The sequence below is a fragment of the Triticum aestivum genome, chromosome 6A (assembly GCF_018294505.1).
Source record: "Triticum aestivum cultivar Chinese Spring chromosome 6A, IWGSC CS RefSeq v2.1, whole genome shotgun sequence".
In the NCBI taxonomy this organism is placed as follows: domain Eukaryota; kingdom Viridiplantae; phylum Streptophyta; class Magnoliopsida; order Poales; family Poaceae; genus Triticum; species Triticum aestivum.
The window spans coordinates 595534235-595606323 of NC_057809.1; the positions used below are offsets into that span (position 1 = coordinate 595534235).

Here is a 72089-nt window from a genome sequence, read left to right on the forward strand (position 1 = left end):
TTTGAGTTATGCACGGTGAAACTTTATTTGTGATGTAATTAAACCATCCTCCTCCTCGACTAGCAAAAATCACTCTAGTTAGGGCATTTTGGGATACGATGAACTTTGTTATTTATGCTTATGATATGTTGTTTTTATTTTTGCCAAGTCTGTCTCTTTCTGTTGCTCAACTATATATGTTGCATATCATCGACTCATGTGATGATGCAGGTGCATAGATCATAGATGGCGAAGAAGTGCTATGCCAGGAGTATATATACGACAAGGAGCCAGAGTGTCAGGCCCTTCCGGTTTCCGAGCGACAGGCAGTAGTTAGTTTAGAGGTTCACGCTAATGCGAAAGAGGGATACGAACTCATGTTCTCAAAGTGATAGCTCTTCTCGCGTATATCATTGTTTAGATGGATGACGATGTATTTGCATATCATTCGAGACTTGTATCACTATTTTCGAGATGATGACGAGAGACCACTTTGTGTTGGATGATGATTATGATGATGACATGATTTGATGAGACTAATTGTATGTATATGCTATGATTACATTTGTATGGTTATGATATGCTAAAGATTATTGTATAAAGCCTATTCAAATACAAAACAAATACAAAACAAATATGCAGGAAAAAAACTAATAAATAAACTAGTAGTAGTGAGGGGGGAAATTTAGCAGTAGCGCCGCATTGTCAGTAGCGTGCCCCAACAAACAGCGCTGTAGATAATATCAGTAGCGCCCTTTCCCAAAGAGCGCTATAGCTATTCATGTATTGCAGTAGCGTGGGACAACCGGCGCTACTGCTATACGTTAGCTGTAGCGCCCTATTAGTAGCGCCGGTGCCCGCGCTACTGAGAGGCCCAAAACCCTCGCTGCTAGTAGGCTTTTCCCTAGTAGTGGAAGGGGATCGAAAAAATTGCAACTTCTCCAATAAGTCGCTAAGACACCTGCCCCACGGTGGGCGCCAACTGTCGTGGATCTAAGACTAACATTAGAATATGGGGTAAGTATGATGCGGCAAGATCCTAGCTATGGAGGAGTTGTACACACGAGTTTTACGAGTTCAGACCCTTCTCGGAGGAAGTAACAGCCCTACGTCTCGGTGCCCTGAGGCGGTCGATTGGATTATATGTGTGTGCGTTTACAAAAGTGTGAACCCTTGTCCCAGAGGAGGAGGGTGGCTTATATAGAGTGCGCCAGGACCCCAGCTCCCCTCCGTTACACAGGGTTCAATGTTCATAAAGGAGGGGCATTACTGGTAATGTCTGCAGTAAAGTGTTATAAATGCCCATAAAGCTATGGTTTAAGTCTTGACCATTGCAGAGTGGAGAGCTTCTCATCTTCTGGTGGTCGAGTGTCTTCAAGGTGGTCGAGTGAGCGCATCTTCATGGTCGAGTGGACGATGGTTTCTCTTCGACTGCTTATGATTCTTTGCAGAGATGTCCTTGGGGAGGGTATGTCGGACAGGTCCATGATCCTACCCTAGGTACATAGCTTCATCAGCTGGTGGGTGGCCCCCCTCTGTTACTTCTTGCGCTCGGTATTTTTTATATATTTTGGAAATAAGTTCCGTGAAGTTTCAGGACTTTTGGAGCTGTGCAGAATAGGTCTCTATTATTTGCTCCTTTTCCAGCCCAGAATTTCAGCTGCCGGCATTCTCCCTCTTTATGTAAACCTTGTAAAATAAGAGAGAATAGGCATAAGTATTGTGACATAATGTGTAATAACAGCCCATAATGCAATAAATATTGATATAAAAGCATGATGCAAAATGGACGTATCAAAGACGCATGACTACATCAACCGCGTTGTCATAATGCTTCCGCTTACGGTCTACGAGGGTACGTAGACAACACTCTATCCCCTCTCATTGCTATACATCACCTAGATGGATCTTGCGTGTGCGTAGGAAAATTTTGAAATTACTATGTTCCCCAACACGTTCATCCTCATCCATTCGGGGATTTTTGTTTCTTCGCACCGAACGTTATTCAGGAGATTTGTTAGCATTGAAACGACACCGTCTGCAACAGCGCATCTCCCACTGAAGCTTGTGTCCCTAGCCGAGTGCTCGAGGAGGGCAATGCTCGATGCACGGTGGGCATGTTACATATGCGGTGATCCGCGGGGCTTCTTTTGAGGAGTTGTTTGTTTGGAGGGTTGTCGGCTGCTTTTAGTCCCGTGCACGGTTGGTGGCAGTGTTTTGTAATGTGATGTTGTTGTGTGGATGGCTTACATACCATTCTTTCGCTTTGATGCACGATGCACATGTTGAACAGCACCCACGAAAGGATTACGACTCCACCATGCTCATCCTCATCCATTCAGGGATTTTTGTTTCTTCGCATCGAACATTATTTGGGACATTTGGAAGCATTGAAACGACACCGTCTACAACAATGCATCTCGTCTTGAAGCCCACGTCCCCAGTCGAGCGATGAGGAAGGCAATGCCTCATGCACGGCAGGCATGTTATGCGGTGATCTACGAGGCTACATTACAACGTTGTTTCCGTGGAGGGTTTGTCGAGTAGCTACTTTTAGTCCGGTGGGCGCTTGGTGGCAGCGTTCGTAATGAGGTGATGTATCGTGGATGGCTCACATACCATTCTTTCGCTTTGATACATGATACACATGCTTATACATATTTTAGAAGTATGCTTTTTTCTACAAGAATCTAGATATAGTTAGTTCTCACATCATGGACGGCACCCCGCGAAAGGATTACGACTCCACCACACTCATCCTCATCCATTCAGGGAATTTTGTTTCTTCGCACCGAACGTTATTTGGAAGCATCGAAACGACACCTTTTGCAACAATGCATCTCCTCTTGAAGGGTTTGTCGACTAGCTACTTTTAGTCTGGTGATCCGCGGGGCTTCTTTACAGCGTTGTTTGTTGGAGAGTTTGTCGAGTAGCTACTTTTAGTCCGGTGGGCGCTTGGTGGTAGCGTTCGTAATGAGGTGATGTATCATGGACGGTTTACATACCATTCATTCGCTTTGATACACGATACACATGCTTATACATATTTTAGAAGTATGCCTTTTTCTACAAGAATCTAGATATAGTTCTCACATCCTTGACGGCACCCGCGAAAGGATTACGACTCCACCACACTCATCCTCATCCATTCATGGATTTTTGTTTCTTCGCACCGAACGTTATTTGGAAGCATCGAAACGACATCGTCTGCAACAATGCATCTACCCTTGAAGCCCACGTCCCCCAGTCGAGTGCTGAGGAAGGCAATGCCTCATGCACGGCGGGCATGTTATGCGGTGATCCGCGGGGCTTCTTTACAACGTTGTTTGTTGGAGGGCATGTCGAGTAGCTACTTTTAGTCCAGTGGACGCTTGTCGGTAGCGTTCGTAATGCGACGATGTAGCGTGGGCGGCTTTTATACTCTTTTGCTTTTCATCTTTAATATACATTTACAGTATTATGTATGACACGCATATGCAAATATATCTTTTTTCAAGTATGATAATTCTCATCCAGGTGAGAAGTAAGCAAGTTTAATCTAGTCTTCACTTTACAAGAAACCCATGGATAGTTCTACCCACGAAAACCCTGCGCTCTACATATTGGATGTAATAAGATCTTAATCATCTTCTCGAGGTAAAAATAAAGGAGCATGGTAAACATGTTTTCTTCCTCTTTTGGCAGCATTGGCGTGGCCAGCATTTTTCTCTCGCAAAAGATCCCCTCCGGGTGAAAAACGAGCTCCACAGGATAATAGTAATAATAACAAACCATCTGCCAAGAAAAGAAAGAAAAAGAAAAAACGCATGGCCCACCGGGGGCTCAAACCAGCACGTGTTCCCCCCGGCCTCTCGTCCCTCGACTCGGATAAATACCTCCTCTCCCCTCTCTCCCCCCGTCTCCGTAAACAGAGAGAAGAGAGAAGAGAAAGAAACCAGCAGCAAATCCCACATCCGCCTCCGCCTTCCCTTCCTTTTCCTGCCCCCGATCGAAACAGAGAGCTAGCTAGAGATATTCCCGCGAATCTTCTGCTCCGATTCCAAGCCCGTCCCGGTCTCGGTCGCGCCCCACTCCTCCTTCAATCCTTCTTCACCGGAACCTGCGGCGGCAGTTCGAGTCGAATCGCTCCTCCTCCTTCGTCGTCGTCTTGGCGAGGCAGAGCAACAGAGGCCGGGAGGAAGAAGAAGTCGTCGGCGGCGGCGAACCGGACATGTGCGTGGAGGGATTCGAGGACGCGCAGATCGAGAGGCCGGCGGATTTCGCGGTGGGCAACCCCCCTCCCCTCCCCTCCCCTCCCCTGTTCTACGCCCATTCGATTTGACTCTGTTTTCTTTCCTTTTCTTGCGATGTTCTTGCCCCTGTGTGGATTCCGCTCGCTGAATTCGGTGGTTTCTCTGTCCGCCGCGAGAACATGAGGCCAAAATAGATGTCTTTCTTTCTCCTTTCGTCCATGATTCGTGCGTGTTAGTTGTTGCTCCGGTCTGGACGGTCGATTAGTCGAGGAGGAGAAGAAGAAGAAGAAGAAAAAACCCACCAGTGAGTTGGTTGCTTCGTGCACACACTTTGCGTGCTGCGCGAATGCTTCCGTTTCTCCCCTTCCCTTTCCCTGAAAAATCCAGAGCCAAGTAGGAGTAGCAGAGACTATTTGGCACTAGTTTACTTATTGCAGCTGGAATTAATGAACTACTCCCATTATCTCATCTTTTACAAGAACATACTACTAGTAGTAATATTATCCTGTTATTATTCTTATTTTTTATTAGCAAGAATTACTAGTAAGCAATATTTTCCCATTATTATTATTATTATTATTATTATTATTATTATTATTATTATTATTATTATTATATCTCCCTTGTGCGTAAGGTGTGAAGAATTGTTTGTTCGGCGGCCCAGAAGTTTCTAGCTGGGATTAAGCCAGCCGGGGCGGCGTGCCGCAAAAGCGAAATCTTTTTTGTTGTCCTGGCTCGGCGGATGTCATGCCCCATGTCTGCTTCTGCATGTGCATTGTTGTTCACTTGTTCTTATGCGGTGCTTCTGATCCTGTGATCAAAATCCTCGTGTGGGATTTCCAGTTGACGTGGTTGCTCTGCCATCCATTCGTCCGCCGTCACAGGATATTTGCACAGAGAAAGATATTTGCATCTGAAAGTTAGGACAAACTGAACTGTTCACAAAAATCAACGTCTGCAAAGTTCACACTTGGTAGTAGTGCTTGGTTCCTTTCTTCTTCTCCCACTAATTGAGGTTAAATACTACTAACACCAAAGAGGGTGTCCTTTACATGTTTTTAACAAGTGTTGGGGAAAGATTTATGGTTCAACAAATGGTAATCATCCATCATCATCATCTGTGTTCTTTAGTCTTTACATGTAGAACAGTCAGCGCTGGTAAAGTTCAGATAGTGCTGTGCCCCTTTCTGCATTGAGGCTAAGGAAAAGCTGGCCTTTCCCGTGCTGTGAAGCCTCCTAGGACGACACGTCCTTGGCAATTTCCTGGTGATGTACGTGCCTTTCTAGGTCTGAATTACATAATCATGGGGCCGCTTTGTCCCTTTAGCTTGCAATTATGGGTTGCAATGCCGGCAGGCAGGTAGTGGGCTGTGGGGTGGTGCTCAAGAATGTACACCTGGAAGCTTGACATTCCTCGGCTAGTCAGTACTCAGTAGCACCTTCTGGGGCTTGTGGTTTGCGGTTTTGTCAGTGCGTTCCTGTGCATTTTGGGGGGTTTTGTTTATGATTGCCCACACTCGAAATGGCTACTCGTGGCATTCTTTGTCGAATAAGGGATTGCCGTCTGTCGCCGACTTGACCGAGTTGGGCTTCTGTTTGTACGTCCCTTTCAGCTAGGTGGATTAGTGTTGCTGCAAGCTTGCAAGTCATCCACTTTCTATGTGATGGATGGTGGCGACGTTACTTAAGCTGTTGCATAGTTGTTGATAGGGTTGAAAACTTGGGAAGATAGATTCTTTTAACCTGAGTACACCCTTTGTATCATTGTCCTAAATGTACTCTGCTATCCCTTACTGCTATCTTTTTTTCAAAGCTGATGCAGTACCTTGTTTCTTCATCAGAAGACTGCCGTGATCTAATCTTCTGTTAATTTGCTAATGTGCAGATGGAGAGAGTCTGTGAAAACACAGTGTCCATTGATTTCAAGCAAGCCAAGATGGTGGCTGGGATTGAAGAGAGCTGGCACAATTTTGTCCCAGCTATCCGATCAGGGGATTGGTCTGACATTGGTGGCCGTGATTACATGGAAGATGCGCATGTCTGCATCCCCAACCTAGCCAAGAACTTTGGGTACAACATGGTGGATGATGAAGTTATTTCCTTCTATGGGGTAATTGCTTATTCACTTCTCAAATCTGGTTGTTCAGTTTCACAGTAAATGTTCCTTTTTCTGACATAATCATGTCCTTACGATTCTCAGGTGTTTGATGGACATGGTGGAAAAGATGCCGCACAGTATGTTCGCGACAACTTGCCACGGGTCATCGTGGAAGATGCTGCTTTTCCTCTTGAGCTCGAGAAGGCAGTCAGGAGGTCGTTTGTGCAAACTGACAGTCAGTTTGCAGAGAAGTGCTCTCTACAGGATGGGCTTTCTTCTGGAACAACTGCACTTACAGCAATGATTTTTGGGAGGTACTGTTCCTGTGACCTGCAATCCTGGCTCTTACTTTAGTATTTTCATTTTATTGGTGACCAGAAAATCATAATGCAATAGAGTACTGGAGTTGACTCTAGGTTAACTTGTTCCTGAAGCTGCTTTTAAACTAATGCATCATAATTCAAAAAATCTCAACATGCTTTAGACTAAGGTTAAATTTCTCTAAACTGCTGCACTTGCACTAGGACCTCTTGTGATACTGCTACCATGCACATTGTGTTGTATGCCAATGCCAGTATGGCTCATCAGAGTTAGCATCAGTACTCCCTAGCTGCAGGTTGCTCTGTTATTGAGTGACCAGCAATGCTGATTGTTTGCATGTCTTGTGCAGGTCTCTTCTGGTCGCAAATGCTGGTGATTGCCGAGCGGTCCTCTCCCGGCGCGGCGCCGCAATCGAAATGTCCAAGGACCACAGGACCTGCTGCCTGAATGAAAGAAAGCGGGTCGAATCCCTAGGCGGCTACGTCGACGACGGCTATCTGAACGGCCAGCTAGCGGTCACCAGAGCGCTGGGTGACTGGCACCTCGACGGCCTGAAGGAGATAGGCGAGCCGGGAGGCCCGCTGAGCGCAGAACCGGAGCTCAAGATGATCACGCTGACCAAGGACGATGAGTTCCTCATCATCGGCAGCGACGGCATCTGGGACTACTTCTCCAACCAGAACTCGGTGGACTTTGCGCGGCGGAGGCTCCAGGAGCACAACGACCTCCGGCGGTGCTGCAAGGAGATCGTGGAGGAGGCGATCCGGCGGGGCGCCACTGACAACCTGACGGCGGTCATGGTCTCCTTCCACCAGGAGGCCCCTCCCCAGATCAGGGTGAACAGGGCGGGCAGGGTCGAGCGGAGCATCTCGGCCGAGGGGCTCCATAGCCTCAGGGTGCTCCTGGAAGGCCAGTGATCGATCTCCGACGGCGCGCCATTGTCGCCGCCTTCTTCCTCTGCATTGTTGAGTGTCAACTGTAAGTACCGATCCGCCGTCGTCGACATGCCAGTTGTGGCTCCATTGTTACCTGGGAATAAAACCAACGAACCTGAAGAAGATCTCACCCGCCATTGTGAATTGTTTGTGAGGCACCTGTAAATATAAGTTGGGAGCTTAATTAGGGTGGTATAAAAGGGAGTCAGTAGCGTGCATCCAGGGGGCTTTGAGGCTCATTATGAGATGATGAGATGTGTTGTTCCCCCTGTTTAAGTTTTGTCTGTCAAAGAAACCATTCTCTGGTTATTGCTATTGTATCAGTGTAACTTGAGTTGTCTCATGTGTTGATCACTGATAAGATGAGATCTGTTCTTCCCCCCTGTTTAAGTCTTGTTATATTTGATCATTTGTTTAATTGCTATGTTGTTATCTACCATCCTCTATTTGGAATACAACAAGAAACTACTCCCTCCACTTGAAAGTAAGTGTTATGGTTTTAGTACAATAATAATGTTGTATAAAAAAACAAGCAAGTAAAATTAACAGAAACTGTAATGCAATATAAAAAGACACAAGCAAGTAAAATTAACGGAAACTATAATGCAGTATACTATAGAAAAACAAGCAAGTAAAATTAACGGAAACTATAATACAGTATAAAAAAGCAAGTCAAATTAAAGGAATCTATAATGCAGTATCAAAAAATAAGCAAGTCAAATTAAAGGAATCTATAATGCAGTATCAAACAAAAAACGAGCCAGTAAAATAACAGAAACTATAATGCAGTATAAAAAAAGATCAAGTAAATTGAACAAAGATCAGAGTGATGGACGTGGCCATGATTTGACATGAGTGTTAAACAAATTTGTTCAATCACAAGCATTGCACATTTGCCAACAGTTTTCTTGCATAGTTTCGAAAACTAGCCTGGACGAAAAGGTTGAGACTAGCCCAGACAAAAAGGACGTAGATCATCATCCAACTCGGAAGGAAAAGAATCTTCAGGATAACTTGAAGATCGACGTCGAAAATGACGGCAAAGGGAAGAAGACAGCGGTACGTGGTCGATCGGACTTGAAAAAAAGAACAGTCATGCGACAATTGTGAGATTTGCTTTTCAAATGAATGCAAGGGTTTAATTTAGGACGTGCATGCTGGGTGGACATGGCAGTTTTTTTTTCAATATAGTACAAACGCAAGCGCTTATATGCACACGCATACACTCATCCCTATGAGTACACACATGCACACCCTATCTGTATGAGCACCTCCAAGAGACAGAGCCCACCGGAATTTGAATCCCGATGAATTGAGGATACCGCTGTTCATCTACCCATGCAACCACAGGTTGGTTCGCAACATGGCAGTTTTTACTGTGTTTAGGGGGGAATTTCAAGGCAGGTGTGGCAGTTTTCATTACGTGGTTCGTTGGAATTTCATCCTCAGAAAATATTCCTCGGATAGCATTTTCGTTTATTTGTGTGCATATGAAGTGGCAACTCAGACATATACCAAGGAATCAGAAGTTACTTAAACATATTCCTTCCGTCCGCGAGTAAGTGTATTTTGCCCATTTGTCTTAAGTCAAAGTTACTTAAACATATTCCTTCCGTCCGCCAGCAAGTGTAATCCATTTGCCGTCGCGTCTGCGAGGACACGCTTGCTTGTTTTAGCTGCCTGTCATAATTCTTTCTGGCGGCGACACGTCCGCTTGTGTTTATCTGCTTGTGATTTGTTCCGGCGGCGGCGACACGTTTGCTTCCTGCTCACTCCTGGCGTCCAGCCCAGTGCAGTGCATTTGTGCGTAAGTGCACAACGGCTCGATCGCCAGTCCAAACATTTTTTTATTCGCCCATCACCTGGCCATTCTTTGCAGCGAAAGCATCCATCCCCCCGCGTGCGTGCTTACTCGTTTTCTCGAGTTCGCAAGGATGTTCTTCCGGAGATGAGTTCAGAAATTTAGCATATCGATCAGCAGTATAAATAAATACTGTCAAGAGTAGAACCGTTGGTCGGTCCGCGTCACATCACACGCATCGCGATCATGCATGGTGATGATGGCTCGTGAGACAAAGAGGACGGCCACCATCCAACTCCAGAGGAGTAAAGCTTCAAACCAAAAGCAACTTCCTTGAAGCAGCAGCCGCACGTACGTTTGGGTTTTAGTATAATCGTAGCGTATCATGAGCAGATTCCCAGGTTACCGCCGGTTCACACTTCACGCCTCACCCCCTGGCACCCGCGATCACCACAGAAACCCCAGCCATCCTGATACGTTCTCTCGGCTCATTTCATGGCTGGAACGACCGAGAAAAATCGGGCTGATATTTTCTTGTCCTCTTCTCTTTTGTCAGGGCGCAACACAGGGTATATGCGGTGGGCGCGCGATCCGCCCGCACTACGTAGCGCCTACGCAGCCGCCGCCGACGGGGATTTCCGGTGGTGGTGGTGCCGTGCGGGCCCCGGCGACGGCACCGCGAAAAGTTAAAGACGGCGACGGGCGGGATGGGACGGGGGATGGCGTGAAGTTGATCAACGCCAACCAGATAGATATATCATCGGAGACGGAGATAGAGATCGTTTCTTGAGAGGAAAATTCAGCTCGTTGGAACATACTACGTATACTGTAATTTTCGTCGCCCCTAGCTTTGCTTCATCCATGATAAGAATAATGCTGCGTCGTGGATTCTGATTCACCGTCCACCGGGTAGCAGTGAGACCGGGGCGATGATTTGTTCACCGCCCCTGTTCTTATAAGCGAGTCGCCACCCAGGGGTTATGCAGGATACATTATGTGGCTGATTTGTTCAATGCCAATGGCTCATGGAAGATGTGATTGCTTGGGGGCCAGGCAAGTTTGGGCTTTTTTCAGTTAAAAGTGCTTATGATTTTGCGTTTGATGAGACTCAGGGTTCTGTGGCTGCTTCTAGCTCTGCTCCTGATGGTCGAAGGAAAGGCTGGAAGATGATATGGTCCTGCGATATACCACCTACTGTACGTAATTTTGCTTGGAAAGTGGTTGTGAACTCACTGCCCACATGACAAAATAAACATTCTCGTGGCTCGAAAATAGATGGCATTTGCCCTACCGAAGTTGAAGACAATTACCATCCATTCCTCCGGTGTCCGCAGGCTTGTGGACTACGGTACACCATGGCAGAAATGGTCTTTTTCAGAGTTAAACGAGATTAAGAACACAGGTAAAGAGTGGTTACTGCATGTTCTTGAACCGATTTCTGACATTGAAATGTCCATGTTATTGATGACTATATGGCGTAGTTGGCACGTCCGCAACGAGATCATTCATCATAAACCACACCACCTGCTGAATCGTCGTAGAGGTGTTTGATTAGCTACCTAGATTGTCTCATTGGACTAAAAACTGACTTCTGCGATGATCCTACCGAAGGTATGTCAATTATATCTTTTGATAAACCAGTCAGACCCGTAGTACCGGTGCAGTATGCTTGTTGGATGCCGCCTGCCTCTGGTTGGGTGAAACTGAGTTCAGACGGAGCTTTCGCCGACGATGGTTCTGCCGGTGCCGGCATGGTCTTGAGAGACGACAAAGGTGCAATCATTTTCTTTTCATGCAGATCACTTTTTTCTTGCCGAGAAGCGTTGGAAGCTGAGCTTTGTGCATGTATGGAAGTGTTGGAAGCTGAGATGGTTGTCATTTTGAAATGCTAGTCGAGAAGCGTTGGAAGCTGAGTTTTTTTTTTTGTGAGATGTGTCTTTTTTTTTGGGCGGGAGTTGAAGGTAGGACAACGACTTGGTTCGGGTCAGGTCCTTCAGCTTCTTTAGAGCTAGCACTTGCAGATTGTAATGGTAATGATTGTTGAGTAATACAAGTTTCTAACCGCAAAAAAGAGATTGTGAGCCCTTTTATTTGTCTCTCTACCTTCAAAAACGAAATTACAATTAAACTAGTAGCACGAAGCTTGATCTCACTAATGATACTACCATATCTCAAAGGGAAATATAGATGCAGAGTAAGATTGATTTTGGGGGCGTGACTATGTCTCACTACCAGCGAGACAGAGTAAGCTCTCGTTGAAGGCGCCAGCCTAAATGAGCCGGCCCAGCTCACGCGAGGCCGCTGCCTCTTTTGTTTGTTTGTTTGACCCTTTGTTTTCTTTTCTTTTTTACTTGTGTTTACACTTCCAAAAATTCTAAACATATATATTAGAAAATATATTTTCGTAATATTTTTAATCATGCATTAAAAATGTTAAATGTGTATAGAAAAAATATTGACCACATATACAAAAAATGTACACAAAAATAAAAAATTTGTGTGAAAAGGTTGATCATGTATTTCAAATATGTTAATCAAGAATTTGAAAAAATATTAAATAAGTATTAGAAAAAGTTGAATGTGTATAGAAAAAATGTTGACCCTGTATGCGAAAATATTAATCAAGCATTGAAAAAAAATGTTGAACAAGTATTTAAAAAATGTTATTCAAGCATTCAGAAAAATGTAAAATGTGTATAGAAAAATGTTGATCATGTATTAAAAAAAAATCTTAATATTGCATTTTAAAATGTTGATAAAGCATTTGAAAAATGTTTAAATGTGCATAGAAAAAATGTTGATCATGTATTAGAAACATCTGAATCTTGCATTTGAAAAATGTTGATAAAGCCTTTGAAATTTGTTAAAATGTGCATAGAAAAAATGTTAACCATATATTAGAAAAAGTTATTCATGTATTTAAAAAATGTTAACCAAGCATTTGAAAATTTTAATGTGTGTATAGGAAAAATGTTGACCATGTATTAAAAGAATGTTAGTCTTGTATCTCAAAAATGTTATCAAGCATTTGAAATCTTATATTTAAAAAATGTTAACCAAGCATTTGAAAAATTTAATGTGTGTATAGGAAAAATGTTGACCATGTATTAAAAGAATGTTAGTCTTGTATCTCAAAAATGTTATCAAGCATTTGAAATCTTATATTTAAAAAATGTTAACCAAGCATTTGAGAATTTTAATGTGTGTATAGGAAAAATGTTGACCTTTTTATTAAAAGAATGTTAATCTTGTATCTCAAAAATGTTATCAAGCATATGAAAAATGTTAAATGTGTATAGAAATAATGTGCACCCCCTTCCATCACTTCCTCGGCCTCTTCATTCTTTGGCGTAGGATCCTTTGTGTTCGCTTCTTTCTTGAGGCATCAAATAATGTATATCGTTGGACAAGAATTACAAGATGTTTAACACAAAGTGTTTGTTCATAATTGGCTTAGCAACAATTAAAAAACACTACATCTTCAATAAATGGTAAAATGCTTAAGAAGCAAGACATTTATAAGTAACTTTACCATCTCCTTCAACTGTCCTTTCTTCAGGAGCTCAGGGGCTCACTATCTGGGCGGTAAGCAGGCTGCCACGCAAAGATTCTGGATGCAAAAAGAAAGTAACAACATTTAGTAATTCAGCCATATTCCTAGTATCTACATATTAGTTTGTGTTAAAAAACAATGCACAAATCTTATCACTGCCGTTGTACCATTCCATCATGGTTGCAAGCTCCTTGTATTCAATGTTTTTGTCAATGTTCTCCTTTGACAAAAATATCCCTAAAATCATCTCTCCCCTCTTAGCATTAAGGAGTGATCTTGCAAATACAAAAGGTTTAGGGTATGAGCACCAAATATAAAATGGTGACACGTAGCAATGATTTTCATAAAAAAGGTCACTGAATATAATAAATATAGGGCTATGCTATGCACTTATAATTAACAGTTTTTTGACTGGTACTTATAATGAACAGCAGATAATAAAAAAACAGTATGTAAAGTTAAAATATGGAAAATAGTACTGAACTGGATGTATTAATATTTCAAAGAACTTATGGGGTATGAACATATTATTCGGAGGCATAAGGCCATGTCCAACGCTCAGCTGCCTGTTCAGACGCCTAACGAATAATAATAATTAATTAAATCAATTAGCATAGGTCTAGGTTTCCCCGCCTCCAGCGTGGCAAATTTAGTAGGTGTCGTGTGTTAACATAGTAGCAACCAACCTGATTCACTTCCATGACCAAGTTGGCCATACTGAGGAAGTCCTGATGTACTGAATAGCACAGAAGAACTAAATACATCTTAAAAGAAATGACGAAGGAAAAACCCCACTAATTACAGCCAAAGCAGATAATAATCTAAAGTTGTTATCATGAGAAGATGATCAAAGCTTGCTTTATCTGAAAGAGAGAAAAAACGTGCTAATCTTTAAGTTTAATAGTTTCAGGAAGGCCTTACAGTACGGAAGATCCCTCAACCGATGACAATTAGATAGTGAAGTCGGCACCACAAACAACATTAGTTGCTTTAGTAACAAGGCAGGGGAGTGGCGACACCTTAGTCCCTGCACCAAATTTGGAACAACACGGAGTCAGGGACAACACAAAAATAACAGCAGTGTAAGAACACAGTGGGAAAATGAGTTTCCCATATGGTCAAATTCCCATAAATTGTCAGAACTGCCCCATCGTCCTAAACAATATAAGTTATGTATGCTCATGTCATAAATATTTTTATTGGTTTCATTATCACCCAAACAGGTAGATTCTAAGAACAGGTGACAATATAAGTTGTATTTGCTGCACTTCTAGTTGTGTCATCTATCAACCATAAAAAAAGCAACAGGAGAGGGAGTCAACCACTCCTTAGTGAACTCGTCCCCAGCAGTCACCAAATACAAAGCACTTCCTTCGGTCACTCACGACCATCGGATGATTTCTTTCAACACCCGCTGCAATCATAGTGTATCTGCAGAACTGAGAACTGCTAATTAGCATTTAGAAACATGCCTATGAAACATGTAATGCCGTTGGTCTATTCAATTCATGTATGTTGAATGCTAGAAATAACAGTGGTGAGTATGAAACGTGACAAAAATTAAGCATTGACTCATACTTGATACCTGCAAGTCTGCAGCCAAGAGTCTTGACACGCAAGAACAACAAGAACGGCGAACCTGCTCGAGTAGCCAGACGGAATTATGCAAGTTGCACTTGGAGATCCTCTCAGCGCTAACGAGCTGCTGGGCCGGCAAGTGCAAGGTGCCCCTGCTCCTCTTGGCCCATCTGCGCCACAGCCTCCTGCGACATCTTGGGGACGAACTCCCTAGCCGTGACCTCCAGGACGACCTGCGATCGGCGTGCTCCCCGGGCAGCGGCGGCGGACGCGAGGAGATCGGCGAAGGAGAAGAGGTCAGCCGTGGCCGAGGCGCCCAGGAGGAGGTCGCAGCAGAGGAGGACCGGGAGCGCGACTGGGGCACACTGTCTGAAGGACTCGAAGCAGCCAACGCCGAGGAGGGAGAGACGGGCAGGGGCGAGCGACAAGCGCTCGGCGGCGGCACGTCTAGGATCTCGGCGCCGGCAAAGGGATCCGTGATGGCGGCCAGGGCGTGGTTTCCGTCGATATAGCGAATAGATCAGCGGCGGCGAAAGGACCTGCGATAGGCGGCTGGAGCGTGGTTCTAGTCGTTGTATCGAATAGATCAAGGGCAAATCCCATAGATCACAAATAGGAGAGCATGAAACCTGCACAAAACACATTTAGTAATAACACCACCAGTTACTGAAGCTGCAAGTTGGGCTGCATTATTCAGTATAAATAGCTTTGCACAACGACCCTGGGACTTCTTTACCAATGCTACAATCTAGTCAAAACTTACAAGTTGAAGTGTAACAGGGGACAAAATAAAATTTCATCTCCTCAACCTAAGCTAATATTTCTGTGTCACATTTTTTTCTAGTATTCAGTGCAGTAGTTACAATGACTAAACGAAGCAACATTTCAATTTTACAGTACTTCTCCAAACTAATGCCAAGTAAAAGTGTAAAACACAAATATTCTCTGGGAATATATATCAGAATATATATAACATGAAGAAAATTTGATGTTATGCCTTAGTATCATTTCATATTGACATCTCATCCAGATATGCTAATATGTTTGGACCTTCATTAATAAACCTCTCAGAAATTAAAGCTGAATGCAAACCTCTCTCCAGGTCAAGTGAATGACGGGTAGAGGAAGCATTACTGTAATAGGCCATTGCCAATTCCTGCAAGCAAAACCAATCCTAAGTTGATAGATTTTCTTATTCAACTATACAAACGACAAAATTTACAAACACTTATGCACTTGCAATCTACCCAGATCAATTCTTCGATAAGGTGTAAAATAGTTGGTTCCCACTAAATGATGAGTCACCTTGACAGTTAATGTCCTAAATAAAAGTTACTTCTGAAAGCACTGCCAATTAGCAACATAACATATGTTCTAGAATGGCAGTCCGTCCTTCATATAATCTTGAGAGGAGTTATTTTATTAGAACACCTTTTATTTCAAAGTAGTTGTTAACATCCCGCAAAAAAGTAGTTATGAACAGAAGTTTCTTCTAAAACAAGTAGATTCTCAGCATAAAGCTCTTTTCTCTATATTCCAAACAGAGGAATATACTGGAACATGTGTAACACATTTTTTTAAATAGAAGGCTCTTTTACTGAGTGTAGCCCAGCTCAAAGGCAAAAACCTGATTATCTACTTACTTAACGATGTCACTCATGCTTATGACCTTCCTGCACGAAATTAAATATTTCAATTACCTGATTCCGAAATCTGCAGGAGCTGAACAAAACCTGCGAATCTTCATACAAGAGATCCTTTTGGTTCCCTATTGTTGCTTGCTGCCCCTATCACCTCACTCCAGATCTAACCTGGAGCTGCCCATTGAAGATTGTAATATATATATATATATATCTTAAATAGAAAAGGTTAAAAATTTAACAACAAACTATCGTGTCTCATAAAGATTCATAATGTGACAGCCACGAACACTGAACCCAATGCGGATGGACAGTGTTGCAAAAAATTAGTACAGAAGGAGACCATTATTAATCCGATCTCTATACACAGATGTCATTATTTTTCCAGCTCATAGCAGTAGTAAACAATATACAGTACAACTCAAAGAGCAGGAGGGGAAAGTCCATGAAAGTAGTGTTGTGCCCGAGCCTCCGAGGCAGCCGAGAAGAACCCCCTGCCACACATGTTCTTTAGAATGAAAATCCTATGGCAAGATTAATACAGATGACATTTACTACTTCTTCCAGTGGACACAAAAGATGTATGAAGATTAACTCCTTCGGCAACATCTAGAAATTCAATTAGCTCACTGCAAATCCATATAGCTTGTCCGACCAAATAAGCACAGGCCTCCAAATAGCCCATGATTTTGCTTCGAATTAAGATCTACTTTTCTGAAATTAGCCTGGGAGAAAACAATATAACCAGACAGGGAGATTGGGAAAAGAGAGAACCGAGTAGGTGGGGTGGGGAGGGGATGCGGACCATGGTGGGCTTGAGGAAGGGTGGCGGACGTCCCTGTCCAGCGCCACCACAAAGCGTACGTCCTGACGGCGGCGCGGCGCACGGTGAGGGCCTTGGCGGCCTCCCACAGCTCTCACACCACCCACTCCTTCAGGTCGTGGAGCTCCCACACTGTCCATCCGCCTAACCTGCCCAGCCCCATAGCCCTTACTGTAGAAACCGGCCTGGGGTGGGTGATGGAGACCGAGGGTCCCCTCTTGTCGGCCATGGATTGCCATGGCGGCCATGGCACACAAGCCGCGTGAACGCAGATTCGATCGGGAGCCCCTTCCTTGACGACCACGAGCGCGTCGCAGACGTGGAGATCTGCCGCCTAACCTTGGTGCGCGAGGACGCGAGGAGTGCATGCGTCGGGAGGATCGTGTCCAGGGCTTGCGTGAACGGCTTGGTCTTCGGCGGCCACCTCGAGCCCTTTCCGTCATGGCCGCGCGATCTCAGATCCGGGAGCCGCTTCCTTGACGAGCACGTGCCCTTCGCGGACGTGGAGCTTCGCCACGTAACCTTGACGAGCAAGCGGATCCGATAATGGGAAAAAGGGTGGGAGCGGTGGAGGTGGCTGAGCGGGAGGGAAGCAGGGGCGACGGCGGCGGCGGAGCGAGAGATGGGGGCAGCACCAGGGGTGGATCGAGAGGAGGGTTTTTTTTCGTGCGAGGGAGGCTAGGACGTCGTCCGATTTTTTGTTCGCTAGTCATAGTTGTCCCTGATTAACCTACGAAATTTCATAGATTTTTGTAGGACGAAAAAAACCAACAGAGATGGGACGAAAATTGACCGACGGAGACTACCAACTGCTCCATTAGGAGTAGAGATCATTTTCAGAATTGTCTGCTGATGGCAGTTGGGCTCAGATGTTTTGTTGCAATGAAAATAACTCGGGCCAGGCCCGTCTGCATTAGAGGGAAACATTTTTTTGAAACGGAGGCAAAAACTTTGCCTCAATTTTTTTATTAAGAAGAGTTTGGAAATAATTACAAGAAACAGACCGAGCTGTCCAAAGTTCCTACTCTCGCGGTAAAGTTGAGCTCAAATGTTTCGCTCCCTCAACAACCCATTGGGAGGACACATCTTTGATCTTACACACAATTACACTAGGCATGAAGCAACATTCCTAAAACCCAAGCATTTCGCTCATTCCAAAGCTCCCATGAAGCAAACAATAAAAGCGATGCCATCCCCTTCCTCGTGTTACCATTAGCAATGGCAGAGAGCTCCACCATTCCAAGCCGGTATTGGAAGTATGGCAATGTTCCATATGAATGTCAGTAGGGCCAAGCCATGCCGGAGGTCCTCTCAAATGCTCCGAGAAAATTTGCACTTGAAAAGGATGTGCGCGGCAATCTTCGATTCTCTTTTACACAATTGACAAAGATTACAGTTCGGCCATCCCCTCCAGTGCAACCGGTCGGCCATCCACACATGACCATGGAGGGTTAACCATGCAAAGAATTCATTCTTTGGTGATGCCCAAGTACTCCAAACAGCCTTTTTCAGATTTGAGTTGTTGGTGTACCCAAGCTGTACAGGGTACACTGACAATATCGAGTACGATCCCGAGGAGGTGAAATTCCAAGAGTAGTCATCTTCAACGTCTTCCCTAAGTTGCACCCCTGGAATTCGGTGATGTGTTGCACTATAATGCCCGAAGAAAAGTCATGCTAGAGATCCAGAGTACATGATCAATGGCCGTCTCAGACAGAAATATCCTTCTTGGCATTTGAGATCTCACAGATGGACGACGTGATGTCTTTCGGCTTGCCCCACCCAACCATGGAGCCACCCATCAAACAAAACAAGCAAGCAAAATGGACAGAGACTATAATGCAACATCAAACAAAATAAGCAGAAACTATAATGCAACATCAAACAAAATAAGCGAGTAAACTGAACAAAGTTCTGAGTGATGGACCTGGCCATGATTTGACATGAGTGCTAAATCCATTCATGAAGGGGTTCAAACTCAGGATGGGAATGGGCCGGCCCGCTTTGGCCAGGACCTGGTCCCTGATGACCCCTCTATTCTGTTCACGGACATGGAGCCGGCCCAATGGTCAAATGCTGAGTGGTCTCATGTCCCATTGAGAAACATGGTCCGACCCAATTTAATACTAAATTGTACAAGAACAACAATCATTTACAAATAACATGATTTCAACTAGTATCATTTAGCTGTAGGGATGTTTAGTAAGTTAAGATATTTATAATTTATTTTTTCAAAGAAAAAATAAACATATGCAGCTCCCTTACTATTTCTACCATGAATCGTTTGCATCATAAGGTGTCTATTTGTAACTCTGAAACAAAAGCAGTTTTGAGTCAAAAGTATGCAAATTTACATAAGTACAATGATAACAAACAACCTTGCAAAGGCATGTGCACTGTAACGGCAGATTACAGCCTCGAGCAACTAAGGCCTCATTTGATTCAAAGGATTTTTATAGGAATTTTGGAGGATTATATAGAATCCTTAGGAATTTTTTCTCTGTTGGTTATTTGATTCATAGGATTGAATCCTATAGAATTTTTTTCTAAGAATTTCTTTGTACTACTTCTCATAGGATTTTTAGCATCCACTCAGATCTTTTTGAAAGAATTCTTTGTTTTTCCTAGAGGCAATCAAAAAAATTAAAATAGGATTGAGATGAGCATTACATTGCAATCATATATTTTCCTATCCCTGTGTTTTTAGAATCCTGCGAATCAAAGAAGCCCTAAATTTTGGTCGACCCGCTTGTCCCGATGGGTCGATGGTGACTGGCTCACCTGGCCTAATTTTCCTATGAAGCCAACCCCGAAGATCCATCGGCGAAATCACTAATTAAGGAGTACTCGTTGCAAAGAACACTTCACTTTTCCAGGTCGCGACAAGTGGCGCACATGCAGCGCGCCACTTGTCGCAACCTGGGAGTTTTCCCTTTTTTCGTAGATCCGTTTATTCAAAACGTTTTATCTCTTAAACCGTGCGTCCAAATCTCGAACTGTTTTCATCATTGGATTCCTCGCGTCGAGATCTTCAAAACTAGATCTCATGTTGATAGATTTTGACAAACTTTTTTTTTCATGAAAAAAATCAGACGGAAAAAAACCGGGTAAAAAAACCGAACCGAGGGCACGGTTTTTTTCCCTTTCCGGAAGAGGCACGCCCGTGCCTCTCGCAAATCACAACCGTGCCTCTCGTGGAAGCAAAACCGTGACTCTCGTGAAAGGAAAAAAAACAGAAAACACGTTTTTTTCTGTTTTCGAGAGACACGACGGTGACTCTTGCGAAAGCACAACCGTGCCTCTCGCGGAAGCAAAACCGTGACTCTCGTGAAAAAAAAATAGAAAACGCGTATTTTTTTTCCCTTTCCGAGAGGCACGGCCGTGACTTTCCCGTAAGCACAACCATGCCTCTCGCGGAAGCAAAACCGTGACTCTCACGAAAGAAAAAAAACAGAAAATATGTTTTGTTTTTCCCTTTCCGAGAGGCATGGCCGTGACTCTCGCAAAAGCACAACCGTGCCTCTCGCGGAAGAAAAACCGTAACTCTCGCAAAAGAAAAAAAACAGAAAACACATTTTTTTTCATTTCCGAAAGGCACGGCCGTGACTCTCGATAAAGCACAACCGTGCCTCTCGCGAAAGAAAAACCGTGACTTTTGCGAAAGGAAAAAAAAACGCGTTTTTTCGCGCAAAATTTTTCTTTTGAATTTTTTTGGTCGAAAAGCTAAGAAAGACAGGAGGAAAACCAAAACATCGAAAAAACCCTGGAAAAAAACCATTTAAAAAGCCGAAAACGCGTGTGGAAAAATTAAAAAAAAACAAAATCCGAAGAAAGCGTCCAGAGCGCGACATGTGGCGAATGGCTGAGAGCGCGCCAAGTGGCGCTGATTGTTGCGAGGCTTCCGAAGGAGCGCTCGTTAACTAGTTGCTCCCATCCATCGGCCTTGAAATTGTGGGCCAGATCAATGTCCCAATGGGTAACATCGGCTCATTCTCATCGTGGGTTCAAACGTCCGTGGATCAGTATCATGTGGTAGTGTGATGCAAATGTATAAATGAATATTATTAAATTGTCAGCCTGGACACAATCATGTCTATCCAAATATAGCTTAGCTGGTAAACATATACATTATCAAATTGCTAGTCTGGTCAATTATGTTTATCCAAATATAGCTCGTAAACGTATTTAGACAGACCAGCAGCCTGGCTACCTAATTGCTGACTACTAAAAATGGATCATCTGGTTTGGGTATATGTATGGACCGATCATGGTTCCAGTATATGCCCAGTAGTCATACACGAACAATCTGAACAGGAAGAGATCTATCTATATTCTTCAAAGATGAAGGGGTACCCGGTTATCATGCTTACGATGATTAGCCTCGCATGTGCCGCAGTACTTTCAGAGTGTAAGTACCTACCTAGAAGTAGTCATTCATATGAGTTCTGATATATTTTCAGTTGTTTCGAAAACTATTTTTATCACCGCCCGGTTTCGAAGAACTACAATTAATGGGAATCCAAGAATTCTCGAAAAGTGTTTTGGTTGTTTTGGAAGTTATCTCGTCACCTACAAACAGCCTGGTCTAATCGACCTTTGCTTGCGTACAGGTCGAACAGCCGGTCAGATGGATGGCAGCAAGCTCGAAATGTGCATATGCGGGCAGAGCCCTTCACCCTGCCCGAACAATCTGTGCTACTGCTTTTTTTTTTTGAGGGAAATCTGTGCTACTGCTGTTCGGATGTAGCGGGAGAGCCTTGCTTTGCGACGAGACCGCAGTGCGTGGTGGGCTGTGGGGCGGAGCTACAGGGTGGGCTGCGGCCCACCCTGGAATTTTGGTCCAGCCTGTATACATATACAATAAGAGATGGGCCACAGAAAAAAAAGCCCGATAACACTTGACCCAACTAGCAGAACGCACGCATATGATGGGTGCAGCCACCTCTGTACCAGATCGAGCCTCCACACGGTTTCCGTCCACCACGCCCGGCCGCCTCCATCCCCGCCTGGCTCGCCGCTCCCCGCGACCCCGGAAGCACAGGAGCCTCCTCGTATCTCCTGCTCCTTCGTCTAGCCAGCCGCGCCCCATGCGGGCTGCGTCCTTGCCCCCGGCGCCCGGAGCTCCGAGCAAGAAACCGCCCGCCACCCAGACACCTAGTGCGCACCCAGGTTCTCCAGCACTCCGGGTGGTCGCCTGATTTGAGGTACCAGCTCGGAGCTCACCCACTGCCCAATCCCCAATTGATTTAGGGTTTGTTCTTTGTTGTGCTATATCCACTGTCCAATACACGATCCGATAAACACATACAAATATTTTTGCACATCCTTTGTGTTCAGTTCAGTTATGTCATTATGATTGATAAAAGGAAGTTATTGTTGCAAAATTATTGAAAAATGAAGAGGACTGTGGACATTGCTTCTTCTTTTTAGACATGCTATATGAAGATATGGAAGAAGACTATGCCGGATGTGGCCGAAGAGTTTACCGGAGAACTTGTGTGTATGCCGACAGGTTTCTTTATGCAAAACTGGCCCCATCGGAGGACCACCCTGACTTCAAATCCTAGCTCCACCACTGGCTGTGGGTGCGTGCCCCCGACTGCTGCACTCCCCTGACGCCTTAGCGTGGCCATGAGAGCCCATGAACATGTGTGGGTTTACGGTAGGAAATGATGCATGTGACCATATTCTTCTTTGAAATAAAAATGATCAGATGCTACATCTTATGCGGTTGCTTCCAATTCATTTACAATTTTTTTTCTTCTAGTTATCATTTTTGGGAGGGTTTTGCCAAGGGCAATTACACTCCAAATTTATTTCTCACAGAGGCACGGATTTGCTTCCGCGAGAGGCACTTAGAAAAGAAAACGAAAGACATGTTTTTTTTGCTTCCGCGAGAGGCATAGTTTTACTTCACGTGGAGGTACGGATTTGCTTCCGCGAACTGTGTCTCTCGGAAAAGGAAAAAAATGTGTTTCCTTTTTTCCTTCAACGAGAGGCACATATTTACTTCTCGTGGAGGCACGAATTTGCTTTCACGAGAAGCAAAACGATTTATTTTCACGAAAGGCATAGATTTGCTACCCGTGGAGGCACAGATTTGATCTCGGGGTAGATAAAGTTGTGTCTCTTCCGAAAAGGAAAAAAAAGTGAAAAAGAAACCATGCTTCCTGTTTGAGTTTTTTCGTAAAAAAAAGTTTGTCGAATCCTATCAAAATGGATCTAGTTTTAAAGTTTTCGATGCGAAATCCAACGATGAAAATGGTTCAAAATTTAGACACATGGTTAAATAGATAAAATTTCTTAAATAAACGAATCTAAAAAAAAGATAAAACTTCTTAATTGCGACAAATGACGCACAACCTAAGAAGGTGGGAGTAGGTTGGAGTGACCTTTGCAAGAGTATTTTTTAATTAATGATTTCGACTACTCTACGTTGGCTAAAGCCGTATCCAGCTGATTGATCTAATTCTCGTCAGACGACGAATCAACTTCCAAGCTCATGACCCTTTTTTCAATAAAGAAGGAAAAAAAGAAAGCTTAAGACCTTTACCAAAAAAAAACTTTTAAGCTTATGTACACAAATATTGCATTCTTCACTTTGCAGCAAATGACAAGACGGCCCTGTTTGATAGCAAAGTATTTTCTAAGTATTTTGAGAATACTATAGTTTTTAAGATTACCATAGCTTTATTTACAATGAGCTGTTTGGTTGCCCCTAACAACTGTGCTTTTAATATTGTAGTATTGGGCAAACTGCAGTTTTTTTCTGCATAAAAAGAAGAACCCCAAACCTCTTTTTTTTAAACAGAGTTGTTGAGTGCTTAAACACAACGACTAAACAGCAAAATTTACAGGGTTATGCAGCAACAGCCAAACATGTTCTATGTATTGTGAATACTGCAAAATACTCTGTTTTGATAAAACTATGGTATCTTACATCTACAAGCAAAATTATTGTAGTTTTTGATAGTTTGGTTTATATAATAATTTGCTATCAAACACAGCCCTGGGTTCTAATTAATAAGGGTCGATTCTTTCCGAGAATCCACTACCAACCATCATCGATCCTATTGGGCCCCGTCTCCTCCCTAAACTCTGTACATTATGCACTATGCATGGGGAATCATCACTAGAGCATGCACGCTTCTGTCTGACTGCATATCCCTCCATCGCCAGTATCGTTGGCCCTTTGAGTATCACGGCTTGCTGCGACCTTGGGGCAATTGCTCACCGCTTGTACATGACTTTGACTCTGCGATGAATCATTCACCTCATGAATCCTGCGTTGCCAATCAATTCAAAATGGCTTCATCAGAGACGTAATTAGGAGTAAGTAGGCCAGTAGCTTCCATCCGACGGATCAACATAATTCGCATCTCACATTAAGGTACGTAGTAGTAGCATCTGGTCCTTCAAAAAAAAAGTAGCATCTGGCGGCGGGGGCTGATCGTGATTAGCCGCGTGTTGCAGCAGGAGATGCGCGTTGATGAAGAGCAGAAGCACGCAGTACGAGTGTACGAGTCGACGACGTCCTGCATGTCGCGGAGCCGGATCGTCATGCCCCTGCTGCTCCGGGCGCGGCGCCAGAGCGTGCTCCGGTGGTAGAAGTCGACGAGCGCCTGCACCACGGGGCCTCCCAGCTCCGAGCAGAGCAGCGCGGCGCCGCAGCCCGTCGGCCACTTGAGCAGCGCGTGGAGCCTGCGGCAGCACCGCTCGAGCTTGGCGCACTCCCGCCTGCTCTGCGGGATGCGCATGAGGCTCGCGCCCGCGGCGACGAGCATCTCGGTGTGCAGGCCGGACATCTGCGCCAGGTTGGCCGCCTTCGCCAGGACGTCCCACAGCGCCGCCGCCATCACCATCCTCCTCCCTGATCAGCATTCACACGGCCGTATGTCGCGCGCGTCTGTCTGGCCGGTCCAGTGAAAGAGTGGTACCAATTTATACCATTCTATATACGATTCGCATCCGACAATGTAACACTATTCCATCAACGGTGTCATACAGATGTTGTATAAAAATTGTGACATGTAGCAGTGCCCAGACGACCGGTCAAGACATGGCATGGGATGGAACAGTCGACAAACGCGGTTAGAAGGTTATATTGATTAGGACATCACACTTTTAGAGATTAATTTGATTGCAGAAATATGCGAACTTTTTTGTACGAAAAGGGAATTGTGAGTGCGCAGAGGGGGCCGAGTGCAACGGAAACAGTGTCCCTCCCAGCACAGGGCTCAGGGCGATGTTGGCTTCGTCTTGGATTGGAATCTGTTGCCCGGTTATGGTACACTAACAAGAAAAACGTTACTATATGATCTCCACTGCTGTTATGTGGCCTATGATGCACGTTAGATAATTTCGGCATCGGGTGAAGAACAGGCAACTCCTTTTCTTTTTGCATCCTGGACGTCCTTGCTCACTGGTGGATTTGCAGATGGATTGGGAGCAACTCCAGCGCCAAAGCATGACATCTGCGGCGACGTTGCATGCCACAACGGCTGGGGGCGTGTGCTGGTCACGATTCACGAAACGCCTTGGCGTTCTTGCTCTTCCAGATGTTCTCAAGAAGAGGTAATATCACCGGGAGTCATATAACTTGCTCTGTATGTTCACTTTGGTACTAAAACTTCAAAAATACGGATTTGTGGTCATCCAACTTGCATTCTGATGCAAATACGATCACAAAGCATGTACGCAGGCGTTTTCGCCGCTTGCGTGGCGTGCCACATATGCATGGCCCCACTGTCAATGACTGTTGGTGGCGGAGCCATTAGGTGTGCATGTGTGACATCCTTTTTGCAGAAACAACCCCAACTTTTTTATGATGCGGTTGTATAATTCATACCCACGTAATAATTATGGCTGTATAATTCATTCGCACATAGGTCTCACTTGACAGTCAGCCTACTCTTTCTACCTTTATGTGGGACCCACCTGCTAGTGGATGTGAGAAAGATTTGTAGATTTAAAAATTAATCAGGCCATGTGGATTTGAACCAGCAACTCATCACTCCAGTCTCACGTGCTAACTAGCACACTGGACATGCTTTGCTGTCTTGTACCAAGGTACATATGCTGTTGTATTGTTCAACCCGACACATAAATTCTTTTTTGGCCGGGACAACCATATATTCAAGCATATAAAAAGACAAATGATATTAGCAATAAGCTTGCTCTAATATCAAGTTATCTAAACGGATTTAGAGGGTGCGCAATTTTTGTTTTCATTCCCCTCAATATTTTTATGGTTAATTTGAACTCGTATGTCAAAATGGACTTGGATCACTTAAAATTAAAATTCCAGTTTTGTACCATGGCAGGTTAGTTTTCTTCACACCTCTAGGTCTAGAATTCAAATCATGAGACACAAACATTTTGATTATTTTTGTACCGAATATGTTTTTTTGGCAAAAATATAACCTACAGAAGATTCAAACCTTGGCCAATTGCTAGCTAATTAATGGACTAACATCAGGATAAAAATGATATATTCATTATGTGTTATATTTTATTTTATCTAGGCTTTTTAATTTTAAATCATTTGAATTCAAACAAAAAATTGTTGATTTGTCTCAAAGATTTTGTGGCCATATCGAGGATGAGCGAAATTTTTGCCATTTTGAAATTCGTACTAGTTCATGTGCCTAAGGAGAAACATATAATTTTATATATTGGCAACGACAACTACTCGAGGATCAGCGGATTTTTTTGCCAGAATTTATTCAAATGGATTTTGAGTTCAAAAGTTTTTGGCATTAATATATATAAATTGAAACTAGAAAAAAAACAAAGCTTGGGAACGTTACAGTAATTAGTAGTGCACATCCAGTAGGTGGCCCCAGCTTGCAAGTTTGTGAAAATATGAGCTAAACCCTGCTTTTCACTATAAAGTGAAGTAAGGTATATTTGTTTAAACACGTGCTTGGTGCAGTGGTTGGCACATGCATTTGCATGCATGGCGTAGCGAATTCGAGCCCTGCGCGGCCTTTTTGTTTCTCATATCTCTGTCAAGTGTTACGTGCGCATGAACTTTTTGTTTATCATTTCTCTCTCAAGTGGGAACACGCATGCTGATGAGGAGGTTTCTGTGCAGTTAAATACAAAACAGGGGCGTTTCTGCAAAAAAGAATTGGTTCCTGTCACTGACAGTGGGCCATAGCCATGTTGGCATGTCATGTAAGCACGGGATAACGTCTGATACGGATAAAGTGACCGTATTTGCACGAAAACGCAAGTTGGGTGACCACAAATCTGTATTTTCTAAGTTCTAGCACCAAACTGAACATCCAGCGCAAGTTCTATGACCTCTGTTGATATTACCTCTCTCAAGAACGACCGCCGTCCGCAAGCAGTGTCTTGATTTTTGATATAATAAAGGCACGGATTGCTGATGTAATGGATCATAATGCTTGTTGTCAATGGAACGAAGTCAGCTGAGGGGCCTTTTAATCTACAAATATAGTATTCCCTCTGTAAACTAATATAAAAGCATTTAGATCATTATTTTAATATTCTAAATGCTTTTAAATTAGTTTACAGAGGTAGTAGTATTTAGCAGATTGAGCATTATTGAAGATATGTAGTGCAGCCGGCCATCTCAAGGCGAGCCTAGTCACGTGCTTTGGCTGGGGTTAGTGGAGTTGGAGTCGATCCAAGTCAGCACATACAAAAGGGTGGTGACGTGGTGTGTCAGTGTCATCCCCGCGAAAACCACGGATGCGTTTGGTTGAAGGTGTCGTATGAATGGGTTGGGACCGTTCATTTTTTTTGGGATTGAACCATTCAATTCATGTGTTTGGCTGAATATAAGTGGTGAGCTAATTATTTAGGACGGGACCACCAGTCATGCTCACATAGTCATGCATGCAAAGGGTGGCCATTTGATTCGACCGATTTGGTTGGGTGGAACGGTTCAGCATCTTCATGGCATATTCTTTTTTTTTGGCTCGAACCATTCATGTGCTTTATAACCAAACATGTCTATTTTCTGAACGATCCCAACCCATTCATGACCGCCCTTGCAACCAAACGCACCCCACGTGAATAGGTTGGCTCAGGTGTTTACCTCTTTTTGAGGCTCGCCAACTAGCTTTGTGTTTAATTTGTTATTCTATGGAAGCCACGGCCTGGGCGACAGTAATCTTGATCGTATCCTGGAATTTCGAAGACCCAAGTTTCTATACTGGATGGTCTGAGCGAGTGCAAAAGTGCAGAGTGTCACCGGTTGTTTTGCTCAGAAATCGCATTAATTAGACCTGCCGGTGCTTTTAACACTGTGCACAAACGCAGGCAGGCTGAACAACCCGTGAACTGCCGTAACCATCTGACGACGACTATAGAAGAACTTTACGATGGAAGAATAGAAAAATATTTATGGATTGTTAGATTAGATATGGGTAGCACAAATGCAAATTTCGAAAATTGCACCGACAAGCTTTAAAACTTAAGTCGGCAAGTTTCAACACTTACACCGACAAGTTATAAAACTTGAAGACCATTTTTGGGCGTGTATCTTCAATCTGATGGACCGTTAGGGTTAGCCTTTGGTTTGCTGCTAGTAGCAGTCGATAGGGAAATGATACATGTTACTTATGTTCTCATTTGCATGACTAGCTTCAACAATCTGTTGCTTGTTTTGATAATGCTCACTTATTCAAAATAAAAGGGAGTATGTTCTATTGTGTCACTTTGGTAGTGCTAGCCTGCTTACATTAAGTTACATGTTTGAATTTTTATTTTTTATTATATTTTTCATTCACTTTTTTGTTCTTCTTTCCATTTGGTTTTTATTATTTTTTCCTTTATTATTCTATTTGCTATTTTCACATTTTTTTGACAAACTGAACATTTTTCTATATTCACAAACATATTTTGGCATGGGTGAACATTTATTTTTAACATTCTAAACATTCTCTACTAAAGTGTGAACACTTAAAAATACATTAAAATTTTTTAAGTCATGGAAAATTTAAATTATACAAGAAAATACATGAACTCCGTTTTAACTATATATAATTATAACTCTAAATTATGTGGACACTTTTTTATGTATGAGAACATTTTAGTATGTATACATGAACACTGTTTGGGACACGTGAAAAATTCTTCAAAGGCATGAACACTTTTAAAACTTACATGGACATTTTTTCATTAGATTGAACAATTCATAAACCTATATGAACAATTTTATAAAATGTGTGAATACTTTTAATGAATACACAAACTCAAAATAGGTTCAATATTTTTCGTAATGAATGAATTTTTTTATTACATGAACAATTTTTTCAAAATAACTAAATATTTCTAATAGCATTAAAACTAAACGATTTTTTTAAGTATGGGAACAAATTTGGGAAACACGTGAGTAATTTGTATAAATTATGTGATCGTTTTTGAAAAATGTGTTAACACTTTTTGTAGTACATGAATATTTTCAAATACACTAAATCATTTCTTAATACATGATAAAACATTTTTTTCATTACACGGTTTACATTTCATACATGATGAATATTTTTGAAGTACAGTATTAATACTTTCTTTAATGCACGATACCCATTTTCTGAAATACACGTTGAACACATGTTAATACGCAATGAGTTTTTTGGTAATACAAGTTGAACATTTCTAATGCATGATGAGCATTTTTTTAATATGCATACACAAACATATATCAAAATACACATTTTGTATATGCGAACATTTTTTTATGTAAGTGAAGATTTTTTTTAAACACGCAAGTTTTACCCGAAAGAGTAGAGAAAACCAAATGTATTTTTAAAAAATCCAGAAGAGAAAATAAAATATAACAATTGAATGGTTTACTTCTCTCTGTTTTAGTGAAGTGCGTTGCTATTTTTTTTCTTTTTAAGGAAGTGCATTGCTAGTTTTTTTAAAGGCAAACTTGCAAAACTTTATTCAGCCAGAAAATATGTTTACAGGAAGAAGAATAGGATCATATGGCTGGCTAAACCTGGCCAAGCCCTAGAACTAGAGCATGTTTTGCGAGGTTCTTAGCTTTAAAATTGAAGTTTCGAAGCTCATGGATGAAGCTACAGGAAAAAAAAGACGGGGAATGTTCCTTGATTTCATGGATGGTGTTGCATCGTAGCACTTCTGCAGACTAATGCAATGTTGGTGGGCCTGGCAATGAAGAGCCCAAATCCAGTGAAGAGCTTCCCTCCCCCTCTGGCCCATTTGTCGGAGCGCTGAGATTTTCGGAAGGTCGAGAACCCTAAATCCCCAAATCCCCTTGTTGCATTTCAACCATGCCACCGCCAATGGCGCCGCCGGGCGACATCCAAGCCGCACCGTCGGAGCAGCCGGCGCTCCAGGACGAGCTCCTCGAGGAGATCCTCCTTCGCCTGACGGCGGCCGCTGACCTCGCCCGCGCCTCGACGGTGTGCCCCACCCCGCGCCGCGTCATCACCGACCACTCCTTCCTCCGCCGCTTACGCACCCTCCACCCGCCGCCTCTCCTCGACATAATTTCCGCCACCTTGTCACACCCTTGCCGGTGAACGGGTCAGTTCGCCGGATTTGGGGTGGATTCGCCGGCGATCTCTCGATCTGAAATGGAGAATTGACGAGAGAGAGAAGGTGGGAGACGACAGGCAGAGGAAGAGGATAATAGAGACAGAATGAATTTAAATTCAACTCGATAACTTGCTACAGACTCCACTGCGAGCTTATAACTGCGCTCAGTCGACTTGCACACAGCCCACGGGCCACACCACTAGATACACCAGGCCCATGGCCCAACTACACTTAACTCACACTTACCCCGCTCTACCTTGTGCCTGTATCAAACGGTTTGCTTGCTTCACGCCAAGCGATAGCAGCTGCATACTGACAGTACCCTCCCCTTGAGAACCAACTGGTCCCCAGGCTGGTGCATCTGGAAAACGCTTCTTGATCACTTCATAATGTTCCCATGTAGCGCTCTCGTTGGACAGAGTAGACCATCTGACTAGCACCTGCAAATACGCTGCATTCCCTTTCTTGACTAACCGTCTGTCAATAATTTCTTCTGGCACAACCCCAGGCAGTGACAAGTCCAACGGCTTCGGCAACACTATAAAAACTGTTGTATGATCTGGAATGTGAGATTTGAGCTGCGAGACATGGAATACCGGGTGCACCTGACTGCCTTTGGGCAACTCCAGCCGATATGCAGCCTATCCAATCTTTTACAGAATCTTAAAAGGACCAAAAAACTTGAGCGCCAGCTTCGGGCAGGGACGATTGACAACTGATGATTGTGTGTATGGTTGAAGCTTCAAGTATACTTGCTCCCCTACTGCAAAGTCCCGTGGTGATCTGTTCTTGTCTGCATAATGTTTATAATTGGCCTAAGCTCTGCGCAGATGCACCTTCAGATTCGCTGTATGCTCTGTCTGAGCAGATATCCAACTCTGCACATATGTATTGAGAGAAGTAACAGGTGCAGCTAACTGACCGATATTAGGCTCACGTCCATAGAGTGCTTTGTATGGAGAACACCCTAAAGCAGAATGAAACGAAGAGTTGTACCAAAACTCTGCTTGTGGCAGCCAACTGTTCCACTTTGCCGGGCAATCGTGGACTGCACATCGAAGATACATCTCAAGACATTGATTTACACGCTTTGTTTGGCCATCTGTCTGAGGGTGGTAAGCCGTACTCATTTGCAACTCTGTTCCCCATACTCTGAACAATTCCTTCCAGAAAGCACTAGTAAACACCTTGTCCCTGTTTGAAACTATTGATAGAGGAAGACCATGCAATCGCACTACCGAATTCATGAAAGCCTTAGCTACCACAGCAACAGTGAAAGGGTGTTTCAATGGTATGAAATGGCTGACTTTAGAAAAACGATCCACCACCACTAAAATAGAGCTGTATCCATCAGACTTAGGCAGCCCCTCAATAAAATCCATACTGATCGACTGCCAAGGTCCATCAGGAACAGGCAAAGGTTGCAACAGACCTGGATATTTGCACAGTTCGTGCTTAGCTTGCTGACAGATAGCACATTGTTTGACTACATTTTCCACATCAGTTTTCATCCCTGGCCAACTGAATAACTGCTTGACTTTGAAATAAGTAGGCAACACCCCAGAGTGTCCCCCCACTGGAGATGCATGAAAGGCCCTAATAAGTTTAGTATGTAACCCTGCATTAGCTCCAATCCACACTCTGTCATTATTCTTTAACAACCCATTTTGAAGCTTGAACCCTGGACATGCATTTTCATCAACTGCCAGTTTTTGCAACATTTTTTGAGCTACTGAGTCCACTGAATAAGAGTTGAGCACCTCCTGTAACCACACTGGTTGTGAGGTAGAAACATCTTGAATGGGAAACAAGTGGGCTACCCTGGACAGAGCATCTGCCACTATGTTTTCCACCCCTTTTTTATACTGAATAGTAAACTGCATCCCTATCAACTTGGTCATGGCTTTTCTTTGTAAATCAGAAGTGAGTACTTGATCTCCTAGATGGCATAGGCTTTGATGATTTGTCTTGATCACAAATGGCCCCCTGGACAAGTAAGTTCTCCACTTATCAACTGCCATTATAATAGCCAAAAATTCCTTCTCATATATAGACAGCTTCTGATTTTTCACTCCTAGAGCATTGCTGTAAAAAGTAATTGGATGTCCTTCCTGAGTTAAAATAGCTCCAACCCTAGAGTCACAAGCATCTGTTTCCACACAAAAAGGCTTGTCAAAATTAGGGAGAGCTAGGACTGGAGTGGATGCCATAGCTTGCTTTAATTGCTCAAAAGCAACTTGAGCTTCTGCAGACCAAAGAAAAGCTTGTTTCTTAAGGAGCATTGTCAAAGGTTTTGCAATAATCCCATAATTTTGCACAAACTTTCTATAATATCCTGATAAACCCAAGAAACCCCTTAATTTAGTTACACTTGTGGGCACAGGCCATTCCACCATAGCTGTTGTTTTACTAGGATTAGTGGCCACACCTTCCACTGAAATAATGTGACCCAAATATTCAAGAGACTGTTGTGCAAAAGAACACTTGCTCTCTTTGACATAAAACTGATTTTCTCTGAGCACTTGAAGCACTTCTTTCAAATGTTTAATGTGATCTGCCAGAGTTTTGCTAAACACCAGAATGTCATCCATAAAGGTCAGCACACACTTTCTTCCAGGAAACAAATAGTTCATTACACATTGGAATGTACCAGGAGTAGTGGCCAGCCCCATAGGAACAACTCTGAACTGAAACTGACCATGGTGAGTCTTAAAAGCAGTTTTATGTTCATCTTCAAGTAACATCCTGATTTGATGATATCCTGCCCTGAGATCCAGTTTAGAGAACCATTTAGTGCCAGCCAATTCATCCAACAACTCTTCCACCACTGGCATAGGAAATCTGCTCTTTATAGTTTGAGCATTGAGCTTTCTATAATCCACACAGAAACACCAAGATCCATATTTCTTTTTAACTAGCAGCACTGGAGAAGCAAATGGGCTGATACTGGGTGTGATCAAACCAGCCTTGAGCATTTCGTCCACTTGTCTTTCAATCTCATCTTTCTGCAAAGGGGAATACCTGTAAGGTCCGTTGTTAACAGGTACTGATCTAGGAATCAAATTCATAGCATGATCAAACACTCTAGCAGGTGGCAGAGACTTGGGTTCACTGAACACATCCTGATACTGTTGCAGAACCTCCTGAATTTCTTCTGGCATGGCCTGCTGTTTAGATTTGTCAAACACTGGCTGGATTAGGGCCACATCCCATATATTATTTCCTTTATCCCACTTGACTAGTTGTTCCACAGACATTTCTTGTAGCTGAGTAGTTGGTTTAGAGATGACACCTTGTAACTTCACAGATTTTCCTTTATCCTCAAACTGAATCCACTTTTCAGCCCAATGGCACTGCATTACTCCCCACTTTTCCAACCAATCCATACCTAAAATAATATCATATCCACCCAGCTGCAACACTTTCATAGGACTAGTGAAACTATGGCCTTGCAACCACCAGGTGAGGTTAGGTACTGTTTCAGTACACTGTAGCTGATCACCATTTGCCACCTTAACTGAAATTGGAACAGGTAAAGTTTCAGGAGTAACTTTGATCCTTTCCAATAAGGCTTGTTCCACAAATGTATGGGTACTGCCAGAATCCAAGAGAAGTAACAACACTTGATTTCCAATCAGAGCTCTGAACTGAACAGTTTTTGGATGAGGTGCACCTGACAGAGCTTGCACTGAAATTGTTGCACATTCCTCTTGATGTTCCTCTAGCAAGGCATCCAACAGAGCATCTGAAATGATTTCATGAGGATTCACACATTCAACAGCTTTCAATTGAGCATTAGTACCTCATGTTGTAGCACAAACATGCCCTGGCACAAAATTTTCTCCACAACTGTAACACAGGCCATTGGCCCTCCTGTATTCTTTGAGTTGTCTTGCTTTCCACAATTCACCTGGGGCAAAAGAATTCCTGCTGTCCTGTTTATTGTGCTGCCCCTTTTGGTAACCAGACTTGCCTCCTTTTGGTTGCAACAACAGTCGCTCCTGCACCACAGCATACAGAGCGGCCTTTTGTACATTAACAGGCAATTGCATTTCCACTGCTGCATGCAACTTCTCTTTCAAACCCAAAATGAACTGTGTGACCAACAAAGTATCACTAAGAGCAGGCTCATATAACCTGATGTTATACACCAGTTGGTAGAACTGATTCTTGTACTCCTCTACTGTACCCACTTGTTTCAGCTTCATCAAATCCTGCAATAGCTCTCTGTGGACATTGATGTCAAACTTCTCTATCACTACTTCGCAGAATTGCTGCCAGTTAGGCCATATTCCCATTTGTTTGTATGACTGAAACCAATGCGTTGCATTGCCCACCAAATTCAGAGATGCAAACATGACGCGGAAATTTTCAGGAATACTGTATAGCAGGAAGAACGACTTGCATTGATCGAGCCATATGCGCACCCTCGTCCCATCAAACTTAGGAAAATCCATCTTAGGCATCCAATTCCGCTTTCCCGTCGCATCATCACACAACACATGTTCACCCTGTTCTCCACTGGGATATGGATTTGTGACAGGTACCTGGTTGTGGCGCATCTGGCTGCGTGATGTGGATCCTGGAGCCACACCAAGAACCCCATCGGCCAGATTGGATGGTGGAGACGAACGGAATGTTGGCCGTGCCGCCTCTGATGTCGCCACGCTCTGTTTACCAGCTTGCACCTGCTCCTGCTGGACCTTGCCGAGGGTGTCGCAGGAGAGATTGACCTTCACCTGAACCTGGTCCAGGCGCTGCGACTGCTCCTCCAGCTTCGCGTCAAGCGCCTCCAGACGCTGGCAAATCTCAGCCGCTCCAGCGAGCTTGCTCTGCTCCGCCCACATCGCGGCGAACTCCTTCAACATGCGCTCCTGGAACGCCTCCATCTCCACGGTGATATGACGCGTCTACGCGCTGGGCTTGAACTTGGCCGTGGTGCCTCCCTCTGAAGCAACCCACCTCAGGTCAGGAATTACACCAGTCGAACCCTAGGGTGACCGGAGACCGTCGCCTCGGAATTTGCTGGGTACGATCTCGAGGTTGCGGAAGCGAGCCACGGATCGGAAGCTCTGATACCAGATTGTCACACCCTTGCCGGTGAACGGGTCAGTTCGCCGGATTTGGGGTCTCGATCTGAAATGGGGAATTGACGAGAGAGAGAAGGTGGGAGACGACAGGCAGAGGAAGAGGATAACAGAGATAGATGAATTTAAATTCAACTCGATAACTTGCTACAAACTCCAGCGCGAGCTTATAACTACGCTCGATCGACTTGCACACAGCCCACGGGCCACACCACTAGATACACCAGGCCCATGGCCAAACTACACTTAACTCACACTTACCCCGCTCTACCTTGTGCCTGTATCGAACGGTTCGCTTGCTTCACGCCAAGCGATAGCAGCTGCATACTGACACACCTTCCGTCCGGCCCAGCACCCCCATCCCTTCGCCGCCGCCGCCCGCGCCTTGGACGCCGTGGAGGTCGATTTATGGTGCTCCTTCCTCCCCTCTACCAAGCGATGACACCACCTCGACTTCCGTGATGGACGCGCCCTCTTCTCTGGCATTCCTGAGGGAAGCAGCTACGGTCCCGACGATTACAAGCGCAGCAAATTCGCCAGGGAGTTCGCTGTCTGTGACCCCCTGTACCGGTGCTACCGTATGCTGCCTACCATTCTCGACGAACTAGCCGTGCTAGTTCATCAACCGGACATCCTGAACTTTGAGTCCTTCCTTGCTCCTCCTGGCGATGATGAAGACACCTCTTCATTCAGAGTAATGTGCCTAGCGCAGTGCACAACCAAGCTGGTCCTCTTCGTCTTCTCTTCCGGTGCCGGCGAATGGGGTGCTGTTACCTTTGACGGCTGGATCGCTTTGGTGACAAGTCCTGACAACCAGCCTCGAGCCTCTCACTTGACATGGGCCTCAGGGCGCTACTACGTGCACAAATGCTTCTGTTGGGCTGTTTATCCATCCAACAGGTTGCTCATGCTTGACACGCGCACCATGGAGTTCTTTGCTGTCGACCTCCCACGTCAACGTGTCCCTGGCCAAATGATCCCAATAATGGCTTGTCAACGTGTCCCTGGCTAAATGATCCCAATAATGGCTTTTGTAGAGGCAGGGGAAGGAATGCTTGGGATGTTTACTCTTGTGAGTCGAATTGATAATGACAGGCATTACCTCCACTATACCAAGTTGCAGAAAGATGGAGATGGTGCAAACAAGTGGCAATCTGTGGCGGTAATCTCCTTGCCCTTGCATTATCGATATACAATCATGGGTGTAGCTGGGGGATACTTACTCCTGCAAGGGATTCCAGAAGACATGCTTTCGACCCCTTTGCCGCTGATGTCTACTACACAACCTTCTTCTTGTAGACTTTGTTGGGCCTCCAAGTGCAGAGGTTTGTAGGGCAGTAGCAAATTTCCCTCAAGTGGATGACCTAATGTTTATAAATCCGTAGGAGGCGTAGGATGAAGATGGTCTCTCTCAAGCAACCCTGCAACCAAATAACAAAGAGTCTCTTGTGTCCCCAACACACCCAATGAAGGAAATATGCCCTAGAGGCAATAATAAAGTTATTATTTATTTCCTTATTTCATGATAAATGTTTATTATTCATGCTAGAATTGTATTAACCGGAAACATAATACATGTGTGAATACATAGACAAACAGAGTGTCACTTGTATGCCTCTACTTGACTAGCTCGTTGATCAAAGATGGTTAAGTTTCCTAACCATAGACATGAGTTGTCATTTGATTAACGGGATCACATCATTAGGAGAATGATGTGATTGACTTGACCCATTCCGTTAGCTTAGCACTTGATCGTTTAGTTTGTTGCTATTGCCTTCTTCATGACTTATACATGTTCCTATGACTATGAGATTATGCAACTTCCGTTTACCGGAGGAACACTTTGTGTGCCACCAAACGTCACAACGTAACTGGGTGATTATAAAGGTGCTCTACAGGTGTCTCCAAAGGTACTTGTTGGGTTGGCGTATTTCGAGATTAGGATTTGTCACTCCGATTGTCAGAGAGGTATCTCTGGGCCCACTCGGTAATGCACATCACTATAATCCTTGCAAGCATTGCAACTAATGAGTTAGTTGTGGGATGATGTATTACGGAACAAGTAAAGAGACTTGCCGGTAACGAGATTGAACTAGGTATTTGTTGGGGAACGTTGCAGAAAACAAAAAATTTCTCTACGTTTCACCAAGATCAATCTATGGAGTCAACTAGCAACGAGAGGAGAGTGCATCTACATACCTTGTAGATCGCGAGCGGAAGCGTTCAAGAGAACGGGGATGATGGAGTCATACTCGCCGTGATCCAAATCACTGATGACCAAGTGCCGAACGGACAGCACCTCCGCGTTCAACACACGTACGGAGCGGATGACGTCTCCTCCTTCTTGATCCAGCAAGGGGGAAGGAGAGGTTGATGAAGATCCAGCAGCACGATGGCGTGGTGGTGGATGCAGCAATGATCGCAGCAGGGCTTCGCCGAGCTTCTGCGAGAGGGAGAGGTGTAGCAAGGGAGAGGGAGGCGCCAAGACTTGAGGTGTTCCTGCCCTCCCTCCCCCCTTTATATAGGCCCCCTAGGGGGGTGCACCGGCCCTAGGAGATGGGATCTCCTAGGGGGGCGGCGGCCAAGGGGGTGGAGTACCCCCCAAGGCAAGTGGAGGCGCCCCCTCCCCTAGGGATCCCAACCCTAGGCGCATGGGGGGCCCAAGGGGGGGGGCGCACCAGCCCACTATTGGCTGGTTCCCCTCCCCACTTCAGCCCATGGGGCCCTCCGGGATGGGTGGCCCCACCCGGTGGACCCCCGGGACCCTTCCGGTGGTCCCGGTACAATACCGGTGACCCCGAAACTCTCCCGATGGCCGAAACTGCACTTCCTATATATAATCCTTCACCTCCGGACCATTCCGGAACTCCTCGTGACGTCCGGGATCTCATCCGAGACTCCGAACAACTTTTGGGTTACTGCATACTCATATCTCTACAACCCTAGCGTCACCGAACCTTAAGTGTGTAGACCCTACGGGTTCGGGAGACACGTAGACATGACCGAGACGGCTCTCCGGTCAATAACCAACAGCGGGATCTGGATACCCATGTTGGCTCCCACATGCTCCTTGATGATCTCATCGGATGAACCACGATGTCGAGGACTTAATCAATCCGTATACAATTCCCTTTGTGTCAATCGGTACGTTAATCGCCCGAGACTCGATCGTCGGTATCCCAATACCTCGTTCAGTCTCGTTACCGGCAAGTCTCTTTACTCGTACCGTAATGCATGATCCCGTGATCAACCACTTGATCACATTGAGCTCATTATGATGATGCATTACCGAGTGGGCCCAGAGATACCTCTCCATCATACGGAGTGACAAATCCCAGTCTCGATTCGTACCAACCCAACAGACACTTTCGGAGATACCTGTAATGTGTACCTTTATAGTCACCCAGTTACGTTGTGACGTTTGGCACACCCAAGGCACTCCTACGGTATCCGGGAGTTGCACAATCTCATGGTCTAAGGAAATGATACTTGACATTCAGAAAAGCTACAACAAACGAACTACACGATCTTTGAGCTAAGCTTAGGATTGGGTCTTGTCCATCACATCATTCTCCTAATGATGTGATCCCGTTATCAATGACATCCAATGTCCATAGTCAGGAAACCATGACTATCTTTTGATCAACGAGCTAGTCAACTAGAGGCTCACTAGGGACGTGTTGTGGTCTATGTGTTCACACATGTATTACGATTTCCGGATAACACAATTATAGCATGAACAATAGACAATTATCATGAACAAAGAAATATAATAATAACCATTTTATTATTGCCTCTAGGGCATATTTCCAACAGTCTCCCACTTGCACTAGAGTCAATATTCTAGTTACATTGTGATGAATCGAACACCCATGGAATTCTGGTGTTGATCATGTTTTGCTCTAGGGAGAGGTTTAGTCAACAGATCCGCTACATTCAGGTCCGTATGTACTTTACAAATCTCTATGTCTCCATTTTGAACACTTTCACGAATGGAGTTGAAGCGACGCTTGATATGCCTGGTCTTTCTGTGAAACCTGGGCTCCTTGGCAAGGGCAATAGCTCCAGTGTTGTCACAGAAGAGAGTCATCGGGCCCGACGCATTGGGTATGACTCCTAGGTCGGTAATGAACTCCTTCACCCAGACTGCTTCTTGTGCTGCCTCCGAGGCTGCCATGTACTCCGCTTCACATGTAGATCCCGCCACAATGCTTTGCTTGCAACTGCACCAGCTTACTGCCCCACCATTCAAAATATACACGTATCCGGTTTGTGACTTAGAGTCATCCAGATCTGTGTCGAAGCTAGCATCGACGTAACCCTTTACGACGAGCTCTTCATCACCTCCATAAACGAGAAACATGTACTTAGTCCTTTTCAGGTACTTCAGGATATTCTTGACCGCTGTCTAGTGTTCCATGCCGGGATTACTTTGGTACCTACCTACCAAACTCACGACAAGGTTTACATCAGGTCTGGTACACAGCATAGCATACATGATAGACCCTATGGCTGAGGCATAGGGGACGACACTCATCTTTTCTCTATCTTCTGCCGTGGTCGGGCTTTGAGCCGTGCTCAATCTCGTACCTTGCAATACAGGCAAGAACCCCTTCTTTGACTGATCCATTTTGAACTTCTTCAATATCTTGTCAAGGTACGTACTTTGTGAAAGACCAATGAGGCGTCTCGATCTATCTCTATAGATCTTGATGCCTAATATATAAGCAGCTTCTCCAAGGTCCTTCATTGAAAAACACTTGTTCAAGTAGGCCTTTATGCTTTCCAAGAATTCTATATCATTTCCCATCAACAGTATGTCATCCACATACAATATGAGAAATGCTACAGAGCTCCCACTCACTTTCTTGTAAATGCAGGCTTCTCCATAAGTCTGCATAAACCCAAACGCTTTGATCATCCCATCAAAACGAATGTTCCAACTCCGAGATGCTTGCACCAGCCCATAAATCGAGCGTTGGAGCTTGCACACCTTTTCAACATTCTTAGGATCGACAAAACCTTCCGGCTGCATCATATACAATTCTTCCTTAAGGAAACCATTAAGGAATGACGTTTTGACGTCCATTTGCCATATCTCATAATCATAGAATGCGGCAATTGCTAACATGATTCGGACAGACTTCAGCTTCGCTACGGGTGAGAAAGTCTCATCGTAGTCAACCCCTTGAACTTGTCGATAACCCTTAGCGACAAGCCGAGCTTTATAGATGGTCACATTACCATCCGCGTCTGTCTTCTTCTTAAAGATCCATTTATTTTCTATGGCTCGCCGATCAACAAGCAAGTCAGTCAAAGTCCATACTTCGTTTTCATACATGGATCCTATCTCGGATTTCATGGCTTCCAGCCATTTGTCGGAATCCGGGTCCGCCATCGCTTCTTCATAGTTCGTAGGTTCACCGTTGTCTAACAACATGATTTCCAAGGCAGGGTTGCCGTACCACTCTGGTGCGGAATGTGTCCTTGTGGACCTACGAAGTTCAGTAGCAACTTGATCTGAAGTTTCATGATCATCATCATTAACTTCCTCTCTAGTCGGTGCAGGCACCTTAGGAACATTTTCCTGTGTTGCGCCACTTTCCGGTTCAAGAGGTAATACTTCATCGAGTTCTACTTTCCTCCCACTTACTTCCTTCGAGAGAAACTCTTTCTCTAGAAAGGATCCATTCTTGGCAACAAAGATCTTGCCTTCGGATCTGAGGTAGAAGGTATACCCAACAGTTTCTTTAGGGTATCCTATGAAGACGCATTTTTCCGATTTGGGTTCGAGCTTTTCAGGTTGAAGTTTCTTGACATAAGCATCGCATCCCCAAACTTTTAGAAACGACAGCTTAGGTTTCTTCCCAAACCATAATTCATACGGTTTCGTCTCAACGGATTTTGACGGAGCCCTATTTAAAGTGAATGCGGCAGTCTCTAAAGCATAGCCCCAAAATGATAGCGGTAAATCGGTAAGAGACATCATAGATCGCACCATATCTAATAGAGTGCGATTACGACGTTCGGACACACCATTACACTGAGGTGTTCCAGGCGGTGTGAGTTGTGAAACTATTCCACATTTTCTTAAGTCTGTGCCAAATTCATGACTCAAGTATTCTCCCCCACGATCTGATCGCAAGAACTTGATTTTCCTATCACGTTGATTCTCAACCTCACTCTGAAATTCCTTGAACTTTTCAAAGGTCTCAGACTTGTGTTTCATTAAGTAGACATACCCATATCTACTCAAGTCATCAGTGAGGGTGAGAACATAACGATAGCCACCGCGAGCCTCAACACTCATTAGACCGCACACATCAGTATGTATGATTTCCAATAAGTTGGTTGCTCGCTCCATTGTTCCTGAGAACGGAGTCTTGGTCATTTTACCCATGAGGCATGGTTTGCACGTGTCAAATGATTCATAATCAAGAGACTCCAAAAGTCCATCTGCATGGAGCTTCTTCATGCGTTTGACACCTATGTGACCAAGTGCCACAAGTATGTGGGACTATCATTATCAACTTTACATCTTTTGGTATTCACACTATGAATATGTGTAACATTACGCTTGAGATTCATTAAGAATAAACCATTCACCATCGGAGCATGACCATAAAACATATCTCTCATATAAATAGAACAACCATTATTCTCGAATTTAAATGAGTAGCCATCTCGAATTAAACGAGATCCTGATACAATGTTCATGCTCAAAGCTGGCACTAAATAACAATTATTGAGGTTTAAAACTAATCCCGTAGGTAAATGTAGAGGTAGTGTGCCAACAGTGATCACATCGACCTTGGAACCATTCCCGACGCGCATCATCACCTCGTCCTTCGCCAATCTCCACTTATTCCGCAGCTCCTGCTTTGAGTTACAAATATGAGCAACCGCACTGGTATCAAATACCCAGGAGCTACTACGAGTACTGGTAAGTTACACATCAATTACATGTATATCACATATACCTTTCGTGATGCCGGCCTTCTTGTCCGCTAAGTATTTGGGGCAGTTCCGCTTCCAGTGACCACTTCCCTTGCAATAAAAACACTCAGTCTCGGGCTTGGGTCCATTCTTTGGCTTCTTCCCGGTAGCTTGCTTACCGGGCGCGGCAACTCCCTTGCCGTCCTTCTTGAAGTTCTTCTTACCCTTGCCTTTCTTGAACTTAGTGGTTTTATTCACCATCAACACTTGATGTTCCTTTTTGACTTCTACCTCCGCTGATTTCAGCATTGCAAATACTTCAGGAATGGTTTTTTCCATCCCTTGCATATTGAAGTTCATCACAAAGCTCTTGTAGCTCGGTGGAAGCGACTGAAGGATTCTGTCAATGACCTCGTCATCCGGGAGATTGACTCCCAGCTGAGTCAAGCGGTTATGCAACCCAGACATTTTGAGTATGTGCTCACTGACAGAACTATTTTCCTCCATCTTACAGCTGAAGAACTTTTTGGAGACCTCATATCTCTCGACCCGGGCATGAGCTTGAAAAACCATTTTCAGCTCTTCGAACATCTCATATGCTGCGTGTCGCTCAAAACGCTTTTGGAGCCCCGGTTTTAAGCTGTAAAGCATGCCGCACTGAACGAGGGAGTAATCATCAGCACGTGTCTGCCAAGCGTTCATAATGTCTTGTTCTGCAGGGAAAGCAGGTGCTTCACCTAGCGGTGCTCGTAGGACATAATCTTTCTTGGCAGCTATGAGGATGATCCTCAGGTTCCGGACCCAGTCCGTATAGTTGCTGCCATCGTCTTTCAGCTTGGTTTTCTCTAGGAACGCGTTGAAGTTGAGGACAACGTTGGCCATTTGATCTACAAGACATATTGTAAAGATTTTAGACTAAGTTCATGATAATTAAGTTCATCTAATCAAATTATTCAATGAACTCCCACTCAGATAGACATCCCTCTAGTCATCTAAGTATAACATGATCCGAGTCAACTAGGCCGTGTCCGATCCTCACGTGAGACGGACTAGTCAACATCGGTGAACATCTTCATGTTGATCGTATCTTCTATACGACTCATGCTCGACCTTTCGGTCTTCTATGTTCCGAGGCCATGTCTGTACATGCTAGGCTCGTCAAGTCAACCTAAGTGTTTGCATGTGTAAATCTGTCTTACACCCGTTGTATGTGAACGTTGGAATCTATCACACCCGATCATCACGTGGTGCTTCGAAACAACGAACTATCGCAATGGCGCACAGTTTGGAGGAACACTTTCTTGGAATTATTATGAGGGATCATCTTATTTACTACCATCGTTCTAAGTAAACAAGATGCAAAAACATGATAAACATCACATGCAATCAAATAATACTGACATGATATGGCCAATATCATATAGCTCCTTTGATTTCCATCTTGGGGCTCCATGATCATCTTGTCACCGGCATGACACCATGATCTCGATCATCATGATCTCCATCATCGCGTCTCCATGAAGTTGCTCGCCAACTATTACTTCTACTACTATGGCTAACACGTTTAGCAATAAAGTAAAGTAATTTACATGGCGTTTCTCAATGACACGCAGGTCATACAAAAATAAAGACAACTCCTATGGCTCCTGCCGGTTGTCATACTCATTGACATGCAAATCGTGATTCCTATTACAAGAACATGATCTCATACATCACATATATATCATTCATCATTCGTCACAACTTTGGCCATATCACATCACATGACACTTGCTGCAAAAACAAGTTAGACGTCCTCTAATTGTTGTTTCAAGTTTTACGTGGCTGCAATAGGGTTCTAGCAAGAACGTTTTCTTACCTACGCCAAAACCACAACGTGAATTGCCAATTTCTATTTACCCTTCATAAGGACCCTGTTCATCGAATCCGATCCGACTGAAGTGGGAGAGACAGACACCCGCCAACCACCTTATGCAACTAGTGCATGTCAGTCGGTGGAACCGATCTCACGTAAGCGTACGTGTAAGGTTGGTCCGGGCCGCTTCATCCCACGATGCCGCCGAATCAAGATAAGACTAGTAACGGCAAGCAAATTGGCAATATCGACGCCCACAACTACTTTGTGTTCTACTCGTGCATAGTAACTACGCATAGACCTAGCTCATGATGCCACTGTTGGGGAATGTTGCAGAAAACAAAAAAAATTCTCTACGTTTCACCAAGATCAATCTATGGAGTCAACTAGCAACGAGAGGAGAGTGCATATACATACCCTTGTAGATCGCGAGCGGAAGCGTTCAAGAGAACGGGGATGATGGAGTCGTACTCGCCGTGATCCAAATCACCGATGACCAAGTGCCGAACGGACGGCACCTCCGCGTTCAACACACGTATGGAGCGGATGACGTCTCCTCCTTCTTGATCCAGCAAGGGGGAAGGGGAGGTTGATGAAGATCCAGCAGCACGACGGCATGGTGGTGGATGCAGCAATGATCGCTGATGAAGCTGTGTACCTAGGGTAGGGGCATGGACCTGTCCTAAGAGCCCTACCCAAGGACATCCCTAGAAGAAGTCACCCTTCAATCGACTTGAAGGTATCCCACTCGACGGATTCAAAACACTCGACCACAAAGCCAACCACTCGACTGACAGGAGATCTAAAGTCACTCCGCAAGCAAACAGTCGGCCATTAAGTAGTCTTTATGGTCATCATAGCACTTTATTAGGGACGTTACCAGTAACGCCCAGTCTTAATGTATTTTAACCCTGCATTACTGAGGGTCGGAGGGGTCTGGCGAACTCTATATAAGCCACCCCCCTCCTCAGTAGCAAGGGTTCGCACCCCTGGAATTCATACACACATAATCCAATCGACCGCCTCCGGGCACCGAGACGTACGGCTGTTACTTCCTCCGCGAAGGGCCTGAACTTGTACATCCTGGTGTGTTTACAACTTCTCCATAGTTGAGATCTAGCCTCTCCATACATACCCCCCTACATCACTGTCAGAGTTAGAACCACGACAGTTGGCGCCCACCGTGGGGCAGGAGTCTTAGCGCCTAGTTGGAGAAGTTGCGATTTTTCCGATCCCTTTGACCATGTTTTCGTGCGTGGATTTGGTGGAGGGCCGCGAGATCCGTCTCGGCGCGCTCACGTTCATCGCCGACGACTCCTCTTGGCTTCAGGAGGCTCCACTCGACATCGACGCGCTCCCCGTCCGCGGTGCGACGCACTTCCGCGCATGTGTTCGTGGCGTCCTCCCGCGGCAGCCATCGACCCAGTATCAGTCGGCTCCCGTGTCATCTTCCCGCCCTATCTCCCCCCGGCGCAAGCGCTCCGGTCAGTCGAGACTTCAGAGGTGGGTGAGGCATGCCGTGGCTCGCCGGTCGGCAGCCCCACAAGTCACGGCAATCGAGCCCGACGAATCCCTCTATGGCCTGTTCGACTGGCTCCGCGGAGACCGCATCCGAGTGCGACAGCAGCAACCCAGCGGCTGAGGTTCTGGCGGTCGATGGAACACATAGTCCTCCCGGTTTCCCTCGCGCCGATGGAGGCGCGGGTGGAGGCAACCCGTCGCATCCCCACGATGAGTATCTCCCCGAACCTCTCACGTCATTGCAGCGAGAGGAGCTTCACCGCCGGAACATGGATGCACTCCACACTCCTATCGTCGGAGAAACCCTCGAGGCCCGGGCCTTGGAGGACACGCGCTTGGCTAACTTGGCCGAGCGCACTCGACTGGAGAATCTCCAGCGAATACTCGACGAGCAAGTGCGTTAGCGAGCTCCCGAGTCCAGTCGACGTCAGCTCTTCCCGCCTACGCAGGTATATCGAACCCCAGTTCAGAATTTGGCAGCCGCGGCAGAATCGATTCAGCCCTCCCAGTCGGAGGCTGGCAGGGGCTTGTTGCAAATCAGAGCATTGCTTCGGGCAGCGGAAACCAGAATTCCGCTGTTTCTCAGTCGCGGAATAGGATCCACAGTCGAACCGTTGCAACGGATACAGTCCAGTCGGCTCACAGCCCAAGATCGCCCCAGAGGCGTGAGGGACACGGAGACCGGCACGATCAGTACAGAAGAAATGAGCAGTATGATCACCGATTCGATCGTGATGATCGGCGTCGAGTGCCAACCCCTCCCCCGAGGAGTGGGTCATATGCGCCTCGGCAGCGGGATGACAGACGCCCTCATAGTGTTGGGTGGAGGGTTCCAGTCGACCCTAGAGACCCAGGCTTTGATGCGAGATCCATCCTCGTTCAGGGTCTGGTTGACAGGAACAGAGCTCACCGAGAAGGCCACGACAGAGATGCGCCTGCCAGCAGCAGAGTACATGTTTCAGGGCCAGAGTGTTTCAGTCGAGCCATCAGAGCCGCAGTGATTCCTCCCAACTTTAGGTTGGCGACTGGAGTCAGCAAGTTCACTGGTGAGTCTAAGCCTGACACTTGGCTCGAAGATTACCGAGTGGCTGTCCAAATTGGCGGTGGCAATGATGAGGTAGCTATGAAGCATTTGTCTCTCATGTTGGAGGGCTCAGCCAGAGCGTGGCTGAATCAGTTAGCACCCAGCAGCATCTACACTTGGGAGGACCTCTCCCGAGTGTTTGTCACAACCTTTTAAGGAACATGCAAGCGACCTGCAGGCCTTACAGAATTGCGGTCTTGCATGCAAAAACCGAATGAAACTCTGAGGGATTACATCCAGAGGTGGATCACATTGCATCACACAGTTGAGAATGTACCAGATCATCAAGCAGTTTGTGCCTTTAAAGAAGGCGTTAAGTATAGAGAATTGAATATGAAGTTCGTTCGAACTGGAGAGATGTCTCTGAATTGGATGATGGAGATTGCCACCAAATACGCTAATGGTGAAGACGAAGATCGCCTCCAGAGTGGCAAGCACAAGGCAGTCGCCCAAGAAGCCGGAGGAAATTCTAGTCGGAAATAGAAGCGGAAGGCCGACCCAGCCGCCCCTGGGGAGGCCCTGGCCGTAACCCAGGGAAAATTCAAGGGAAAACCCAAGGGGCCCTGGAACCCCAAGAAAGTTAAGGATCAGGATGGAAATGATGTTTTGGATCTGCCATGTCACATCCACACCAAGAAAGATGAAGAGGGTAATCTTATTTACCCAAAGCATACCACTCGACAGTGTCGGCTCCTGATCCAGCAGTTTCAGGGCAAGCAGTCCAAAGACAAGGAAAAAGAGTCAGACAGAGTTGAGGACAAAGAAGATAGTGACGATGGATACCCCCAAGTCAATTCCACCCTGATGATTTTTGCTGATGTCGAAAGCAAAAGTCAACTGAAAGTCATTAACCGTGAGGTGAATATGGTTGCTCTGGCAACACCCAGTTACCTGAAATGGTCTCAGACTGCCATCACATTCGACCAGTCTGATCACCCTACGCACATTGCCACCCCTGGGAGGCAAGCTTTGGTGGTCGACCCAGTTGTCAAAGGCACTCGACTGACCAAAGTCCTGATGGATGGTGGCAGTGGCATGAACATACTGTATGCGGAGACATTGAAAGGGATGGGCATTCCGATGTCCAGGCTCAGTACCAGTAACATGAGCTTCCACGGAGTCATTCCTGGGAAGAAAGCCGAATCACTCGGCTAGATTGCTCTTGATGTGGTGTTCGGTGATTCAAAGAATTACCGCAAGGAAAAGTTAACATTCGAGGTTGTGGACTTCCAAAGTGCTTATCATGCCATTTTGGGAAGGCCAGCTTATGCACGCTTCATGGCTCGACCGTGTTATGTGTATCTCAAACTGAAGATGCCTGGCCCCAGAGGTGTGATCACTGTTACAGGCAATCGAAAGAAAGCAGAAGAGTGTTTTCAGAAAGGCTCAAAGATCGCTGATGCTCAGATGGCAGTGGTCGAGCTGCAAGAGTACCAGAAGGCTGCCGATCCAAGTGAATTGCTACGAGCCAAGAAGCCTGCTTCAGAATCAGCTTTTCAGTCGTCTGGTGAAACAAAGCCAGCCCACATTCACCCGACCGACCCTAATGCTGCCCCGACTCACATCTCAATGACGCTCGACTCCAAATAGGAAGAAGCACTCATCCAGTTCCTCCGTGAGAACTGGGACATCTTCGCATGGAAGCCCTTTGACATGCCTGGAGTTCCCAGGGAGCTGGCTGAGCACCGTCTATGAGTCGACCCAAAATTTAAGCCTGTGAAAGAACATCTTCGACGGTCCGCCATCCAGAAGAGGAAAGCTATTGGCGAGGAGGTGGCTCGGCTCTTAGCAGCGGAGTTCATCCGAGAGATTTACCACTCCGAGTGGCTCGCCAATGTTGTCATGGTCCCCAAGAAGGACAAGTCACTTCACATGTGCACTGATTTTAAACATATCAATCGGGCCTGCCCGAAAGATCATTTTCCTCTCCCTCGCATCGACCAAATAGTCGACTCGACCGCGGGGTGCGAGCGATTGTCTTTTCTGGACGCCTATTCCGGGTACCATCAGATCCGTCTGTATGGACCCGACGAGATCAAAACAGCTTTCATCACTCCATTCGGATGCTTCTGTTATGTCACCATGCCATTCGGCCTCAAGAATGCCGGAGCCACGTTCATGAGGATGATTCAGAAGTGTTTACTCACCCAAATCAGTCGGAATGCGGAGGCATACATGGATGATATTGTGGTTAAGTCACGGAAAGGTTCCGACCTGCGGACTGACCTTGCTGAAACCTTTGCAAACCTCAGGAGGTATGATATCAAGCTCAATCCATCAAAGTGCACATTCTGAGTTCCAGGTGGAAAGTTACTCGGTTTTCTCGTTTCCGAACGGGGAATCAACGCCAATCCTGAAAAAGTCGGTGCCATACTCCGGATGAAGCGCCATGTGCGTGTGCACGATGTCCAGAAGCTTACAGGTTGCTTGGCCGCTCTAAGTCGATTCATTTCTCGTCTTGGTGAAAAGGCGTTGCCCCTTTACCGACTGATGAAGAAGTCTGACAAGTTCGAGTGGACTCCAGAAACTGATGCAGCATTTGCAGAGCTCAAAGCTCTGCTCTCCACCCAGCCGGTGCTTGCTGCCCCAATCAGTAAAGAGCCTCTGCTACTTTACATTGCGGCCACGGGACAAGTTGTCAGTACAGTACTTACGGTCGAGCGGGAAGAAGAAGGAAAGGCCTTCAGAGTTCAGCGTCCAGTATATTATGTGTCTGAAGTTTTGACCCCTTCAAAACAAAGATATCCTCATTACCAGAAGCTTGTATATGGGATTTATATGACCACGAAGAAGGTTGCTCATTACTTCTCTGACCACTCCATTACAGTCGTCAGCGACGCCCCACTGTCAGAGATTCTGCACAATAGAGATGCAACTGGTCGAGTGGCAAAGTGGGTGATTGAACTCCTTCCCCCATGATATCAAGTTTGAAGCAAAGAAGGCTATCAAGTCCAAAGCAATTGCAGATTTCGTCGCCGAGTGGATTGAACAGCAACTTCCGACTCAAATTCACTCGGAGCACTGGACCATGTTCTTCGATGGATCTAAGATGCTAAATGGTTCCAGTGCTGGGGTAGTATTAGTCTCCCCCCGAGGAGATAAGCTCAGATACGTTCTCCAGATTCACTTCGATTCCTCCAATAATGAAGCAGAATATGAAGCACTTTTATATGGGTTGCGCATGGCCATTTCACTCGGCGTCCGTTGCCTCATGGTCTATGGCGACTCAGATTTGGTGGTTAATCAGGTGATGAAGGAGTGGGACGTCAGAAGTCCGGCAATGACTGGTTATTGCAATGCAGTGAGAAAGTTAGAAAAGAAATTCGAGGGGTTAGAGCTTCATCACATCCCCCGACTGAAAAATCAAGCGGCTGACGATTTGGCAAAGATAGGCTCCAAGAGAGAAGCCATTCCCAGCAACGTGTTCCTGGAGCACATCCACTCACTGTCAGTCCAAGAAGATCCTTTTACAGAAGAAGCCCCGTAGCCGAAAAGTGCCACAGATCCGACTGAAGTCGAAGTTCCTGCTGTGGTCGACCTAATCATGGAAGTCTTGGCAATCACTCCTGACTGGACGATACCGTACATCGCGCATATCCTGAGGAAAGAACTCCCGGAGGACGAGGAAGAGGCTCGACAGATCGTCCGTCGATCCAAGGCCTTCACAGTCATAAAGGGACAGTTGTATAGAGAAAGCGCGACTGGAATCGGTCAGAAGTGCATAACACCAGAAGAAGGTCAGATAACCCTTGATGATATCCACTCGGGGACCTGTGGTCACCATGCGTCTTCTCGGACCATTGTGGCTAAAGCATACCGAGCGGGATTTTACTGGCCAAGAGCAAATGAAATGGCGAAGGAGATAGTCGACAAGTGTGGAGGGTGTCAGTTCTACTCCAACATGTCACACAAGCCTGCATCAGCCCTGAAGACCATTCCACTCGTCTGGCCCTTTGCGGTTTGGGGACTGGACATGGTTGGTCCACTGAGAACAGGCAGGAGCGGTTTCACACATGTGCTTGTGGCAGTCGACAAGTTTACCAAATGGATTGAAGCTAAACCTATCAAGAATCTTGATGCTTGCACTGCTATCAGTTTCGTCAGGGGGTTAACATTCAGATATGGAGTCCCGCATAGCATCATCACTGACAATGGGTCAAACTTTGATTCGGACAAGTTCAGAGCTTTTTGCGCCTCTCAGGGCACACGAGACGACTACGCATCGATCGCCCATCCCCAGTCGAACGGACAAGCTGAAAGGGAAAATGGTCTGATTCTCAAAGGACTAAAGCCCCGGCTGATGCGTGATCTCAAGCACATAGCGGGCGCATGGGTCGACGAGCTTCCGTCGGTTCTGTGGGGATTGAGGACCACCCCAAATTGGTCGACTGGAAGAACTCCGTTCTTTCTGGTTTACGGAGCCGAAGCAGTCCTGCCGAGCGATCTACTTCACAATGCGCCACGAGTCGAGCTTTACACCGAAGATGAAGCAGAACAAGCCCAGCAAGACGCAGTCGACCTCTTAGAAGAAGAGAGGGAAATGGCCATGATCAGATCGACCATTTATCAACAAGACTTGCGTCGATTCCACGCCAGGAATGTGAAGAGTCGAGCCTTCCAAGAAGGAGATTTGGTCCTCCGAGTGGATCAACAGAAACCACACAAGCTTGCTCCTACTTGGGAAGGCCCCTTCATCGTCACCAGAGTCCTCCACAATGGAGCGTATCACCTCTACAATGTTGATCGCCAGATCGACGAGCCGCGAGCTTGGAATGCGGAACTGCTCCGCCCCTTTTACACTTGAGTTCTCTCTCGGATAAGATGTAATAAGAAAAACTTCTGCAGTTCATTTTTATCAAAGACAAGAGTGTTCCGATAATTGCTGTCACTTTTGTTTGCATACGAAATCCCCCAGTGGGTGACTTAGCTACGAATCCGCTTCGCCTAAGTTTGTAAAAAAAATCCTACCGAGTGGAGAGCAAACCTCCCACTCGGAGGCTTAGCTGCAGCCCAGTGCTCGCCTAAGTGTTTAAAAATCCTACCGAGTGGAGAGCAAACCTCCCACTCGGGGGCTTAGCTGCAGCCCAGTGCTCGCCTAAGAGTCTTAAAATCCTACCGAGTGGCGAGCCAGCCTCCCACTCGGGGGCTTAGCTGCAGCCCAATGCTCGCCTAAGTGTTTAAAAATCCTACCGAGTGGAGAGCAAACCTCTCACTCGGGGGCTTAGCTGCAGCCCAGTGCTCGCCTAAGAGTTTTAAAATCCTACCGAGTGGCGAGCCAGCCTCCCACTCGGGGGCTTAGCTGCAGCCCAGTGCTCACCTAAGTGTTTAAAAAATCCTACCGAGTAGAGAGCAAACCTCCTACTCGGGGGCTTAGCTGCAACCCAGTGCTCGCGTAAGTGTTTAAAAATCCTACCGAGTGGAGAGCAAACCTCCCACTCGGGGGCTTAGATGCAGCCCAGTGCTCGCCTAAGTGTTTAAAAATCCTACCGAGTGGAGAGCAAACCTCCCACTCGGAGGCTTAGCTGCAGCCCAGTGCTCGCCTAAGTGTTTAAAAATCCTACCGAGTGGAGAGCAAACCTCCCACTCGGGGGCTTAGCTGCAGCCCAGTGCTCGCCTAAGAGTTTTAAAATCCTACCGAGTGGCGAGCTAGCCTCCCACTCGGGGGCTTAGCTGCAGCCCAGTGCTCGCCTAAGTGTTTAAAAATCCTACTGAGTGGAGAGCAAACCTCCCACTCGGGGGCTTAGCTGCAGCCCAGTGCTCGCCTAAGAGTTTTAAAATCCTACCGAGTGGCGAGCCAGACTCCCACTCGGGGGCTTAGCTGCAGCCCAGTGCTCACATAAGAGTTTTAAAAATCCTACCGATTGGAGAGCAAACCTCCCACTTGGGGGCTTAGCTACAGTCCAAGTACTCGCCTAAGTTTGAAAAATCTTACCGAGTGGAGAGCAAACCTCCCACTCGGGGGCTTAGCTGCAGCCCAGCGCTCGCCTAAGTACGGAACACAACCCAACCCGCAAGGACGACGAGGCGCAAATCGACTGCTACCTTCTCCTTCGGAGCTGCACCACAAATACAAGGTTATTTCGAGTGAAGATCTAGTTCCACTCGACGGATCGACCACGAAGATATTCAACGATAAATCAAGTTCAGATAAGACCCAAAGGTCCCAGGCCTCAGATCAAAGTACTCGAGCCCTCGGCTCGACAGAGTTTAACGGTTACAAAATCCACTTGGCATTCCGAGGCAAATTTAAAGCAAAGCATAAAAGTTTTTCATTCCTCGAGCGGAGGACTGGAAGGGGCGACGAACTCGTCCAAGTCGATCCCGTCTGCAATACGAGTAGCAGCAGCAATGAAAGTCTCCATGAAGTCATGAAAGCTGTGCTTCCTGGTATTGGCAACTTGGATGGCGGCCAACTTTTCTTCTCGCGCCTCCTTGCAATGGACGCGGACCAGAGACAGAGCGACATCAGCACCACATCTAGCAGAAGATTTCTTCCATTCCGCCACTCGACCCGGGACTTCATCCAGTCGAACCATCAGGGACTCGAGGTCGTTATGAAGCGACGTTCTAGGCCAGAGTGATGTGTCGATCCGCGACATCGCAACCTTCAGCTGAGCAAGATAGTCAACAACGCTGGTAACACGAGACTCCAGTCGGAGCACGTTCATAGCAGCCTCGTCCTTCACGAGAGAATTGGCGGGATCCAAGCCTGGCTCCACTCGACTGGTTTCCTCTTCGAAGCTCTGGCAGAATTCTGCAAACACGATTCAAGAATAAGATAGTGGCCTTACGTGGGCTTGTAACTGCAAGACAGCCGGGTCGGAGTAATTACCTTCGAGCATGACGAACAACTTCTTGGCGAGTCCATCGAGATAAGCCTCCAGATCGTTTACCTTCCCCGCCAGCTCACCCGCCTGGTCATGCAGAACCATCTTGTCGTTCTTCAGTCGGCTGACCTCTTGATTAGCTGTCTCGAGAGCAGTTTTCAGTCTGGAGTTCTCCTGTTCAAGAGTTCCGACCGAAGCCAGTTTCTCTTCTGCAAGCTTCGTTTTGCTCAAGGCCTCCTTCTGTGCTTCAGCAAGATCTTGATCCTTCTTCTTCAGAGCTTCCTCCAGTTTATCTACAGAACATCGAGTGAACTCAACATCAAGAACGGGCAAGAAAGGAAAGTCACTCGTCAAGAATGAGAAACCTCACCAGCCATACCTTTTGCTTCGTCTCGCGCCTTCTGCAGGTTCTGTTGAGCGAGCTTCAAGTCAAGGTTGAGCTGGATCTGTTTGTTCTCCAACTCAGTGTAGAGAGCCACAAGTTCACAGGATTTCTGCAAAAGTCAGTCGACAGAGGTCCAAGATAAGTTGCTTCCGAGTAACCAAGAGACAATGATGGCGTTTCTAAGACTACAGCTGAATGAAAAACATTCAACAGTAGTCTCGGGGACTACACCCAGTGGGTGCACTCAGCGTGCCCCCACTGGTTTTGAAAAAAAAAATCGACTGCCCGCAGTCGACCAGATACAGTTTCATTCGACATGGCCTGACCAGACCGAGTGAAGAAGAACTACAGCAACACAATACAGTCGGCTGCCAGCAGTCCACCGTAGTCTCGGGGACTACACCCAGTGGGTGCACTAAGCGTGCCCCCACTCGTCCAAGATTTAACAGACACACCCAGTGGGTGTACAGATTTAAAGATCTTTAGAAAAGAGATTCTTCAGACAGCATACCCTAACAGAACAAGCAGTGAATTGACTGACCTGGACGTTACTCTGAAGAGCTGAACTCGCGTCATAAGCTGCTTGGCTGGCTTCTCGAACCACCTTGACCTGCTCCATCATGATCCCTACCTGGCGTATAGCTTCCTTAGCTGCACCCACTTGGTCCTCAGGGACGTGGTGTGTGGCGAAGAGCGAAGGCGGATTGGCGGTCGACGTCGAAGGCCGCACACTCGTCAGAGGAATGGGGAAAGTCACAGAAGCCCGAGTGGTATCACCACCGTCTCGAGCTACAGCCTCAGGCGCCGGAGTGGATTGTGGGGTCTCGCCAACCGACGCTTTCCTATTCCGCCTCACTCTCAGCGGCGCTTCGTCTTCGTCGTCAGGAAGGTTAATAACATGAGGAGGAGCTACGAGAAAAATTCAATCGACCAGAGTTATAAGAAATCGTCAGTCGATTCAAGGCAGAACATCAGTAATCATACCAGGGTTAGAAGTAACAGCATCTTCCATCTCTTGATCATCGTCCTTGGCGGAGATCTCAAAAGTAGCAGCACTGCAAATTTTGAAAGACAGTCAGTCGGCTCAGTGGATCGACCAAGGATCCGTCCACGGTCGACAAAGGAGAACAAGTTCTATCATTACCCAGAAATGGTGGGGACAGTCATCCTCATCTTGGGCAAAGCCTTGGGTGGCTTGGACGGCGCCGCGCGGGGGTGCTTGGGAGCTTTTTCAGTTGGCGCTGGAGAAGAGGTCCGAGGGTGCTTCGACGACTGCCCAACGGGAGCAGTCGCCTTACCACGTTCCCGCGCAGGGTCGTGTGTAAGCTTGGATCGGCTTTCTGAGCGGGGAGGTTCAGCTTCCTCCTCTTCGCTGGAGTCGATGTCGTCGTCTCCCTCTCCTTCGCCGTCAGATTCCCACTCCCCCTGTTCGTCTCCGCTTTTGCCTCCGCTCGCCTCCCCTTCCTCGGCCTGCCCCTGTGCTCCGTTGGGTGTCGAGTACATCTCTGTAGTTGTCTGGAGAACAGCAGACAAGTCGAAAGTCAGTCGACCGATTCAAAGAGAGCAAATGAAGAAAGCAAGATCTCAGTCGGGAACACAAGGTCAAACCTGGTCCACGTCGTATGTACTGTCAAGCGGGGGAACCCTCCTGGCTCCTCGGGGGTTGTCTTTGTTCCCTGTGATGCTCGACAGCCACCCTTCCAGCATCTCGTCAGTGACCTCCTCTGGGTGAACCCGAGTGGTGTCGTCGAGACCCGAGTACAGCCACATAGGGTGGTCACGAGCCTGAAGCGGTTGGATGCGCCTCCGAAGGAAGACCTCCAGCAAGTTCATGCCGGTCACGCCCTCTCGGACAAGCTGAACCACTCGACCAACCAGCACCTTGACTTGCGCCTTTTCCTCCGGTAGCACTTGCAGAGAGGCAGGCTTTTGAGCTCGGTCCAGAGAGAAAGGGGGAAGACTAGTCGACTGCCCTGGGGTCACCTGGTCTTGGCAATAAAACCAGGTCGACTGCCAACCACGGACCGACTCGGGAAAAGTGATAGACGGAAAAGAACTTTTACCCCTCATCTGGATCGCCAGGCCCCCGCATAGCTGGATCACTTGCGTCCGTTCGTCACTCAACTTGGCTTTCTTTACCGATTGGGAACGGCAAGTGAAGATGTGTTTAAAGAGTCCCCAATGAGGGCGGCAACCCAAGAAACTTTCGCACAAGGAAACGGAAGCCGCAAGATACACGATGGAATTGGGAGTGAAATGGTGGAGCTGCACTCCGAAGAAGTTCAGAAAGCTCCGGAAAAAGGGATGAGGAGGTAGAGAAAATCCGCGATCGATATGGGTGGCGAGGAGGACGCACTCACCGTCACGAGGTTGGGGTTCGACTTCTCTCCTCGGGAGACGCGCAGCTTCATGGGGAATGACTCCCTCCTCGACCATGTCGTCAAGATCTTCCTGCCGAATCACCGAGGGCATCCACTCGCCCTGGATCCAATCCCTGGGCAGAGCAGTCCTCGAGGAAGATCCGCCCCGAGCGGACTTCTTCCCCTTCCCCTGCACCGCCGCCTTCTTCGCGCGCTCCAAAGCCGACGTCTTGTCCTTCACCATCGTCGCCGGCGAGGCTCGAACGGACCTACGACGCTAGGGTGAGAGCGGAGGTGGCAGAGGACCTTGCGGGGGGAGGAGGAAAGGCGAGAGCACACTGTTGGGGGGCCCCGAGCCGACAACTTATAAGGAGCCGCTTCCGAGTGGCTGACCGGTAGGCCCAGGCGATCCCATCAAATCCCACAACAGGCGCGTGCGGTATGTGGCGAAAAAGGTGGCGCGGGGATCAAGGAGCTTCCATCCTATCCCATCTGATTATTGCGGCCGCCCCCGTCCTGCTCGCTTCCCGAAATTCAAATCCCGCGAAATCCGCGGGCTACGGAACAACCCATCAAGCAGAAGATCCCGCTCGTGCCAGCGCTCGGTATTTCACAAGTAAGGAAATTCACTCGACGAGAGACCAAGAATGGATCAAGGTGACCGAAAGAAGTCGACAACGTCATCCGTGACGATTGATCCAGTACAAGACATTCATATAACGCTAAGGACCGGACGGAAGGACCCCCAACTCCTTCCCCACTCGAACCTCGATCCATTCAGGGGCTAATGATGAAGCTGTGTACCTAGGGTAGGGGCATGGACCTGTCCTAAGAGCCCTACCCAAGGATATCCCTAGAAGAAGTCACCCTTCAATCGACTTGAAGGTATCCCACTCGACGGATTCAAAACACTCGACCATAAAGCCAACCACTCGACTGACGGGAGATCTAAAGTCACTCCGCAAGCAGACGGTCGGCCATTAAGTAGTCTTTATGGTCATCATAGCACTTTATTAGGGACGTTACCAGTAATGCCCAGTCTTAATATATTTTAACCCTGCCTTACTGAGGGCCGGAGGGGTCTGGCGAACTCTATATAAGCCACCCCCCTCCTCAGTAGCAAGGGTTCGCACCCCTGGAATTCATACACACATAATCCAATCGACCGCCTCCAGGCACCGAGACGTACGGCTGTTACTTCCTCCGCGAAGGGCCTGAACTCGTACATCTTGGTGTGTTTACAACTTCTCCATAGCTGAGATCTAGCCTCTCCATACATACCCCCCTACATCACTGTCAGAGATAGAACCACGACAATCGCAGCAGGGCTTCGCCGAGCTTCTGCGAGAGGGAGAGGTGTAGCAGGGGAGAGGGAGGCGCCAAGACTTGAGGTGTTCCTGCCCTCCCTCTCCCCCCCTTTATATAGGCCCCCTAGGGGGTGCACCGGCCCTAGGAGATGGGATCTCCTGGGGGGGCGGCGGCCAAGGGGGTGGAGTACCCCCCCAAGGCAAGTGGAGGCGCCCCCTCCCCTAGGGTTCCCAACCCTAGGCGCATGGGTGGCCCAAAGGGGGGGCGCGCACCAGTCCACTATGGGCTGGTTCCCCTCCCCACTTCAGCCCATGGGGCCCTCCAGGATGGGTGGCCCCACCTGGTGGACCCCGGGGACCCTTCCAGTGGTCCCAGTACAATACCGGTGACCCCCGAAACTCTCCCGATGGCCGAAACTGCACTTCCTATATATAATTCTTCACCTCCAGACCATTCTGGAACTCCTTGTGACATCCGGGATCTCATCCGGGACTCTGAACAACTTTCGGGTTACTGCATACTCATATCTCTACAACCCTAGCGTCACCGAACCTTAAGTGTGTGGACCCTACGGGTTCGGGAGACACGTAGACATGACCGAGACGGCTCTCCGGTCAATAACCAACAGCGGGATCTGGATACCCATGTTGGCTCCCACATGCTCCTCGATGATATCATCGGATGAACCATGATGTCGAGGACTTAATCAATCCGTATACAATTCCCTTTGTCAATCGGTACGTTAATTGCCCGAGACTCGATCGTCGGTATCCCAATACCTCGTTCAGTCTCGTTACCGGCAAGTCTCTTTACTCGTACCGTAATGCATGATCCCGTGATCAACCACTTGATCACATTGAGCTCATTATGATGATGCATTACCGAGTGGGCCCAGAGATACCTCTCCGTCATACGGAGTGACAAATCCCAGTCTCGATTCGTACCAACCCAACAGACACTTTCGGAGATACCTGTAACGTACCTTTATAGTCACCCAGTTACGTTGTGACGTTTGGCACACCCAAGGCACTCCTACGGTATCCGGGAGTTGCATAATCTCATGGTCTAAGGAAATGATACTTGACATTCAGAAAAGCTACAGCAAACGAACTACACGATCTTTGAGCTAATCTTAGGATTGGGTCTTGTCCATCACATCATTCTCCTAATGATGTGATACCGTTATCAATGACATCCAATGTCCATAGTCAGGAAATCATGACTATCTTTTGATCAACGAGCTAGTCAACTAGAGGCTCACTAGGGACGTGTTGTGGTCTATGTGTTCACAGATGTATTACGATTTCCGGATAACACAATTATAGCATGAACAATAGACAATTATCATGAACAAAGAAATATAATAATAACCATTTTATTATTGCCTCTACGGCATATTTCCAACAGTATTGAGATACAGACGATCGAATCTCGGGCAAGTAACATACCGATGACAAAGGGAACAACATATGTTGTTATGCGGTCTGACCGATAAAGATCTTTGTAGAATATGTAGGAGCCAATATGGGCATCCAGGTCCCGCTATTGGTTATTGACCAGAGAGGTGTCTCGGTCATGTCTACACAGTTCTTGAACCCGTAGGGTCCGCACGCTTAACGTTCGTTGACGATACAGTACTATATGAGTTATGTATGTTGATGACCGAATGTTGTTCGGAGTCCGGGATGAGATCACGGACATGACGAGGAACTCCAGAATGGTCCGGAGACAAAGTTTGATATATGGAATAGTAGTGTTTGATCTCCGGAAGGGTTCCAGAATTCACCGGAAGGGGTTCCGGATGTTACCCGAAATGTTTGGGCACGAGAACACTTTATCTGGGCCAAAGGGGAAAGCCCACGAGGCTTTTGGAAAGTGCAAAAGGAAGTTTTGCGGAGACCAGAGGCTAGACGCCAGGAAACCTGGCGTCCAGGGGGTAGACGTCGGGAACCCTGGCGTCTAGCCCTAGAGTCCGAGAAGGACTCTTGCCTTTCGGGCGAAACCGACTTTGAGGAGGCTTTTACTCCAAGTTTCGACCCCAGGGCTCAACATATAAATAGAGGGGTAGGGCTAGCACCAAAGACACATCAAGAAACACCAAGCCGTGTGCCGGCAACCCCGTCCCCTCTAGTTTATCCTCCGTCATAGTTTTCGTAGTGCTTAGGCGAAGCCCTGCGGAGATTGTTCTTCACCAACACCGTCACCACGCTGTCGTGCTGCCGGAACTCATCTACTACTTCGCCCCTCTTGCTGGATCGAGAAGGCGAGGACGTCACCGAGCCGAACGTGTGCAGAACTCGAAGGTGCCATGCTTTCGGTACTTGGATCGGTTGGACGTGTAGACGTACGACTACATCAACCACGTTGATATAACACTTCCACGAACGGTCTATGAGGGTACGTAGACAACACTCTCCCCTCTTGTTGCTATGCATCACCATGATCTTGCATGTGCGTAGGAAATTTTTTGAAATTACTACGTTCCCCAACAGTGGCATCCGAGCCTAGGTTTTATGCGTTGATGTTGTGCACGAGTAGAACACAAGTGAGTTGTGGGCGATATAAGTCATACTGCTTACCAGCATGTCATACTTTATTTCGGCGGTATTGTTGGATGAAGCAGCCCAGACCGACATTACGCGTACGCTTACGCGAGACTGGTTCTACCGACGTGCTTTGCACACAGGTGGCTGGTGGGTGTCAGTTCCCCAACTTTAGTTGAACCAAGTGTGGCTACGCCCGGTCCTTGCGAAGGTTAAAACAGCAGCAACTTGACAAACTATCATTGTGGTTTTGATGCGTAGGTCAGAACGGTTCTTGCTTAAGCCCGTAGCAGCCACGTAAAACTTGCAACAACAAAGTAGAGGACGTCTAACTTGTTTTTGCAGGGCATGTTGTGATGTGATATGGTCAAGACATGATGCTAAATTTTATTGTATGAGATGATCATGTTTTGTAACCGAGTTATCGGCAACTGGCAGGAGCCATATGGTTGTCGCTTTATTGTATGCAATGTAATTGCGCTGTAATGCTTTACTTTATCACTAAGCGGTAGCGATAGTCGTGGAAGCATAAGATTGGCGAGACGACAACGATGCTACGATGGTGATCAAGGTGTCGCGCCGGTGACGATGGTGATCATGACGGTGCTTCGGAGATGGAGATCACAAGCACAAGATGATGATGGCCATATCATATCACTTATATTGATTGCATGTGATGTTTATCTTTTATGCATCTTATCTTGCTTTGATTCACGGTAGCATTATAAGATGATCTCTCACTAAATTTCAAGATAAAAGTGTTCTCCCTGAGTATGCACCGTTGCCAAAGTTCGTCGTGCCCAGACACCACGTGATGATCGGGTGTGATAAGCTCTACATCCATCTACAATGGGTGCAAGCCAGTTTTGCACACGCAGAATACTCAGGTTAAACTTGATGAGCCTAGCATATGCAGATATGGCCTCGGAACACTAAGACCGAAAGGTCGAGCGTGAATCATATAGTAGATATGATCAACATATTGATGTTCACCATTGAAAGCTACTCCATTTCACGTGATGATCGGTTATGGTTTAGTTGATTTGGATCACGTGATCACTTAGAAGATTAGAGGGATGTCTTTCTAAGTGGGAGTTCTTAAGTAATATGATTAATTGAACTTTAATTTATCATGAACTTAGTCCTGGTAGTATTAGCATATCTATGTTGTAGATTAATAGCTCGCGTTTAGCTCCCCTGTTTTATTTTTTATATGTTCCTAGAGAAAACTAAGTTGAAAGATGTTAGTAGCAATGATGCGGATTGGATCCGTGATCTGAGGTTTATCCTCATTGCTGCACAGAAGAATTATGTCTTTGATGCACCGCTAGGTGACAAACCTATTGCAGGAGCAGATGCAGATGCTATGAACATTTGGCTAGCTCAATATGATGACTACTTGATAGTTTAGTGCACCATGCTTAACCGGCTTAGAATCAGGACTTCAAAGACGTTTTGAACGTCATGGACCATATGAGATGTTCCAGGAGTTGAAGTTAATATTTCAAGCAAATACCCGAGTTGAGAGATATGAAGTCTCCAACAAGTTCTATAGCTAAAAGATGGAGGAGAATAGCTCAAGCATTGAGATGTGCTCAGATTGTCTAGGTACCACAATCGCTTGAATCAAGTGGAAGTTAATCTTCCAGATAAGATAGTGATTGACAGAATTCTCTAGTCACCATCACCAAGTTAGTAGAACTTCGTGATGAACTATAGTATGCAGGGGATGACGAAAACAATTCCCGAGCTCTTCGTGATGCTGAAATCGACGAAGGTAGAAATCAAGAAAAGCATCAAGTGTTGATGGTTGACAAGACCACTAGTTTCAAGAAAAGGGCAAAGGGAAGAAGGGGAACTTCAAGAAGAACGACAAGCAAGTTGCTACTCAATTGAAGAAGCCTAAGTCTGTACCTAAGCCTGAGACTAAGTGCTTCTACTGCAAAGGGACTGGTCACTGCAAGCGGAACTACCCCAAGTATTTGGCGGATAAGAAGGATGGCAAAGTGAACAAAGGTATATTTGATATACAAATTATTGATGTGTATTTTACTAGTGTTCATAGCAACCCCTCGGTATTTGATACTGGTTCAGTTGCTAAGAGTAGTAACTCGAAACGGGAGTTGTAGAATGAACATAGACTAGTTAAGGGTGAAGTGACGATGTGCATTGGAAGTGGTTCCAAGATTGATATGATCATCATCGCACACTCCCTATACTTTTGGGATTAGTGTTGAACCTAAATAAGTGTTATTTGGTGTTTGCGCTGAGCATGAATATCATTTGATCATGTTTATTGCAATACGGTTATTCATTTAAGTAAGAGAATAAATTGTTGTTCTGTTTACATGAATAAAACCTTATATGGTTACACACCCAATGAAAATGGTTCGTTGGATCTCGATCGTAGTGATACACATATTCATAATATTGAAACCAAAAGATGCAAAATTAATAATGATAGTGCAACTTATTTGTGGCACTGCCGTTTAGGTCATATTGGTGTAAAGCGCATGAAGAAAATCCATGCTGATGGGCTTTTGGAATCACTTGATTATGAATCAGTTGATGCTTGCGAACCATGCCTCATGGGCAAGATGACTAAGACTCCGTTCTCCGGAACAATGGAGCGAGCAACAGATTTGTTGGAAATCATACATACTGATGTATGTGGTCCGATGAATATTGAGGCTCGCGGCAGGTATCATTATTTTCTGATCTTCACAGATGATTTGAGCAGATATGAGTATATCTACTTGATGAAACACAAGTCTGAAACATTTGAAGAGTTCAAAGAATTTCAGAGTGAAGTGGAGAATCATCGTAACAAAAATAAAAGTTTCTACGATATGATCGCAGAACTAAAATATTTGAGTTACGAGTTTGGCCTTCAGCTAAAAACAATGTGAAATAGTTTCACTTTTCACGCCACCTGGAACACCACAGTGTAATGGTGTGTCTGAACGCATAACCGTACTTTATTAGATATGGTGCGATCTATGATGTCTCTATGCATTAGAGACAGCTGCATTCACGTTAAATAGGGCACCATCTAAATCCGTTGAGACGACACCGTATGAACTATGGTTTGGCAAGAAACCTAAGCTGTCGATTCTTAAAGTTTGAGGTTGCAATGCTTATGTGAAAAAGTTTCAACCTGATAAGCTCAAACCCAAATCGGAGAAGTGCGTCTTCATAGGATACCCAAAAGAAAATGTTGGGTACACCTTCTATCACAGATCCGAAGGCAAGATATTCGTTGCTTTGAATGGATCCTTTCTAGAGAAGGAGTTTCTCTCGAAAGAAGTGAGTGGGAGGAAAGTAGAACTTGATGAGGTAACTGTACCTACTCCCTTATTGGAAAGTAGTTCATCACAGAAATCTGTTCCTGTGACTACTACACCAATTAGTGAGGAAGCTAATGATGATGATCATGTAACTTCAGATCAAGTTACTACCGAACCTCGTAGGTAAACCAGAGTGAGATCCACACCAGAGTGGTACGGTAATCCTATTCTGGAGCTCATGTTACTTGGCCATGACGAGCCTACAAATTATGAGGAAGCGATGATGAGCCCAGATTCCACGAAATGGCTTGAGGCCATGAAATCTGAGATGATATCCATGTATGAGAACAAAGTATGGACTTTGATTGACTTGCCCAATGATCGGCGAGCCATTGAGATTAAATGGATCTTCAAGAGGAAGACGGACGCTGATAGTAGTGTTACTATCTAGAAAGCTAGAATTGTCGCAAAAAGGTTTTTGACAAGTTCAAGGTGTTGACTACGATGAGAGTTTCTCACTCGTATCTATGCTTAGGTATGTCCGTATCATGTTAGCAATTGCCGCATTTTATGAAATCTAGCAAATGGATAAACAAAACTGCATTCCTTAATGAATTTATTAAAGAAGAGTTGTATATGATGCATCCAGAAAGGTTTTGTCAATCTAAAGGTGCTAAGGAAATATGCAAGCTCTAGCGATCCATCTATGGACTGGTGCAAGCATCTCGGAGTTGGAATATATGCTTAGATAATTTGATCAAAGCATATAGTTTTATACAGACTTGCGGTGAAGCCTGTATTTACAAGAAAGTGAGTGGGAGCACTACAGCATTTCTGATAAGTATATGTGAATGACATATTATTGATCGGAAATAATGTAGAATTATTCTGCAAAGCATAAAGGAGTGTTTGAAAGGAGTTTTTCAAAGAAAGACCTCAGTGAAGCTGCTTACATATTAAGCATCAAGATCTATAGAGATAGATCAAGACGCTTGATAAGTTTTTTTAATGAGTACATACCTTGACAAGATTTTGAAATAGTTCAAAATAGAACAGTCAAAGAAAGAGTTCTTGCCTGTGTTACTAGGTGTGAAATTGAGTAATACTCAAATCCCGACCACGGCAGAAGATAGAAAGAGAATGAAAGTCATTCCCTATGCCTCAGCCATAGGTTCTATAAAGTATGCCATGTTGTGTACCAGACCTATTGTATACCCTGCCCTGAGTTTGGCAAGGGAGTACAATAGTGATCTAGGAGTAGATCACTGGACATTGGTCAAAATTATCCTTACCGGAGTAAGGATATGTTTCTCGATTATGGAGGTGACAAAAGGTTCGTCGTAAAGGGTTACGTCGATGCAAGTTTTGACACTGATCTAGATGACTCTAAGTCTCAATATGGATACATATTGAAAGTGGGAGCAATTAGCTAGAGTAGCTCCGTGCAGAGCATTGTTGACATAGAATTTGCAAAATACATACGGATCTGAATGTTGCAGACCCGTTGACTAAACTTCTCTCACAAGCAAAACATGATCACACCTTAGTACTCTTTGGGTGTTAATCACATAGCGATGTGAACTAGATTATTGACACTAGTAAATCCTATGGTTGTTGGTCACATGACGATGTGAACTATGGGTGTTAACCACATGGTGATGTGAACTATTGATGTTAAATCACATGGCGATGTGATCTAGATTATTGACTCTAGTGCAAGTGGGAGATTGAAGGAAATATGCCCTAGAGGCAATAATAAAGTTATTATTTATTTCCTTATTTCATGATAAATGTTTATTATTCATGCTAGAATTGTATTAACCGGAAACATAATACATGTGTGAATACATAGACAAACAGAGTGTCACTAGTATGCCTCTACTTGACTAGCTCGTTGATCAAAGATGGTTAAGTTTCCTAACCATAGACATGAGTTGTCATTTGATTAACGGGATCACATCATTAGGAGAATGATGTGATTGACTTGACCCATTCTGTTAGCTTAGCCCTTGATCATTTAGTTTGTTGCTATTGCTTTCTTCATGACTAATACATGTTCCTATGACTATGAGATTATGCAACTCCCGTTTACCGGAGGAACACTTTGTGTGCCACCAAATGTCACAACGTAACTGGGTGATTATAAAGGTGTTCTACAGGTGTCTCCAAAGGTACTTGTTGGGTTGGCGTATTTCAAGATTAGGATTTGTCACTCCGATTGTCGGAGAGGTATCTCTGGGCCCACTCGGTAATGCACATCACTATAAGCCTTGCAACTAATGAGTTAGTTGCGGGATGATGTATTACAGAACGAGTAAAGAGACTTGCCGGTAACGAGATTGAACTAGGTATTGAGATATCGACGATCAAATCTCGGGTAAGTAACATATCGATGACAAAGGGAACAACGTATGATGTTATGCGGTCTGACCGATAAAGATCTTCGTAGAATATGTAGGAGCCAATATGGGCATCTAGGTCCCGCTATTGGTTATTGACCAGAGAGGTGTCTCGGTCATGTCTACATAGTTCTCGAACCCGTAGGGTCCTCACGCTTAACGTTTGTTGACGATATAGTACTATATGAGTTATGTATGTTGATGAACGAATGTTGTTCGGAGTCTGGGATGAGATCACGAACATGACGAGGAACTCCGGAATGGTCCGGAGACAAAGTTTGATATATGGGATAGTAGTGTTTGATCTCCGGAAGGGTTCCGAAATTCACCGGAAGGGGTTCCGGATGTTTCCCGAAATGTTTGGGCACGAGAACACTTTATCTGGGCCAAAGGGGAAAGCCCATAAGGCTTTTGGAAAGTGCAAAAGGAAGTTTTGCGGAGACCAGAGGCTAGACGCCAGGAACCCTGGCGTCTAGGGGGTAGATGCCGGGAACCCTGGCGTCTAGCCCTGGAATCCGAGAAGGACTGTTTCCTTTCAGGTGAAACCGACTTTGAGGAGGCTTTTACTCCAAGTTTCGACCCCAGGGCTCAACATATAAATAGAGGGGTAGGGCTAGCACCAAAGACACATCAAGAAACACCAAGCCGTGTGCCGGCAACCCCGACCCCTCTAGTTTATCCTCCGTCATAGTTTTCGTAGTGCTTAGGCGAAGCCCTGCGGAGATTGTTCTTCACCAACACCGTCACCATGCCGTCGTGCTGCCGGTACTCATCTACAACTTCGCCCCTCTTCCTAGATCGAGAAGGCGAGGACGTCACCGAGCCGAACGTGTGCAGAACTCGGAGGTGCCGTGCTTTCGGTACTTGGATCGGTCGGACTTGAAGATGTACGACTACATCAACCGCATTGATATAACGCTTCCGCAAACGGTCTACGAGGGTACGAAGACAACACTCTCACCTCTCGTTGCTATGCATCACCATGATCTTGCGTGTGCGTAGGAATTTTTTTGAAATTACTACGTTCCCCAACACCCAATACAATTGTAAATTGTATAGGTGCACTAGTTCGGCGAAGAGATGGTGATACAAGTGGTATATGGATGGTAGATAAAGGTTTTTGTAATCTGAAATTATAAAAACAGCAAGGTAACTAATGATAAAAGTGAGCGTAAACGGTATTGCAATGCTAGGAAACAAGGCCTAGGGTTCATACTTTCACTAGTGCAAGTTCTCTCAACAATAATAACATAATTGGATCACATAACTATCCCTCAACATGCAACAAAGAGTCACTCCAAAGTCACTAATAGCGGAGAACAAATGAAGAGATTATGGTAGGGTACGAAACCACCTCAAAGTTATTCTTTCCAATCAATCCGTTGGGCTATTCCTATAAGTGTCACAAACAGCCCTAGAGTTCGTACTAGAATAACACCTTAAGACACAAATCACCCAAAACCCTAATGTCACCTAGATACTCCAATGTCACCTCAAGTATCCGTGGGTATGATTGTACGATATGCATCACATAATCTCAGATTCATCTATTCAACCAACACATAGAACCTCAAAGAGTGCCCCAAAGTTCCTACTGGAGAATCACGACGAAAACGTGTGCCAACCCCTATGCATAGGTTCATGGGCGGAACCCGCAAGTTGATCACCAAAACATACATCAAGTGAATCACGTGATATCCCATTGTCACCACAGATACGCACGGCAAGACATACATCAAGTGTTCTCAAATCTTTAAAGACTCAATCCGATAAGATAACTTCAAAGGGGAAACTCAATCCATTACAAGAGAGTAGAGGGGGGAAGAAACATCATAGGATCCAAATATAATAGCAAAGCTCGCGATACATCAAGATCGTAACACCTCAAGAACACGAGAGAGAGAGAGAGATCAAACACATAGCTACTGGTATATACCCTCAGCCTGAAGGAAATATGCCCTAGAGGCAATAATAAAGTTATTATTTATTTCCTTATATCATGATAAATGTTTATTATTCATGCTAGAATTGTATTAACCGGAAACATAATACTTGTGTGAATACATAAACAAACAAAGTGTCACTAGTATGCCTCTACTTGACTAGCTCGTTAATCGAAGATGGTTATGTTTCCTAACCATAGACATGAGTTGTCATTTGATTAATGAGATCACATCATTAGCAGAATGATGTGATTGACTTGACCCATTTCGTTAGCTTAGCACTTGATTGTTTAGTTTGTTGCTATTGCTTTCTTCATGACTTATACATGTTCCTATGACTATGAGATTATGCAACTCCTGTTTACCGGAGGAACACTTTGTGTGCTACTAAACGTCACAACGTAACTGAGTGATTATAAAGGTGCTCTACAGGTGTCTCCAAAGGTACATGTTGGGTTGGCGTATTTCGAGATTAGGATTTGTCACTCCGATTGTCGGAGAGGTATCTCTGGGCCCTCTCGGTAATGCACATCACTTAAGCCTTGCAAGCAATGCAACTAATAAGTTAGTTGAAAGATGATGTATTACAGAACGAGTAAAGAGACTTGACGGTAACGAGATTGAACTAGGTATTGAGATACCGACGATCGAATCTCGGGCAAGTAACATACCGATGACAAAGGGAACAAACGTATGTTGTTTTGCGGTCTAACCGATAAAGATCTTCGTAGAATATGTAGGAGCCAATATGAGCATCCAGGTTCTGCTATTGGTTATTGACCGGAGACGTGTCTCGGTCATGTCTACATTGTTCTCGAACCTGTAGGGTCCGCACGCTTAATGTTACGATGACATTTTCATTATGAGTTTATATATTTTGATGTACCGAAGGTTGTTCGGAGTCCCGGATGTGATCACGGACTTGACGAGGAGTCTCGAAATGGTCGAGACATAAAGATCGATATATTGGACGACTATATTTGGACACCAGAAAGGTTCCGGGTGAGATTGGGACAATACCGGATCAACGGGAGGTTACCGGAACCCCCCGGGAGGTATATGGGCCTTATTGGGCCTTAGTGGAAAGGAGGGGAAAGGAGCAAGGGAGGGGCGCCCCCCCCCCCCAAGCCCAATCCGAATTGGGAGGGGGGCCGGCCCCCCTTTCCTTCCTCCCTCCTTCCTCTTCCTTCCCTCTCCTACTCCTAATAGGAAAAAGGGGAGTCCTACTCCCTGTGGGAGTTGGACTCCCCCCAGGGCGCGCCACCCTCCTTGGCCGGCCCCCTCCTCCACTCCTTTATATACGGGGGCAAGGGGGCACCCCATAGACAACAATTGATCATTGATCTCTTAGCTGTGTGCGGTGCCCCCCTCCACCATAATCCTCGATAATATTGTAGAGGTGCTTAGGCGAAGCCCTGCTACGGTAGAACATCAAGACCCTCACCATGCCGTCGTGCTGACGGAACTCATCCCCGACACTTTGCTGGATCGGAGTCCGGGGATCATCATCGAGCTGAACGTGTGCTAGAACTCGGAGGTGCCGTAGTTTCGGTGCTTGATCGGTCGGGCCGTGAAGACGTACGACTACATCAGCCACGTTGTGCTAACGCTTCTGCTTCCGGTCTACGAGGGTATGTAGACAACACTCTTCCCTCTCGTTGCTATGCATCACCATGATCTTGCGTGTGCGTAGGAATTTTTTTGAAATTACTATGTTCCCCAATAGTGGCATCCGAGCCTAGGTTTTATGCATTGATGTTATGCACGAGTAGAACACAAGTGAGTTGTGGGCGATATAAGTCATACTGCTTACCAGCATGTCATACTTTGGTTCGGCGGTATTGTTGGATGAAGCGGCCCGGACCGACATTACGCGGACGCTTACGCGAGACTGGTTCTACCGACGTGCTTTGCACACAGGTGGCTGGCGGGTGTCAGTTTCTCCAACTTTAGTTAAACTGAGTGTGGCTACGCCCGGTCCTTGCGAAGGTTAAAACAGCACCAACTTGACAAACTATCGTTGTGGTTTTGATGCGTAGGTAAGAACGGTTCTTGCTAAGCCCGTAGCAGCCACATAAAACTTGCAACAACAAAGTAGATGACGTCTAACTTGTTTTTGCAGGGCATGTTGTGATGTGATATTGTCAAGACATGATGCTAAATTTTATTGTATGAGATGATCATGTTTTGTAACCGAGTTATCGGCAACTGGCAGGAGCCATATGGTTGTCGCTTTATTGTATGCAATGCAATCGCGCTGTAATGCTTTACTTTATCACTAAGTGGTAGCGATAGTCGTGGAAGCATAAGATTGGCGAGACGACAATGATGCTACGATGGAGATCAAGGTGTCGCGCTGGTGACGATGGTGATCATGACGATGCTTCGGAGATGGAGATCACAAGCACAAGATGATGATGGCCATATCATATCACTTATATTGATTGCATGTGATGTTTATCTTTTATGCATCTTATCTTGCTTTGATTGACGGTAGCATTATAAGATGATCCCACACTAAATTATCAAAGTATAAGTGTTCTCCCTGAGTATGCACCGTTGCGAAAGTTCTTCGTGCTGAGACTTCACATGATGATCGGGTGTGATATAGGCTCTACGTTCAAATACAAAGGGTGCAAAACAGTTGCACACGCGGAATACTCAGGTTTAACTTGACGAGCCTAGCATATAACAGATATGGCCTCGGAACACAGAGACCGAAAGGTCGAGCGTGAATCATGTTGGGGAACGTAGTAATTTCAAAAAAATTCCTACGCACACGCAAGATCATGGTGATGCATAGCAACGAGAGGGGAGAGTGTGATCTATGTACCCTTGTAGATCGACAACAGAAACATTTGGTTGATGTAGTCGTACGTCTCCACGGCCCGACCGATCAAGCACCGAAACTATGGCACCTCCGAGTTCTAGCACACGTTCAGCTCGATGACGATCCCCAGACTCCGATCCAGCAAAGTGTCGGGGAAGAGTTCCGTCGGAACGACGGCGTGGTGACGATCTTGATGTACTACCGTCGCAGGGCTTCGCCTAAGCACCGCTACAATATTATCGAGGACTATCGTGGAAGGGGCGCCGCACACGGCTAAGAATATGATCACATGAATCAACTTGTGTGTCTCTGGGGTGCCCCTGCCTCCGTATATAAAGGTTCAAGAGGGGGAGGCCGGCCGGCCATCATAGGGCGCGCCAGGAGGAGTCCTACTCCCTCCGGGAGTAGGACTTCTCCCCCAATCCTAGTTGGAGTAGGATTCGCGAGGTGGAGAAGAGAGAGAGAGAAGGAGGGGGGCGCCGGCCCTCTCTCCTTGTCCTATTCGGACTAGGGGGGAGGGGCGCGCGGCCCAGCCCTGGCCGCCTCTCCTCTTCTTCCACTAAGGCTCACTAAGGCCCATATAGCTCCCGGGGGGTTCCGGTAACCTCCCGGTACTCCGGTAAAATCCCGATTTCACCCGGAACACTTCCGATATACAAACATAGGCTTCCAATATATCAATCTTTATGTCTAGACAATTTCGAGACTCCTCGTCATGTCTGTGATCTCATCCAGGACTCCGAACAACCTTCGGTACATCAAAACGTATAAACTCATAATATAACTGTCATCAAAACCTTAAGCGTGCGGACCCTACGGGTTCGAGAACAGTGTAGACATGACCGAGATACGTCTCCGGTCAATAACCAATAGCGGGACCTGGATGCCCATATTGGCTCCTACATATTCTACGAAGATCTTTATTGGTCATACCGCATAACAACATACGTTGTTCCCTTTGTCATCGGTATGTTACTTGCCCGAGATTCGATCGTCGGTATCCAATACCTAGTTCAATCTCGTTACCGGCAAGTCTCTTTACTCGTTCCGTAATACATCATCCCGCAACTAACTCATTAGTTGCAATGCTTGCAAGGCTTAAGTGATGTGCATTACCGAGAGGGCCCTGAGATACCTCTCTCACGATCGGAGTGACAAATCCTAATCTCGAAATACGTCAACCCAACATGTACCTTTGGAGACACATGTAGAGCACCTTTATAAT

At 45.9% G+C, this 72089-nt stretch overlaps 2 protein-coding genes across 13 annotated transcripts; one reads left to right on the forward strand and one right to left on the reverse strand.

Moving 5' to 3' along the window:
- Positions 1 to 3870: 3870 nt before the first annotated feature.
- Positions 3871 to 7948, forward strand: LOC123128813 (probable protein phosphatase 2C 27). Of its 3 annotated transcripts, none has more exons than XM_044548906.1 (4): positions 3871 to 4243; positions 6097 to 6321; positions 6412 to 6623; positions 6980 to 7948. In XM_044548906.1, the coding sequence occupies exons 1-4, from the start codon at positions 4190 to 4192 to the stop codon at positions 7545 to 7547; spliced, it is 1059 nt and encodes a 352-aa protein (XP_044404841.1). In that variant the 5' UTR covers positions 3871 to 4189; the 3' UTR covers positions 7548 to 7948. The 3 variants fall into 3 exon arrangements, with proteins under 3 accessions (XP_044404841.1, XP_044404842.1, XP_044404843.1); XM_044548907.1 differs by lacking the exon at positions 3871 to 4243 and adding an exon at positions 4281 to 4515; XM_044548908.1 differs by lacking the exon at positions 3871 to 4243 and adding an exon at positions 4835 to 5482.
- A 4512-nt stretch (positions 7949 to 12460) lies between these two features.
- On the reverse strand, positions 12461 to 17654 carry LOC123128814 (uncharacterized). 10 transcript variants are annotated; one of them, XR_006463451.1, is made up of 7 exons: positions 16943 to 17654; positions 16198 to 16314; positions 15590 to 15653; positions 14505 to 15126; positions 14242 to 14358; positions 13087 to 13946; positions 12718 to 12976 (listed from the first exon to the last, which is right to left on the reverse strand). XR_006463451.1 is itself a non-coding variant. In XM_044548910.1 (4 exons), exons 1-3 carry the CDS (start codon positions 16242 to 16244, stop codon positions 14614 to 14616), a joined length of 624 nt encoding a protein of 207 aa, XP_044404845.1. In that variant the 5' UTR covers positions 16245 to 17654; the 3' UTR covers positions 12718 to 12976; positions 13087 to 14613. The 10 variants fall into 10 exon arrangements, 1 of the variants encoding a protein (XP_044404845.1); XR_006463453.1 differs by having other exon boundaries at positions 12461 to 12742; positions 12899 to 12976; positions 14505 to 15653; positions 16198 to 17654; XR_006463449.1 differs by having other exon boundaries at positions 14505 to 15653.
- Between the last annotated feature and the right edge of the window lie 54435 nt (positions 17655 to 72089).

Excerpts from the sequence above, each read along its gene's own strand:
- LOC123128813 (XM_044548906.1), top strand. The coding sequence starts at position 4,190 with ATGTGCGTGGAGGGATTCGAGGACGCGCAGATCGAGAGGCCGGCGGAT. Across the intron at positions 6,322-6,411 it reads AAGTTATTTCCTTCTATGGG|GTGTTTGATGGACATGGTGG; the intron begins GTAATTGCTTAT and ends TACGATTCTCAG. Across the intron at positions 6,624-6,979 it reads ACAGCAATGATTTTTGGGAG|GTCTCTTCTGGTCGCAAATG; the intron begins GTACTGTTCCTG and ends TGTCTTGTGCAG.
- LOC123128814 (XM_044548910.1), bottom strand. The coding sequence starts at position 16,244 with ATGAAGATTCGCAGGTTTTGTTCAGCTCCTGCAGATTTCGGAATCAG. Across the intron at positions 15,654-16,197 it reads CCTGCAGATTTCGGAATCAG|GAATTGGCAATGGCCTATTA; the intron begins GTAATTGAAATA and ends TTTTGCTTGCAG. Across the intron at positions 15,127-15,589 it reads TTCACTTGACCTGGAGAGAG|GTTTCATGCTCTCCTATTTG; the intron begins GTTTGCATTCAG and ends TGTTTTGTGCAG.